The sequence below is a fragment of the Diadema setosum genome, chromosome 3 (assembly GCF_964275005.1).
Source record: "Diadema setosum chromosome 3, eeDiaSeto1, whole genome shotgun sequence".
Taxonomy (NCBI): domain Eukaryota; kingdom Metazoa; phylum Echinodermata; class Echinoidea; order Diadematoida; family Diadematidae; genus Diadema; species Diadema setosum.
The window spans coordinates 24,154,571-24,226,659 of NC_092687.1; the positions used below are offsets into that span (position 1 = coordinate 24,154,571).

General features: G+C 38.7%; 1 protein-coding gene across 2 annotated transcripts; it reads left to right on the plus strand.

The window, feature by feature from the left end:
• The first annotated feature begins 22,078 nt into the window (after nucleotides 1-22,078).
• LOC140226301 (E3 ubiquitin-protein ligase SIAH1) lies at nucleotides 22,079-35,562 on the plus strand. Of its 2 annotated transcripts, none has more exons than XM_072306798.1 (5): nucleotides 22,079-22,104; nucleotides 31,367-31,591; nucleotides 33,105-33,344; nucleotides 34,247-34,439; nucleotides 35,385-35,562. In XM_072306798.1, the coding sequence occupies exons 1-5, from the start codon at nucleotides 22,095-22,097 to the stop codon at nucleotides 35,560-35,562; spliced, it is 846 nt and encodes a 281-aa protein (XP_072162899.1). In that variant the 5' UTR covers nucleotides 22,079-22,094. The 2 variants fall into 2 exon arrangements, with proteins under 2 accessions (XP_072162899.1, XP_072162900.1); XM_072306799.1 differs by lacking the exon at nucleotides 22,079-22,104 and adding an exon at nucleotides 26,556-26,666.
• Nucleotides 35,563-72,089: the final 36,527 nt, after the last annotated feature.

The window sequence follows — 72,089 nt, forward strand, 5'->3', positions numbered from 1 at the left end:
GTGCAAACAAAACGGAGAGATTTTTTGTTCTTTATGTAAGCTCCATTCCACGGTCAGCATATCTTCAGTGAGAGTAGTAAGGTCAAGCAAACTGAACAAAGAAAGTGTCATTATAATCAGTCCTGGATATAAGTTTGTGTATTTTCCCCTTTGTCTTTTAGCATGATATCAATATTCCTGTGATGCCATAATTCTGAGTAACATACCGTTGTCTTTTAATTTTGGGATCCCAAGTTTTGAAACATGTTTTGTGGATTGTACAATTACTGTAGTGGGCTGTAACAACCACAGTGGTGTTACACTTTGTGATGAGCTCTGAGTAATTGATATTTGACTCATGTGATCGAGGGACAAAAGGTCACACAAAGTGACAAAGTGAGGTCTGTAGAGAAAGGGGGGGGGGGGAGGGGTGAAGCAAGAGAATGTCGAATGTGTTTTTCAAGTTGCTTTTCATCTGACTCGAGTGTCAATTTGTCCTTTGACGGAGCTCCTGTCCAAACCAACTTGATAAATGTCAGATCTTATCGAGACTGCTAGTGCTTGTGCAAGTAACAGCTGGAACTCCTAGTAGACCTGAACTAAACTCTTTATGTTACTGTGTAACATAGCGCTCTCTGGAGTGTTTGTATATACATTAAACTTGGTGAAATAGAATTTGAACAAGGACAGATGTACATTGCATATGTGCTCCAGCCAGTCAGATTATTGTAATTTAGGATGAACGAGTTGTCAGCTTCTTTGTGAAAATGTACAAAAAATATGCAAACAAAAGCAAACTTCCCTTTGTTATCATTATTTGTACCTTGTAAAGCCAAACAACCTTTAAGATATACAGATATATATGGCTGCTATTTGCACTTGATGTACAGTACCGTTCGTATCTACTGTGCAGATGGTACACCACCTGTGTTCAAGAGATATTGACATGCAGAAGTTGAATCATATGAAACTGTGATACAGTTATGTTGATTTGGCATATGAAATAAACTTTATTTGAACTTGCCAATTGTGAAGTTGATGTGTGTTTTGATTCGCTGAAGTACACTGCAACCTTTTGGATGACAAAACTGATGATTTGTTCAAAGAGTTTCTGAGGCAATCTGTGATCATTTTCTTTGATGTTGAGGTCGTCAATTTACACAAGTTTTGTTATTCTGCTCTTAAATCTCTCACTTAGAAGCAATAGTCCTGTGAGTTTTAAGTTTCCTCACGTCTTATTAGTATCTTAATCCATAAATTTGTAGTAATAGACCATGGACACAAAATCATGCATCAAAGGGGACAAAATCAAAAGAATGGAGTTGAACTTTTGATGTTGCCTTTGTAGGCCCAAAAAACCATATGTCTATCTGTATTAAATGAAATAAAATTGGTAGGGCTTGTGAACATTTCAGGCTCAGATAGGAGAATTGTGTCATTGTAGTGGCCTATTCTTACCCAAGCTAATATTTTTTAGTTTCAAAATGTTACCTTTGCTTGTTTTGCATGTTTTACATCTTCAAAGTCTTTGTAACCCCAGACAGTCCAAGACTCCATATAACGTAGCACCCTAAACACAATGCTATTTTTGATGCAGTTTTACAGCAACAAAGTCATTCTGAAGCTTCAACCTAGCAGACATCAGAGAAATTTGCGACTGGAGGTAGACCCTGGGGTATGACTCGTCACTGGGAACAAGTCCATACATTGAGTTGAACGCGAGTGTGCTATAAGCCATCTGTGTTCATGTCTTCATAGAATTGACAGTGAGGTTAACCGCCCATCTCTCCCCCCCCCCCCCACACACACAGACACTTTGCTATACCTTCACCATTGTAGATACATGAAGATGTGCCATTATGCATACTTGCCAACTAGTAAGATTTTTTCAGATTCAGTAAGATTTTTTACGTTAAAGATAGCAAAATCAGATTTTCTGTCCGAGAAATCAGATTTAAAAAAAATATTTAGATATACCCTTCATGTGTATTTTCTGAAGATATTGACCGAAAGTAAGATTTTTCACTTCAGTTTGCATATAAAATAAGATTTTTGCAATCCACAAGTAAGCTATTTCATCTTGAAATGTTGGCAGGTATGCATTATGCTTGCTTTTATGATAAGGACAAAAGCAAAAAGCCAAGGAAGACTACATTGTACCTTCCATCGAATTCTATTTAGGCTGAACGATCTGGCGAAAGGTACTGACTGACTTTGCCCAGTCTGTCTTTGTGTGTATTGGTATGTGGTGAGGTGCCTATGTGTGTCTGTGTGTGTATGTTTTTCACAAAGCTAGCAGGAGGATGGTAACAAAATAAACTTCGTTACAGGTTTACAGAAATGGGACCAGCTGAAAACTTTGTATTAAGGCGAAATTTGTCTTAGATGATGTATCATCACACACTTGGTAATGGCTACTGAAAGCATTTTTTTTAATGCATTTTTACTTGTGGGAAATTTGACGTATAGGAGTCGTTGACATAATGGTAGAGTTGGATATATTTGAGGACTTCATTTCAAATCGGCTTACCATACATTGATCTGCCTTTGTCGTTATGTTGAGTCTGGAAGGTGTTTCACTGTTGAAAAAGTTGATCTTAAATCTTAAGATCAACTTAAAATTCTAGTATGCCGATTTGTCTCATCGCGATGATAATTCACTCGATCATGTAGCTTTTTACCCCTCCCAATATCCTAAATATGTTTGGCGTTTTGTGCGTATGTCTGTGTGTTCCCCTATCCCCCTCTCTCTTTCTCTCTCTTACCAAATAGCCCCCCCCCCTTCGTTTGTCAGACTTTAAAGAGTTGTTTTCTGTGTTCTCTCCACAGTTTTTGCCTTCTTTCGTCCCTCTCAATCTGTGCAAGTTGAGGCCAGATTTCATGCACGCACTAAGTGGTCTCTTCCGCCCGCAGCCACACTACTGTGACTCACGAACACGGGGGAGAATATGTGACCCTTTGAAAACAGCATTTTGTATCCCGTCACCACCAGCGAGTAACCATGCTCTATCCCAACGCATTTGATTGCGAGTTGCTTGCGTGGTGCCGAAATACGCATCGTATTCTATCTATAACTCCATGCTAGCCTGTATGCATAGTCTTGCTGCAAATGAGAAAATTATTTTTCAGTCTGCAAATTTGTCAAAATGTGATGCTGCAAATGAGAATTTTTTTTTCAGTCTGCAAATATGTCAAAATGTGATGAAAAGCCACTTGTGAGATCTGTTATAAGTATGAATATTGCCATTATCATTGTATACATTCCGAGGTGTATTAGACCCATGTATCAACAACGGTCATGTTAATCTTAAATGCACGCTCATGAGAAATATTGATCGTTCGGAAATGTTTCACGTGATAGCGGATGTTTAGTGGATAATTACCTCATTCGTGAACTGCGTTGGCACCTGTAGGTGGTTCACATCCGTCCAGCTTAATTACACAGCGTTGACGTCATTGTCTTTTCCAAGATTTGTTTTTCGCTTCATTTTCGGGGTTATAGATGTTTTGCACGTGAAGTGATAATGTAGTATGTTGTAAATAAAATGTTGAATAAAGCAATATGTATATCTATTAACGAAACCTCACACATTTTTTTTTTGCGCTGTCAGAGTAACTCTTTTATATTGTAGAATTGGACAAAATAATGTTTGCAAGGAGAGTTCAGAGTTGCGATTGAAATACATGAAATATAGTATATGTGTGTGTGTGTGTGTGTGTGTGTGTGTGTGTATGTGTGCGCGCGCGCGCCTGCATCAGCGGATGTTTTCTTTCATTTGTGTGTGAGAATGTGTATGTTGAACACAAGTTGAAGGGGTTAGTGTGGGTTTGTCGTCTATGTATTCTAAAAACAATTCCACTGCTTCAGTCTTCTCTTATGCCTTTGTTTTTTCACCAATTTTCCTCACCATTTCTTCTTTACAATATGAACGTTGTGACACGCTCTTTGGTTAAATTTAGACTCAATCTATATGGTTCGTTTACTGAGAATTATTATCATGTAAAGGCAACTCAAACGCTTTGTTACTAAGTTTTGCCTGGATCTTTTACAACTGTGTGCTCGCAAAAATATAGCTACATTGTAGAAAAATTAAGTGAATTAAACAATTTAGTAAGAGAAGCTCATGAAAGAACATAGGTTGATGCTCTTTTTATTCCAAAAGTTCATTATTCCGTAAGACAAATTGCCTATTGTTTTCAATCGAGACGTTCTTTAAGCCGAATATTCGTGGCATTACTCAGAAGGTTTGTTATTTTAGAGATTTGTTAATGTTAGTCCGATAAATGAAAAAAAAATCGTTTTCCTGGAAGTTCGTTAGTGTGAAAATGAAAAGAGGGTGTAAACTAACAAACTCTCAGAATTACGAACCTTATTTCATTTCCGGATTAACGAGCCTTCGGAATAACGAACTGCAACCAAAATATGATATCACGCGATATAAATATATTATATACATACAACAATCGAGACTCAAACGGAATATTACGCCTATACAAAGCGAGCTATATCACTTGGCATGTACACAGTCCATTTTTTAATCGTATTGTCCAGCACTCAGTATAGCAACGTATAGGCAAATGTTTAAGTTTACCTGAAGTGTGCAAACACCTTCAGAAACTTAACAAACAACCAAACAAGCAATCATGCCCAGAAACAATGGGAGAGTGTTGCCAAAATCTCCCGTCTTCACTGACTGTTCTATAAAAGGCAGATTTCAATAAAATTCGTATACAATATATGCGAAACTAAGTTAAAGACGTCGATCAAAACTGATTTAGAGCCAAATCCAGGGTAGCTGCATTTACGAGGATTCTAATGAATAAACTGGAACAAATAAAAGCGGCATCGGTTTCACTAGAATCAAGGTATAGATGTTGAATTATTGAGTCCTACAGCTTCAAACGTTTCCACAAAACACCGTTACCGACCACAAATGAATTATTCAATAAGCAAAAAATGTCCTGATTATCATCATTTCTTGAAATGTCGGAAAATAGATTATCTCTTAAATTGTTCGTCCGTGATAGGGAGACATCTATTCTTAGATGCTCTTACTCTAAAAGTATAGGAATCATCGCACTTGGATAACTGCCAATTGATTTGGAATCAAATCAGAGACGTTTACTTCTCCATAAAAGGGAAAAACACCGCACTGGTCGGAAATAACTTTGTACACTGCATACAGTCTTTATGTATTCATTTTCTCACGTTTATGAGAATAATTTACTGATCTCTTCCATAATGTGAAAACAGCACAAAAACCAACAATTTCTATGACATTATTTTAGGAGAAAAATATGAATGACAACTATCATATCAATTTCTCATTATTTTTTCAGTTTCATCACGTGATAACAAATCAGGTGAAAGTACATAGAATCGCAATGGAACTTTCTTGGAATAAATTTGCAGATTGGTATATGTAGGACCCAAACATGGGAGACCCCTTCATGGGGTCATCCCACGAGATCGACACAAACGAGTCATACAGCCCACGAGTTAGCCATTGACAAAATGTCCATGAGTCTTACAGCCCAAGAGTTAAAAAAAAAAAAAAAAACCCATGAGTTCGACGATAGGTAAAAACATCGCATGAGCTCTATACAAAACGGGCCTTGTGGACCGTGTTTGCTTGGTGTCGAACTCATGGCCTGTATGACTCGTGGGCTGTATAACTCGTTGGCTTCATGGGCTGTATGACTCGTGGGTGTGGGTCTCGTCACGTGAAGTGCACCCGATTCCATAGTGCGGAGAGCAGAAGCACCGCGTATGACGCGAAGTGAATATAATAGGACTGCACGGTAATGGTCAGGGGAAAAGGGAATTATCACCAAAACGTAAAAAGCTGAAAGAACCATAATCATAATTACTTTTCAAATGTTTTATTGACTAGATCCAGTGAGAATGTAAATGAATTACAAATGACATTCGTGAATCAAACATGTGGACTGATGTCCTGCAAGAAAATTGTAAAAAATTAGTCTAATGAGTTATTCAGAATGCTCCTATATAGTTCAGTAATACAGTGTCTGGTTGTATGGTTGATCTCCAAACCGAGAGAATGCAGAATTAATAATAATAATAATAATAATAATAATAATAATTGTTTTGGATATAAACTCCAAATTTTATTGTCCAAGAATGAAAATTCTTTTTGCCCAATTGATCGTGGGCCCGGCAGCCACTGAGCAGCGCCAGATCGACGTTGCTCTAACCTTTTCAACTGTTGAACGGCAAACAAGGTAGCAGCAACTCCCATCTTTTAACGTCTTTTGGTATGACGCGGCCGGGGTTTGAACCCACGACCTCCCGATTGTGAGGGCAGCCGCTCTACTCACTGAGCCAACACATCGGTGAATTGTAGGAAGCAGCTTGGTAATGTTAGTGGTATAAATTTTTATAAAACAAAGTTTGACGTTATACTTTTTTCCTGCTCCACACTCGTTCAGAGACATCAAATTTATGCATCTGTTTGTGTTTAAAACCATTCCACCTTATAGCGTTCTTTCGGCCAAAGTCTTATACAAAATAAATGTTCACTGCGAATGCATTTCGAGTTCGTGGTTCAGGTGATCAGCGTCATTCAGACTAGTGGTATGCGATCGTAGCGAATAAATCGATTAAAAAAAATACTTCAGGTAATTCATTTCGCAATGTATTATTGTCTGGTACGTGGATATCCATGCTTTAATAATCATAGTAATAATCACGTACTTTCAAATTTCCCTCTTAAGAAAGAGGTCCTTCCATTTGAGCAAATATCATACTTTGTATAAATACACAGTTCTGATTGTACTCTTTTGAATATGATGAGGCAATCCTGTAAACAGTGCACTGGTAGGAATAGCCCGCGTAAGGCATGTGGAGAAATCAAAAATGAGTATATAATTATTTAGTTACAAGATGGTGGCAAAATAGTATATCAGTTACTGAAGTACTTGTTTAGAATACCATATTTTTTTTTTTAAATACAAGTTTATCGAGTTTATGTGGGTCGTCCGTGAGATTCTCTATCATCATAGCGGTGCCAGAAATTTGGTACATCCAACACTAAAGCTGATGACCTGCACAACACCATTCACTATAAGTAACCTGTTCTGGAAAATCTTTCGAGAAATTGCTAACTGTGTAACATACACTTGCATCATGCAACGTGTTTTTATAATGAATCTGAATAATTACTTGCATTTATCTATACCTGAGCAGAGTTAAAGGGATAGTACAGTATTGGTGGAGATGAGAATTGGGCTTTTAACTTTTTGCGAAATACCAAGAAAACACTTATGGAATAGTACAGAGCATACCATTCTAAGAGGAATTCAAAGTTTATTTGATGAAAATCTGGTTTGGAATGACTGAAACATCCAAAAGCAAAGTAAAACAAAGCAATCGTAATAAAGTGTAGGTCCCACACTTATTACAATCGATCTGTTTTGAATATCTCAGCCATTTCAAAACCAATTTTCATCAAATAAACGTTGAATTCCTCATGGAATTACATACTCTTTCATATTTCATAGGAGGTTTTTCATTATCTCACCAAAAAATGTGAGAAACCTGAAATTAGGTCTCAACCAAAACCATAATTACACGATCGCTTTAAGCTCATTGTTGAAGGTATCAACAAAATAATAGTAGGGTCTACAGGACAAAAAGAAGGAGGAGAAGAAGAAGAAGAAGAAGAAGATGAAGAAGAAGAAGAAGAAGAAGAAGAAGAAGAAGAAGAAGAAGAAGAAGAAGAAGAAGGAGAAGAAGAAGGAGGAGAAGAGGAGGAGGCGGAAGAAGAAGACGACGAAGAAGACAGGATGCAGAAGTTGAAGATAATAAATTTGGATAGATTGTACACTATACGTGTTATTTTATGCAAAGAGTCCAGAAAAATTCCAAATGCGTGTGTATGAATTTAGATCATATTTTGTAGTTCTTATTTGTATCTTCCAGCCATGTATACATCGCTCTTTTCTCTCACATGTTTGCAAAGTATGGAAAAGTAAATCCGATATCATTAATAGACCCGATATATAGGTGTAGTCCCATTTTCACGACAACCGACTTATGATTATGTATGTTTAGTTTGAAGTTTATTAACAACAGCATGTAAATGAGTAAATGAGAATAATGATATACAAGAATACACGAATACATGAATGGATACGAAAGTTCAATAGTATATAAGTGAAGCTAAACAAATACACATGCGTAAACATTAAACTAAACTGGTTTTCATTGGCAAGAACATAATGCATGTATAGAAAAAAAACATTAAGTACAGAAAAAATAAGAAAGAGAAAAAAGAAGAATGAAAATAATACAATAATAAATTAGACAGCGGGTAACCGTGATAATTAAAGACAGGTTGTTCATGTATTGTGTTTTGTCTTGTATCCATGTACGAAACGACAGATGCATGGGTGACGCAGGCAAACAGTCGCCAACGCAGGTTTGGTCATGGGTCCCGACCGCGCGGGGGCTGCATGGACTCAATCTGCTGTCAACACAGATTGACCCTCTACACTTAAATCCTTGCAACATTTTACAATGAACTCATGTCACAATATTCAAAATACAAGTGTACTAATATTCCGAGCAACGGGCATCGACGATGTGTTGACTCCTGGTCATATCCATCATTCAAAACATCTAGACAAAATTAAAAAAGCACAGTTGAATGGAACTAAATCTAAACGTCTATCTACAAAGTTCAGAGTTTTTCTTTCCCCCGTTACTATAATAGGTGACCAAGCTTTGTACACTTTCGAAGGCAGTTGAGAACATGCATGGCCGTGAACGGGTTAAAGGAAGCATCATACACCCTGTACAGACGTCCTGTCGATATAGAGAACATGATAAAGAGTACACTGTATTATGAACTTTTTATCATCCGTGTAACTACTGCGGATAACCCATATCAAGAAGGATAGACGGTAAATCAGCTGTTTTAAAGTCATTTGCATATCCAAGCGGTAATGACTCGAACACTGCAGTCCAATATTCATTTAAGGCAGACACCTTGTGGACGAATTACCATCGGAACCGCAATTACCTGTTCGTGAATCAGCCGCATTGTGAGGGTAGAGTGTATACATGCCAACGGGTCAAAAAAATCAAACGCTAAGAAGCAGACTACCGTGTCATCTACAAGAAGCCAGAAAAAAAAAAAGAATAATCGATCGAATCCATTCACCAACACACGCTGAGGCAGGAGTTTGGCGGGTCCGTCCAGCGAGCAAAAAAAGCCAGAGGAGCTGGGAGAAGATTTGAAAGTATGTGTCATTTGCGGTATGATAGAAGGATCAAACAGTTGAAACTCGAAGTATCGTCACACATCACCACGTTAAGAATATTACAGCTAAGCCTCTTCCTACGCCAGTAAAGTATCTCGACAGTAATTTGAAGCTGATATTTTGATCTCATCTACAGGAAAAGAAACAGATCTACTTTCAGTTTTGCTGAGCCGACGGACAAGAGAAACACTGGAACCGACAAGATTCCTGCATCAAGGAATAGGAAAGAAAGTGAGTGAGAGGAAAGTTGACGATTGATGTGGACACAACTCACGGGAATGGACATGGATGTCAGAAATCGTGGAATTATTTGAAGGAAATATCCCTCGCAGACCTGACACTCCATTAACACGGTGAGTGATTTCGGTTAAAAAAACAACAACAACCGTGCACCAAATCGTTACAGGAAACAAACAAGACTTTTAGTTGTTCCAAATCTCACTCCGTGTTTCTCGTCACAACATCGCAGTGCTTCATTATTCTTGTAAGATGATTTTCCTGTCTTTTGCTGTTCCAGATCAGGCTCCTGTATGTATTTCCTACTGCGTCCAGACACTCCCGTTTGCTTCAAAGTCCATTGGACACAAAGGCCTATAATGCATATCTGTTTTTAATTTTGCTGAAGAAACTTGTAGCTGAAATTAATGTACGCAAGAGATATGCATGAATAGTCGAACTACTATCATTATTATCATTATTATTATCATTTTTTTTTTTTGGGGGGGGGGATGGTGGATATGTAATCCACTTGTCTGTATACACTTTTCATTATATTTTCTTTTGATTCATTGCTTTTTAGGAATGAGTAAACTGTGGATTACGACGTCTCAAAACTCTGATGTCTCTTTAATCTCATGGTTTTCTTTTCTATTTAAGATAAATGTAAAGCATATTCTCAGCAGAGTTTTGCTGAAAGCTAAAATCTAAAAGCAAATAGCAATATCGAGAAGAAGTTGATGTCAATTGACCTATGTATTGAAATGATAATAATAATAATAATAATGATAATAATAATAATAATGATAATATTAATTACTATTATTATATCGATAATAACAAATACATATATTATTATTATTATCATTATTGTTATTATTATTTTATTGATATTAATAAGAAATACACATTATATTATTATCATTATCATCATCATCACCGTCGTCGTCGTCATCATCGTTATCATTATTTATATTCAAACTTTTATGAACATTTCATGTTATAATAATTATTATCATCGTCACTTTCAATATCAGTATCATTATCAGTATAGTACTCTATCTAGTCACCGATGCCTTTGGTAAAGACGAAATCTAGTCAGCTTCATTTCATGAAACTATGTTTTTGAAAATAGCAGGTTTTGGTAGCTTTTCTATAAATGCCTTTAAATCAAGGATCTATGTACAGATTAAAGCAATGCAAAAATCTGGGGTCGGATAGAAGATCAACTAAGCTTAAAGAGAACATGTTCTCCAACTTACAGTGACGACGTAAAACTGTCACTTATTGTGTAATCCTATGTTGTCATAACTTCATCACTTCTCTTGCCTCATTGTGTTCGGGCAAAACTGTGCGAAATATTGATATTGCTACTTTAATTGCATGCATTACTTGTAAGTGTGAATGTGGTCTGAATTACGTCACAAGAAGTGACATAATATATTCAAATGAATGGTATCGAAAATATAAGAAGGGTTCAACATTGTTTTGTCCCTTTAATTCCCTGCTCTTTACCAATATCTAAACATTAAATGTCAGATTTGAGCTGTGGGGAGTGTATAATCGCTTGATTGTGATCTCATATTTTCTACTTTTTTCTTTCTTTTCTACCATGAAAGTAAGGATTTTTGGTCCCTTTCCAATATTGCGATGTGGCATTATCGTCATAATGTGGCTGTATCTCCTCGGGATGAGGTCAATGACGTGTTAGAATAGGAGAAGGCTTGGCAGGCGTGCAGGAATTAAAGTTAACCGACGTTTGTTGGATGATAAATGTTGTTGGCTGGCTGGGACTTCTATGCTTGGCACTGCCGGGAAAAAATTCTAATCCGTAAATATAGTATAACAGTGGTGGATGCAGGGGGGGGGGGGGCGCAACCGGTGCACGCCCCCCTTTATTTTTCGTTAAAAACAAAAGAAATAAAAAGAAAAAATGAAATGAAACCCGGAAGTGGCACCAGAAATAATAGTCACGCCCCCCCCCCCCCCCTTTACAGAATTCCTGGATCCGCCCCTGGTATAATCATTATAGTCCTGACGGTTTAAACGGCGCTGTTGTCAAAATGATATTGGAAACATTCGGCACGTGAGCTTTTATGGCAACTAACGAACAAGGTATATCCCGAACGTCGTGTTTGATCTTTCTCGGTAGTTTTGTCCATTTTGCGTATTTCCTCAGTAGTTCCGTAGACAAATATCGTTCGTTTTGTTGCATAAATAAAGCTTTATTTATTTATTTGTTGTGATGCTCCCTCTCTTTTAAGGCCTGTCGTTTATATCAGTTCATATCAGTGCTTTGTTTTATCTATAGTAACATTATCTTTATTTTTAGTTGGGGGAAGAATAGGTCATGCAGGAATAATTTTCTACATTAAATTAATATGCCCTTACCACGTGAACAGTTACTGTTCCCAACTGTCTTATCTCAGAGGTTTAATAATAGGTAAGACGACAATGCCGCATTTGCCTTATCGACAAGAAAAAAAAAGCACTAGAGTACAGCGTTCCTGCTACAATAAAGTTCATGTCTTATTTCTTTTCACGACATTTTACAGATGCAGGGGTGCTGTATAGCATTATGAATGCAGTTTAAAAGACTGTGATTGTGGTAATATCCAAGCATTTCTTTTGTTGCGGCTCAAGTAAAATTTTGAAGCAAAAGTAAGCCCGTTGACTGATTTTATGAATTATATATATATATATATATATATATACACTCAGCAAAAAAAGAAAGTAAATACTTTTTCGAATTCATCTTTCTCATAGACTATTTGGCTAATGATGGTGTTTTATTAACTATGTTGAAGGTAATTTAATTGGCTATAAACCTATAGGTTAATAAAAAGGGAAATTTTACGCATGAATGAACACATTCATATTTCTCTTCCAAGGCACAAAAGTAAAAATTGCAAAAATTTGGACAAGTTGTTATTCAAGCACGTGCACTCTAAGAAAAAAAGGTTCTCAAATGGTTCTCGTCGGCTCCAAAATGGTTCTCATCAGATGGTTCTCGCAAAATGGTTCCGATGAGCACCTATAAATGGTTCCCAATCGAAATGGTTCCGTTCGTCACCATTTGCTAGTATGCGACCCAGTCCCCGAGTGTTATTTGTGGTACTCTTGCAGGTCAAACAATATCTTTAGGTCCACTTTCATTTTCCCCTTGCTGTATATTCGAATGCCAGATGTAAGAATCACCAAAACTGTGGTATTGGTACAAAAATATTGTATGTGTTTCTACTGCTTTGATAATAAAAAGTACATAAAATTGTTTTTATCGTAGACTAATGACTTCTCTTGGCTGCGTGCCAACTGACAGCTGCCCAAAGAGATTTTCCCCAGTGACTGCTAGAGTGCGGAGTCTTCATACGCCCTGTACTATTGTTTTGTGAGCGCAAGGGGAGCATTGGATGACAACGAGGCGGTACAACGGTAGGCTCACCCCTCGTGCTAACACGCTAGCAAACGAGCAACCGAGGAGCAGCCAAAATCAAGTGCGTACTCGCGTAAAAGTTCAGAAGTTCGCGTAATACGCGCTGTAGAAATGTATACATAGTACGCAAAGTCCGCCATTGTTAAGTGAGCTATGGCGGCCCCCATGAAATCACTGACTCCATTGTAGAGTCCGCCCTCTAGTGGTGGGGAGGAGAAAAATCTCTTTGCAGCTGCCACGATCCAATTTTAGCGCTCGATCAGATATGCGTACGCGTAAACGTACACATACTAGTACTGCACTGTAGGACTATGTAACCGCCGCGGCACGCGCCGCGGCTATATGTAGCCCTGTGCTGCCTGCCTGCTGCGCGCCTATGCAAACCTACGACCACAGCGGCAGAAAGAGGAGAGTACCAATACAATACCATGCATGCAGCAGCAAGCTGCAGACGGCTGTGGACATACATCACCAGTATCACACCCATATAACGAACGGCACCCGGCTACGTTTAGACATTAATTTTGTCTGAAGTGGACTGGAAACGTGTCACTGTCAATTCCATTTTCGCCATGGCAGTCATCATAATTTAGGAGAACATAGGTAAGATTTTTAGTTTTAATGTGGTTTTATCTCATTTTTAGATGACATTCGTTGGTACAAAATCAAGTTGGATTCATCACTCAGTTTTCGTTTTCAGTCAGTGAACGGTTAGCTATATCTAGATCCTAACGTTAATGTTAGATCTAATTTGATCCAAGCTGCTATCTTGTGTAATGTTTACCAGGTACAGTACATCCAGATCTAACAATAACATGTTAGGCCTAACACTTTACAATTAGAAATTTGGCATAGCAATGGCCCATGGGCTAGCCCGAACAGACGCCGTGCGGGGCCGGAGCATGGCTGTCACGTTTTTACAGCGACTGGGACGGGCTAAGTTACTTAGCTAGGCCTGCATTATATAACCCCGGGACGCTCCGTGTACACAGTTACACACTGTTGGGGCTGGTCGCAGTTAGGCCTGCATGTACGTTTATGCCTATTAAAAATAGAGTCTAACGTTACTAACTCCGAAACACAGCCCGAATGCCGAACGCAAAGATAACTGTGTACAAGGAGCGCCCCGGGGTAACATGGTAAGGTCTACCGGTACATGCAATAACTTTTGTTCTATACGGTAAGTTATAACTGTCATTGTTAACGTTTAATAGAGCCATAAATAGAGGTCTGTCTACAGCCCAGTAGGCCTAACTTGGTAGGTCAAAATCTCTTCAGTGTGTTTTCAGGCTTGTTCTAAGTAAGGAGTCACGTCATGAAATGCCGTGTTCTGTTTATCGAATCATAGCAATGGCTTTGTTTTATTAACGCGGTGTAGGTCTATTGTTTCTTTCAATTCATATGTCAGGGAAGTGGACACACCAACATGCACAGAAACCAGGGAACAAGTAACTCCGGCCGGGACGATGAAGCAGAACGTACGTGTTTGGGTCGCTGGTGCGGTTAGGGAAAAAGGTAGACTCTACATTGATCAGAGAGACAGCCCGTGACAGACCGTTGACAACATAGGCCAGAACCGTCGCAGGCTTAACACCAGCCAAGAATGAGCTGGGCGGCCACAAGAATTCATCGATCAGAATAAGAGCCCGGGATAGCCCATTTACAGCATCAGCCAGAACCCTGGGCTAGTCGAGAATGAGCTGTGTGGCTAAGACGATACATCGATAAGAATGACAGCCCGTGATAGCCCGTTGACAGCATCAAACAGAACCCTGGGCTAGTCAAGAATGATCTGGGTGACCAACAGAATACATCGATCAGAATGACAATTTTAGCCCGATAGCCCATTGACAGCATCGACCAGAAACCTACGCTAGCCAAGAATGAGCTGAGTCAAAGAAAAAACACTGATGCTGCCAGAGAAAACCTTTGAGAAATATGTAGATAGGGTAGGTAAGTCCCTTTGCATTGACTTATAGTGTACATTTTATAGCTGCTCTTTCAGAATCTGCCGTCAACCAAATATTCATGTCAGGCGACTTTTTGTTGGTTTGTGTGATGGAGGGTCACATATGTTTTGTTATGATTCCAATACAGTATTTTGAACTTACAATGTACCAGTGATAATGTTTCACTATGATTTGCATTTAACAGCTTTGAATCAACTGTATTGGGGGTGGGGGTGGGGGGGGGGGGGTAGACGTACCGAGATCAGACCACATGCCAATCTGAGAAGTGGAGTCATTCATAGTTCTAAACTTTAAAAGCACAAACGGAAAATGTTCTTTATACTTCTCCTGTCATTGTGTGGTCGATTTCTGCACACTTTTAAAGTTTGCACCTAGCCTGGTAAAACTTATTGCATTTATACCCACGCAGGAATTACGTATTGGGTAGACAATTGAAGATTATGTAATTTATTTCAAAGCACTGATGCACCTCAGTCTTGTCACCAGTTTATATTGCTTTTGCAGAAATACAAAATGTGCATGTACGTGGTGGTGGTGTTTAAAAGACTGTTGGCAAATTTGGTGAACAAAATGAAAAATGCTAACAACATATTATTGTCATAGGCAGGTTATAGAACAGCAAATTCAAACCTCAGCTTTAGGCCTGCATCATATATAGTTTACTCTAATGAATTTGTTGCTCTGCTTTTAAAAAAAGTGTAAATTTTTATTGATTCCCAATGTTACATATTTTAGATCATGGTTGAGGAATTTTGTTCATTCATGCTTGTGAAACTGTGTGGGTGTCGTATCCTAGCTCTTTTCCCCTTGGGATTCTTATTATCCTTCACATTATAAAACAATGTGTTCTTTTCTCTTTTTTTCTTGTTTTTTTATGTGTGTTTTCGTAGGACATGCTGTAAATTGTCAGAAGTCATGATTAACCTGAATTGATACTCTTCTTGTGTTTGCAGTTGTATAGAGGTGTCTATGGTGCTTTCAAATTGCAGAACAACAACAACAAAAAAGGTCACTCGTATACAAACAAAGATAAGTTAATTCAAATACTCGACGTTATGAATGTGAAGTGAAGTGAAGAAGTGTAAAGCTTATCCTATCCCAAGTATCATACCTGCAATATAATGTATGTTTTCTGTGACAATGCCAAAGGTCCTGTTTAATGAAATTGTTTTCCTGCCCTTTGTAGTTGCTTTTAGGACAAATATGCTTAAAAAAAAAACAACAACACCGAACAAACTAGCAAATATGTGGAAAAAGTTCCTTATACTACTTAAGTAATGTACTTGACCTCTGCCTTTCTTGAGACTGACACAATTACTGTATCTCATCCATGCAGGAATCATTTCACAGAGAATTAGAAATTTTGTTATGTATTTCAAAAGCCTGATGCACCTCTTGCTATTTCATATCATCTGTACAGAGATGTGTGATGGTATTTCAAGAACTGCTCGGTACACAAATGACAAATATTGTGGAAAAAGAATTGTAATAGTGAACAAATGAAAATATTTTGTTAAGAATATTTGACTGATTATAACATGACAAATACAAACCTCACCTTTAGATTGTAAAAGTGAAGGTGAATAAATACATTTTTGCGAATTTGTGAAAGAGCAAATTTCTATGGTTTTCAGTTATTGAGTAATGTTTCATGAAAAAATATTGGTGAATGTCATGCACATGTATTCATGCTTGTGAAACTCTGTGTGCATGGGTGTGTTATCCTTGCTCTTTTTTTTTTCCAGTGTCAATGATAATGTGTGACATGCTAATGTATTGCTAATATACATGTTTTGAACGTATGTTTGACTGATGAGATGAAATTCAGATGAATTCATTTCATTTCAAATGAGTTTGTGATGCACATTTTCAATGCAGATAGGTAATGTACCTTTAAGAATGGTACCAATGAAGCACCTTACCAGCACTACATGTGAAACACACCAAAAATACACAGACATCAATTCACATACTACATTCTAAGAAAAAATAAAAAGGTTCTTTTGAGCACCATTAAATGGTTCTCAGCACTGTCACAATAGCGACACCTTTTTTGGAGCCTGTGAGAACCTTTTTTAAATGGTGCCTGTCAGCACCTTTTAACATTGGTGCCCATTAGAACCTTTTCCAATGAAATGGTTCCCATGAGCACCTTTTGAAAAGAGTCAAAAAGGTGCCCATCTTTAGTCAAAAAGGTGCCCATGGGCACCTTTTAAATGGTACTCACGAGCACCATTTCATCGGGAAAAAGGTTCTAATGGGCACCTTTTGCAAAAGGTGCCGACAAGCACCATTTAAAAAAGGTTCTCACGAGCACCTAAAAGGGTGTCGCTATTGTGACAGTGCTGAGAACCATTTAATGGTGCTCGAAAGAACCTTTTTTTCTAAGAGTGTGCTCTTCCATGTAACAATGAGAACAAAAGTCAAATTCAACACAATAAAAATGCAAATTAATTTGCAAAACTCAACCTATGATCTCTATAATGTCTCTGTAACCCTCCAAAGATAAAGAAAGACAAAAAATAGTGGAATAAATTGAAAATTTTCTGTCAAATCCATAGTCAAAAGACATACGAGAAAAAGTGATGGTAAAAAAGAAGGTTTAATTTGAAGCGTGATTCCAAAATAAGAAAAATTGAAATAATATTTGGTTTCTAAATTTGTTTTATACATTCTTAAAGTCTTAATTAAAAGGTGAAATGATGAATTCCAAAGATTTTATCACCTTTGCGGCTTACTCCCTGTATGTCATACATTAAGGTTTGAATTGACGGAAAATTCTTATGTTCCACTTTCAGTTTTCCCACTATGTTTTTGTTTTAGAATTCAAAGAGAAACGAAGGAACGGAAACTTATTTCTGCCATTTCATTTATGTCTCTCATTTGTTAAATTGATCTTTTGTTGTCATTGCTATCTTGGAAGGCATTTGCAAATGAATTTCAATTTGTCAATTTTTGCAAGTCTTACCTTTCTGCTTTGGTGGACAAAAATGAACGTGTTCACTCATGCGTAACATTTCCCTTTATATAAATCTACCAGGTTAGTAGCCAATCAAATAATCTTTAATATGGTATATATGACACAATAATTTCCATCAAAATCTTCTATGAAAAATATTAACTGGAAAAAGTGTTACTTTCTTCTTTTTTTTTTCTGAGTGTATTATGCCTATATTGTTTTTACAGCGCAGTCTTATGACAATTTTTCTTTCCGTAATGAAGCAGTGGTATATTCAAGTATGTCATCCTGCACTGACATCCTTTCAAATATTACCCTCATATTTTGATCAACACTTATACAGATAGTTCATTCGTTGCAATCATTAACTGCTATGTGTGATCTAGTTCCTTTCAGTCATTTCGACATCATTATCAAGAAACAATGTTGTTATTCATGGAGGTCAAATCGGTCTTTTTTAACCTACCAGAAAATACATAAATAAGCATACTGTTGCGTATCAGGGCAACCCCCCCCCCCCCCCGGACAATCATGATTGCCCCCGGCTAAATACTCATGGTTAGTGATATAACGTTAGAGTAAAGATTAAGGTTATCACCCGGGTTAGGTTTAGGGTTAGAGTTTCGGTTATCGATTAGGATTAGATTCAGGATTAGGATTAGGATTAGGAAGATATCGGGTTATGGGAAAGGTCTAGGGAACGAAGTTTTCCAGGAGGTAATTGCCCTGGATCCTACTGTTGATTATTCATTTACATTTTAGCAACTTTTATTAAATAAAGTCTTATCGTTCTCTGTTACCGTTATTGTAGTAATATTTTTGTTTCTTTTTTTCCCCTTCCACAGGGTGTTTTATTTATACACATATTCAGAAATTGACATTTACAAATAATTTTTCAATACAAAACAGAATGAGAATTAGATAATGATTCAATCATCGACAAAAAGTGACCTACAGTACTTATACATAAAATAAGAAAATTTCTTTAACAACAGGTAATTCATTTTATTCTTTTTTTTTTCACTGGCAGAAGCAACCCTAACTACACTTTTGGTATCATATAATTTTGATTAAATGTTCAAAAGCACTTGATAAATAGAGCCCATTTTTTCACAAAGTTCTTTTCTCTACAATTCATTTGACTTATGCATTTTTCCATCTCAAAATAACGTTTTATTTCAGATATAATGCGTTCGAATGACGGAACGTTTTTATTTTTTTTCTATTTCGCGGAGAAAATTTCTCTTCTTATGACAATCATAATACAGTTTAATGCACTGTTGTTGGAACCATGAAGTCCAAATAGCTTATGTTGGTTTGTAAATACAATTTGTTTATCTATCTTTAGGAGTAACCATCGCTCAAACTTATTCCATATAATATTTGAATAAGGACATGAACAAAATATATGCATTATGGTTTCCTTACTTTCATTACAAAACGTACACTTTTTATCTGTTACAAAACCAAATTTTAAGAGGGCGTCTTTCATGTATAATATTCTGTTCTGGAACCACCTCATATTAATGTCAATAGTCGATAAAAGGAATTAAACAGTATAAAGGCCCTGTTTCATCAAGATCCAACATGCTACTCCACTTTACAAAGCTGTTACAATGTTTTGACGTGTGTCTTAAAAACATTTTGATAAAATCACGTCAGAACAACCTTTCTTGTGTTTTGATATTACAGTTATTAATCATGAGGAATAAAAGGTTCTGTCATCTTCGACATACTGATTTTTAGCAAATGATTGAATAGAAGTACACAATCCACAGTGCTGAAGAAAGTTAGTTTGTATACCAAACTTCCTCTGAAATTCAAAATATATGAAAGAATTTTTCCATCATTATCTAGCATATCATTTATAAAACGTACACCTTTCTCACACCAAGACTTATACAGTATCATTATTCATTTTAATCAAAGGATTATTCCAAAAGAGGCCAGCTTGCTAAATTATTATTTGTATTAATAAAAATTCTGAAAAAGCGAAAAGTAACTCTTTCCAAAAATCATTGAGCATGACATTGGCATTTTTTTGTAATATAATGATCCCATGAATAAATGAAATGATACTGATTGTAATAATAATGATTGCAGCCATCATACCATTACGACTAGTAGTATATTATGGATTATACCGCTATGTTAACTTCAAGCTTAATCGCTTACACTTACACTTCAAGCTTAATCGCTTACGATGGTGGTCTCCTGCATTCAATGATCTTTGTTGTTTACTGAAAAATACTGTATATCTTATTTTATGCCAGTTTCTGTGTATCTACATTGCTCAATGCAATCACCTATATATTATGTGTATCTATTTATGTACTGTTATCGATTTATTTCACTGCACTGTTATTCTTTATCTTTGTACTTTTTGAAGTTTGTATTCAAATTGTATTTGATTCAATGCAGAAATTAAAACAAACAAAAACAAAACAAATGTAATATATGCGGTAAACGGGTATTGTACTGATAAAACAATTGTATCAATACATTGTGAAGACATACAGTATACATAAATTATGTTACCACTCTTGAACATGTGACAGTTCTTCGGAGACAGACTGTGCCTTCTTACTTGTTTCCTAACACTATCTAATTACTTTGTTTTCTCGTATTTCTCATGAATGCTGGGGAAATCCTGCATAGGCCGATGTCTTATTGTTTGTAATGCTTTCTGTTTCTGTTATATTTCTAAGTGCTAAATAAACCTCAATCAATCAATCAATCAATCAATCAATCAATCAATCAATCAATCAATCAATCAGTCAATCAATTATCAATCAATCAATAAACGACATGATGACAAACTATTATTATGATAATAATGAGTACCACTGAGATGACGAATATAACGAATTCATATTATTATTATTATTATTGTTGTTGTTATTATTATTATTATTATTATTATTATTATCTGGTATCATTATGCCTCCTCTATTGGTCACATTTTACTGGTATACAAGACAATCATTACGAATAGTGTCTGTGCCATAACATTGCTATATTACAATGTATTTTATTTGCATTCTTCAATAAAACAAGTATCGTTGATAGCATGCTTGTGTTATCAGCATCATAATACATCGTTGTACATCAATGACCAAATGTACAACTGTATAGGTATTGAATTTAACATAAATACATCATAATTATTGGAATATTGATTTGCTGTCTGTTTTCTTTGAGTGTTCCACATCCTATACAAGCTTTGCTTTTAAGTGGAACACTCTTTTCCTGTAAAAGTTATTGATAAAAACAAGGTTGATGTTGAAAACGAGTACGTGTGACAAGTGTAGTTATCATCATTACAACATGTTTTGTTCTTTTTTTGACATCGTTATTATTATTTTTTTGACATCGTTATTATATTTTTGTCCTTTCCCACCCACCCCCCCCCCAAAAAAAAAAATGAAGGTTATTATACGATGCTATCAGGCTATTGCCATGGCTTTTTTTTTTTTTTCACACAATGTTGATGCGTTAATGCGAGGTGACAGCTATGGCTATGAATAGAAAAGCTCATTTAAAGGGACATTCCAGACGATTTTCATAATTTCACATCATGTAGTACATAAATCGACAACTCCATGTATAGATTTATGGAATTTATTGTGGATCTTGAGCAGAGAAACAATACTTTGAAAAGCCTTAAACAAATAACACTGAACAAGGATGATGACATAGGAGGTTCACATATTTCAGAAATGTAGCAGTGTAATTTCATAATACAATACCGCTTGCTTGCAAGTTCACCTGTGTATAATCTATGCATGCCTTTTTCTTTTGTTCTGCTTCCTGGAGCCCCAACTCATGCATTCTTATGGTGACTCTGCCATGTCATCATCCTTGTTCATTGCAATTGGTTCCAAATTTTGAAAATATTCTTATTCTTCATCCCAATTATCACAAATTCTGAAACTCTGTCCTCAGTAGAACTAATTTATAGTTGTTCAAATGTAAAAATCTGAAAATCATCCGGAGGTCTCCTTTAACTGCATCGATGCAGACTTCATTGGATTATTGTATGTATAGGGATCCTGAAGAGATGGAATCATATTAATGATCATCCCAGGCTGCGTTCGAGTGTTTTTGATTTTTTTTTGTTGCTTGTTCTTGTTCTTTCGAACCTGCAGGTCATTGGTCATAAGTTTTTTCCCCTCGTTCTGCTCTGTCATACGTCATCCTGGAGTCGAAGCCTGAAGAACAGCAGACGTCGTCCACGCCTGCTGTTGCGAGGATGCAGAAAGGTATGACACTCTATAAGCTGTTATTTCGCGAGGGTTTAATTTGCCCAAATTTCGTGAATCACAGTGGGCGAAAAATGTCACCATACGCTATGTCACCATATGCTAGGGTATAACAATGCATTTAGGAGAGTAGGTGCCAATTCGCGAAAACAACATCTCGCGAAAATGTCTGTGACCTCATATTTCGCAAAAATATCATTTGTACGCGAAAACAACAGCTTCTGGTATGCACGTCCACCTGTCCATGGTACACCCCTATGATATTTTCGTTCGAAAGAATGCTGCAATTTGATACATGTATTCTTGTGTAAGATGCCAACTAAGTAATATCAATATTACAAACGTGTAGCTGACAATAATGATGATGAAGATAATAGCACGGTTCGAAAGAATTGAAGCGAATTGATTGATATCAATCAAATTGCATTTATTTCATCTCATAGTTGTTATTATTATCATCATTATTACTATTATTGCTATTATTATTATCATTATTATTGTTATTATTATCATCATCATCATCATCATCATCATCACCATCATCATTATCATTGTCATCATTATCATTACTTGTTAATGATAATGCCGCCTCGTATTTCTGCGACAGCGTGGTGTCCAACCGTCCTATACCATAGTGAACAAACCTTCATGCTGACTACACTCAAACCATTCACTGGGTATATACCTCTCTTCATAGCCAGGATTCCATAACATTTTCGTCACATTCGTGCACGAGATCTAACTAATTCTACAAGAGGGATTATTGGTAGAGTGTCTTGCTTATGGACACAGGTCTTGGAGATCGAACCCTGAACCCATTGCTTCAAGTATCATTAGGCACGCATTATACACGCGGTGCACAATCCGCTGTTTTCTTCGGATAATGTTCGCACCGTATCCCTCGAAGATTCGTCAATCCGAAAATGATTAAAAGTTCGTTGTTCCAAAGGTTCGTTAATCTGAAAATTAAACAAGGATTGTTAATCTGAAAATTAGACAATTAAGGTTCGTTATTCCAAAAATGAAAAGATACGTACTAACTAATAATCTTCGAAATTACGAACCCTTTCATTTTCGGATTTGTGTACGTTCGGAATAAGAAACCTTATTTCATTTTCGGATCAACGAACCTTCGGAATAACAAACCTTCGAAATGACGAACATTCGGAATAATAAAACAGTTACCATTATTACGATACCTCCTGTATTGGCTGTGTAATAATTATGTTCAGTATTTTTCTCCCCCTTGACATGGCCCAGTCATCATTACTATTATTATTATTGTTTATTGGACCAGGTAAAGAATATAGGATATACATAAACATTACAAAACTTTACAAACATGAAACAAAAACAGCAATGATACACATTACAAAGAATTACACATTGTCCCTTTCATTGCATGGTAAAGGCCTACTCTTTTAAGCTCTTTGGTCAAGAGGGACATAGCTGCAAAAATGCCAATCCAGAAAAAAACAAACCCATACATAATTATATTGACCCGTGCTTTTCATTTAAATGCAATAAATTTGTACACAATGATTGATTACAATCGAACAGGAATTGAGAATGTTATGGAATATTATATATTAAGTGCACGTTTTCACCCGCAAAGCAGTATTGCTTCCATCATGCGTGATGATGTCATCACCTTATAAACACTTATTATGTTGAGCATGCGTAAAAGGATAAAGAAAATGTAAGAAAAGAAGAAGAAGAAGAAGAAGAAGAAGAAGAAGAAGAAGAAGAAGAAGAAGAAGAAAAGAAAGGTGCGTACTAACGATCGAACCATTAGGATTAACCACCCCCTTTTTTTTCCGACTAACGAACCTTCGGAATAACAAACCATATTCACTTTCGGATTGATGAATCTGCGGAATAACGAGCCTTTAAAGGGGATGGCTATATAACTGATTAGTGGGAATCAGTGGGAATGCTGGGGGATGATTGTTCCAATCCTTGTGGGATTCATTTAAGAGTACATTATATATCTATTGTTGTGTGAAAATTATTTGCTTCAGAATGGTCTCATATTCAATAATGTGCATTAGCATTCCTGTACAGTGACGGGGCATTAAACTGCACATTACTTGAATATGAGACCGTCTGAAGCAAATAATTTTCACACAACAATAGATAATATACAATGTACTCTTAAATGAATCCCACAAGAATTGCAACAATCATCCCCCAGCATTCCCACTGATTCCCACAGATCAGTTACTAGTCATCTCCTTTAATTGTTTTTATTTTTAGACTTTAACGAACTTCTGGAATACTGAGGCTTCGACTTGTTTTCTCTCTGTTTTTTGGACTATAGCGAATCTTGGGAATATCGAACCATTATTTCGTTTTCGGAACTTTCGAATAACGAACTTTCGGAATAACGAACTTTCGGAATAACGAACTTTCGGAATAAAGAACTGTAACCGAAATTTACTACCATTATAACGAAGGTTTTTTTTTTTCTTCTCCCCCCCCCCCCGACCAACAGGAAACGTGCGTCTTCAACTCACTTACGATGAGTGCAATCTGTCTAGGGCCTGCAGTCACAGGCATGACTCAGCAGGATCAGCGAAAAGACTGAACTCTATCATCTGCATTTTTGTTTTTGTTGCAATTTATGAGGAGAAACAGAGGGAGATTGAGTTCTTTGTCTGTTTATCATATTGATGTGCGTGCTGTGTGTGTGTGTGTGTGTCCGTTTACACTGTACAGAACAGTTACATTCTTATATGACATAGGCGCTAGGTCCTATACAGTATTATTCTGTACGATATGATAATTATTTATGATTATGACGATTTGATGTTGCATATCTGCGGGGAAAAAATAACCACTTAATAGGAGAATATGCAAGCCGTCGACTATTCGTACGGATCCAATGGGCAGGGTGAACTATCAAAAGATTGCAATAGGAAAAAAGGGGAAGTGAAATCTTTGGCTTGTTATGTTTTCTTCTTATACATACAATATGGCTCCCCTTTTATTCACTTTTCATTTTTTTTTTATATTGTAATTTCGATGTACCTATATTTCATGACAAGACTACAAAAGATTTTTTTTTTCGCTTTTTCAATTTAATTTCGTTCACCTCTTAGGTCCTATAATCTAAATGATTAAACCTATTTTTTTTTTCTGTTTATACACCCTATTGGATGAGGACCTACTAGATTATGCTATCATTGAATGGGACTAAGGCCTTACAAAAAGAAAACCTGAAAACATACCGTGCGTGCGTGTGTGTGTTTGATGCCAAGAAAACTGGAGCTTAACGCCAAACTTCCCGTCTAATCTAGTTTCTGGCAGATTATTAGATTCAAACAGATTTGTGACAATTTATTTTGAAGACTATACGCAGAAAGTAAGTCATATTGAAATGTAAGCTACCTTTGCAGTAAGGCCTGTCTAGGATCTAGGACAGCTTTCTTTGCCAGCTACATTATGTATACCACGGCTTATAAATTGTAGGCCTATATCTAAAAAGAAAGATATCCACTTTATTTACTTTTCATTAAAAGAAATGAATAAAGGTAACACATTGCATTAAGTTATCCAAATGATCAGCATACAGGGGCGGATCCAGGCATTCCGGAAAGGGGTGGGGCGCACGGGCGGGGCCCTTTTATTTTTTTCCTTATTATCTCTTTTATTTAATTTACTCATTATTTGTCTAGCGATTTGTCTAGCGATCCACGTCCGACAAGCTATGCTTTTTAGTGGATCACTATTTTCCATAATCGAATTCATTTTCCGCTCTCCCACGAAGTATTTATACAGTGTTTTCCTAAATATTCTACATGTTATATGTTGTTCTATAACTTGTCTCGTATATATATTACATGAATCTTTTGCAAACGTTTGAACAATATTTCATCACATGTATACTTTGTACTATGTTTTTCTTTTTGGATTTTCGTTGATTGGAAATAAACTATGATTGATTGATTGATTGATTGATATTTCAACAAAAAAAAGGGGCCGCACCTGGTGCCCCCCCCCCCCCCCCCCCGCCTCTCGATCCGCCACTGCAGTAAACACGAGATTATAGGTCTAGATAATAACATGGTGTGGACTTTCATAAGGCTAATTATTGTCTGAATAAGCGTGCAACCTATCTAGAACATCCATCACATAAGCTAAAAGCTTACACAAAATCATGAAGATCATACCCATTGTTTCTTCGCGGAGAGTTATTTCACAACACAGATGTTGTAGCTGCTTTTGTCAATATTGTACGAAACCTGAGTCATTCTTGTTATTTTCGATCTCAAGATTGGCAACAGTGCTTTATATTTCGCTCACCCCATGACTTGTGTGAATGCTATGTATATTCCGCTAAATGTGGACAAATGTGTGAGATGTTAGGGTCCAGCGAAGTCCCATTGATCCCAGTGTAAAAGACACAGTCTGACAGTCTTCGTATAGCTGTACCATACTAGTACGCTATATGCAGTACGTGTGTGTGTGCAGCGTAGCCAGTGATGTTATGAACTCGACGGCAGCATATTCGTTCATTCAGTCTGAATTGTATTCGTGATGAAAGAACGAGTTTTAACTGAGTAAGCCACGATAATCTGTGCTTTGCATTTGTATGAATATTATAGTGTTAGCTGTATGTTTTCTGTAAATCTGAAACGCAAATATGTATCAGTATATGTGATCTTCTGAGTGAGAAATTTGTATCGCAGTGCAGTGCAGTCTAACAATTGTGTTGTACGGTAACGTCTTCACCATCACTTACTTAGCATTTCTGTAGAACCACACACTGTTGATGCAGTGGAACCATACACCTAGCCTAGTAATGTTTTAAGTATTATATTTCATGTTGTCTAGATTATATCCATAAAATTGGTTGTAGTGAGTGGTTTCTAGAGCTAGCTAGTCGGTATTAAGCCTAGAGGTAAGAAGGCTACGTAAATAACTAAATATTGCATACCGCCGGTACTGTACAAATGTACACGGTTACTTTGTGTGTGTGTGTGACTGCCTGCTGCTGTATTTTTCTTACACAGGAACACACACAGTATCACATTATACAACAACTCATTACTTCTGCAATACCAATGACATGTCATTTCTCTCCAGGCAGGAGACCAGCAGTTGTACATGTACAATGAGCAATTGCACATGGACGTAGTCGTATGGGCATCGGTTCCTGGACAACTCAACTGCAGGGTGGCCCGACGTCGACCCTAACGTTAGAGCCGGCCAGCTCGACCGGGTCGAGTTGTCCAGGGTCGGGTTTGTGATCGGAAAACTCGACCCAACAACTCTATTTGTTATAGATTTTTACAGAATGAATCATATTTTTGTCATATAAATGGCATAGTCTTTTGCCATAGATTAGTCGAATGATGTGTGAAAAGAGGTTTCATCAGATTTCTACAAAAGCAATTCCCTTCTAGAATCTGTTTTCTGATGCTGCGAAGCAATATTTCACGGTATTTCCCCTGCTCTGAAAATCTTGGTGACCAAGCTTTTGCTTGTGACTGTATGTACATTGTAAGGTGAAATTTGTTGAGAAATTTTTGTGAAATGATAAAAACAAATGACAAAAGATGGAATTTCATATAACTTTCATTTGAATTCTATCCTTCGTGACATTTTCATGAGTGGGGGAATCATTCTAATGGTGAGAAAAAATGAAGCAAATGTTGTCTACGTCGAATTGCCTTTGCTTGTAAGTTGTACTCGTTCAGCTGAAGCAACACGGCATGCAGCACGCTCGGGGCTCCACCCATCGAGCTGCATGACAGCCAACCCTACAGCCTGGGGGCCCCGCGGCCCGGTATCCCACTGTGCTGGTATCGGTTGGAGCGAGCGCCACTCTGAGTGTGCTGCATTGTTTCAGCTGAACAAGTATGAGCGAAGGTGCCAATTCGATGTAGACAACATTTGTTTCATTTTTTTTTCTCACTAAAATGATTCCTCTGTTCATGAAAATGTCACCAAGGATAGAAAACACATGTAACTACACGTGTATGTGAAATATAATCTTTTGTGTTTTTTTTTGGTTATATCATTTCTAGAAAATTTCTCAACAAATTTCACTTTACCATATGACATCTTTGTCGTCACAAGAAAAACTTGGTCATCAAGATTTTCAGAGCAAGGAAAATAGCGTGAAGTACTGCTTGGCAATATCAGAAAATAGAAGGAAATTGCTTTTAAAAATCCAATATAATCTTTTTTCAAACATCACTAGACTAATCTATGCCATATGACAAAAATGTGCTTCATTCTGTAAAAATCTGTAACAATTAGACTTGGGTTGAGATGTTGAATCGCAGACCCGACCCTGGACAACTTGACTAGGTCGAGCTGTCCAGGGTCGGGCTATCCCGTGGTTGAGTTGTCCAACCCCCATGGGCATCATTGTATGTAGATGGTTTGGGTTTTTACTGATATCGATGGTGTTTTGCATGGTTCCTTCCCTCTCCCTGCCCGTGTTTTGTTGGAACTCTGGTTTGGCAGTGACCTCAACAAGGTCTTCAGTCACAGTACTTACTCCAATAGATTCTAACCCATTCCAGGAAAGCACTAGTCAAAATTTGCGATAATGGGGCTTGGCAATTAGTGTGAGTGAAGAGTGAGAGCTTTATACACTATGTCCCCCCAAAAAATTACAATCAGATTTTTGCATCTAGCTCCCAATATGATTAAACTGTCTAAATGCTACTTCAGGGTCTTAAAATACAACATCTTAGCTTTTTTTTTTTTTTTTTTTTTTTTTTTTTCTTTAGAAAACCCTATTCAGTTTGGTTAAGTGGTCACAGAAAAATGTGGATTGTTGTAAAGCATGTCGTGAGTCTGATTCTATCAAGTGTAGCACTTGGATGCTCTTGGAACTGCATATTAAAGGACAAGTTCACCTTCATAAACATAAGGATTGAGAGAATGCAGCAATATTTATAGAACATATCAGTGAAAGTTTGAGGAAAATTGGACAATCGATGCAAAAGTTGTGAATTTTCAAAATTTTTGTGTTGGAACTGCTGGATGAGGAGACTACTAAGGCTCGTGATGTCATATGAGTACAACAGTATAAAGAAAATATAAAGAAAATTCAACATATTTTCACTTTTTTCACATAATAAAAGAGCACTTGACTTGCCTCTTTCTAAAGGCAATGGGAATAATATTACCCATGACATATGTCAGAAACGAGTCGAGGGAATGTGTACTTTTTTCAAAAGATGAAATTTTGTGAAATTCTCTTTATATTTTCCTTATATTGTTGTACGCATGTGACATCATACACTGCAGTATTCTTCTCATCCAGCGGTGACTGCACAAAAACTTCAAAATTCATAACTTTTGAACGGATTGTCTGATTTTCCTCAAACTTTCAATGATGTGTTCTACTAATATTGCTACATTCTCTCAATCCTTACGTTAATGAAGGTGAACTTGTCCTTTAATGTGTGAACACAATGGGCAGAACGTGGAGGGAAGGGTATTCTTGACATGCTCTACGAACTCCTCATTTCTCTTTGACCACTGAAGCAAATCAGATGAGGTTTTCTGTAAGATGTGGGCAATGAATTTCATACCCTGAAATTGTATTTGGATTGATTCACTATTTTTAAAGTTATCATTGCAGAGGGTCCTGTTGTGTTTTTTTTTTTTTTTGACATACAGTGTATGGTACAATTGTACCTATAGATCTGAGTATCTCCTCTTCCCTATTTTGCACATGGTATGACTTTCATGTTCTTGTCTTCACTGAACAAAGAATAACAGCTTGATTGATTTTTTGAGCTACACTTCATAAGTAGCCTAGAACCGAGTAGCAGGGACAGTGTAAACACTGAAACAGTTTGCTAATACTGTTGGGTGGCAAGTGTGAAAGAGGAAGAAGGGGGAAGGGAAATAAATCATGCTTACCATGTACTATCTGTCCAACTTACACTTGTAAAAACCTGTAACATATGTTTAGTGTGAGCTGCGACTGAGAAGTGACCTGGTACTGTAGAAATTCATCTTTGAACAATGAGACTGGAGAGCATCGCCTCTGTAATGTTCCCATGTAAAACCTTGGATTTGTATGCACTTATTGGCTATTTATTATATGTAGCAAAACTGTAGATTGATGACTGGATGGTCTTCAAATGCTGTGCTTGAAATGAAATATGAAATATCTTCTCTTTTTTTTTTGGGGGGGGGGGTGGGCTCATTTCAATATATGTTCTAAGAGAATGATACCATTAAGGGATTAAGGGCAATCAGAAATGTAGCAAGAAACTTGTTTCTCTCCCCCCCCCCCTCATTTTCCCCTTTTCCATAACTTGCATAATTCATTGTAGATTCATATTTGTTTCTACTCTACCTAATCTTGAAAGCTGTCTTTGATTCACTGATCTTTATGTTGCACACTGATGTCGGTAGCTTTGAGGACTATATATTGGAGTTTCCATCTAGCACTTCACTGTAGATAAGTGACATAATGACTCACGACAGAGAACCTCGCAGTGTGTGCATCTTGTTGCACAAAAGAAAGATTCTTCATCCAAAATGGCTGACAGACATCATACAAATATGCACTATCATAAATTATTATATATTAAACATTTGCTATTTCTTTCTAATTGAGTGCAAATTGCAAGAAAAATTTCCAATGAGGCATCTTAAATGAAACAGACATCTTGAAAGTTGTGGACATTCGGGATACCTGAGAAAGTTGGCGACGAAAATAGGGAAATTTTGCCTGAAATATTCTCATTTAACCTGTTTAAAAGGACATGCTGATTTTGCTATCCCATGCTTTTCCCATATAGGCACCTGCCCAAGTATTGACCGATTCGGGTTCGTTGAGGGCAGCAGACATTTTACGGCACAGGGCGCAGCCATAGTGGGTGTATCAGCCGACCCCCCCTGCTCTCCCTCACCCCGGGGCAACATGTTTACAGGCACTTGTAACAAAGGTTCGCGCACTAAGCAAGCATTCGCGCACTCAGTACGAGACACCTATTGGCTAAAGCAGTTTTTCATTCTGCGTGCGTGCTAATGTAGGGAGAGGGGTGGGGGAGTGCGGAGGGGGGGGGGGGGGGGGTCGGCTGAGACACCCACTATGGCTGCGCCCATGCCAAAAATACACATAGCGCGTCACAGAATCGGTCAATACTCCAGACTGGTCTTTTAAACCAAATGGGTTTGCGACGTCACTAAGTCTTTGTTGTGAAATCTGTACATCAGGATTTGGAATGTTCATCTTTTTTTCATCTAATTTCTTTTTCTCATTTCGCTTTTTCCATTCCAGCCCTTCGGAAGCTGCATAGTGTGGCCAGTATGAGCCGACCTGCGGCCAATGGAAAGGCGCGAAGCCACACCCCGACAACCAATCAGGACCTTGCCAGCCTGTTCGAATGCCCGGTGTGCTTCGACTATGTTCTGCCGCCTATTCTCCAGTGTCAGAGCGGCCACTTAGTCTGCTCAAACTGTCGACCAAAACTCAACTGTTGCCCAACGTGCAGGGGTCCCTTAGGTAAGGCGCCCAGTCCCATCATGCACTGCTTTCCATTGGTCTACATTAGTACAGTGTATGAGTTTATGTATTCCCCTGTTCAGAGAAAATTTCTGCTGGCCTTTCAGCCCTTCACCCTTTCTTAAAGGGACTGTACAGTACTGGTTGAGATAAGGATTCAGGTTTATAATATTTTTTAGTGAGATAATGAGAAACCTCCTATGAAATATGAAAGAGCATGTAATTTCAAGAAGGATTCAATGTTTATTTGATGAAAATTTGCCTTGAAATGGCTGAGATGTCAAAAAAAAAAGCAATCTTAATGAAATTGACAGGCCACAACTTTTATTAGGATCTTTGTTTTTTTCCTTGTTTATAGATATCTCAGTCATTTCACAATCAATTTTACTCAAATAAACTTCCCCTTAGAAATGTATGCTCTTTTACATTTGGTTTCTAAATATCTCGCAAAGCGTTACAAGCTGAATCTTCACCTCAACCAGTACTTTACAGTCCATTTAAGCTCAGTGTCTCAAAGGGGTGATCCTCGGGCAACTTCTTACTGGTATTTCTAAAGTTGCCTGCTATGTGTCTATTTTTTTTTTTTTTTTTTTTTTTTTGGGGGGGGGGGGGATGGGAATTTGCAATTACCGGTAAATCAAATCATGGTATGAAAAGGAGTAGTGTTGCTGTGTGTGGACCAACAGTTTTTATAGGTTTGTATACAAACCATATGTAGAGGACGATTTAGGATACAAATTGATACTATAAGACATTCACTGTGTACATGTACATTATAATAAATCACCATGTACTGTAACCATGTATTCTTTTTGGGAAAACATGGGCACAGATATTACATACAGCACCTTACACTTGGTGTATTTACAATGACAATTTATACATTTTGTTGTGCTTTATTCTGGACTTATTGTACGAGGTGTATACTGCACTCCAAATGCTTAAGTCCTCATTCACATGTGTTGGAATGAACTTATACAGTATACTAAATGTATTTGTGGGCAAGTGCTCCATAGTTTGAACAAAAGAGTGCCCAACCATTTGACCAGCCTAACAGGTAACTTTCATTAGTTGTTTTGTACATTGTGCAGAATTGTCTTGATGTAACCATCCCCTTTGTCAAAATTGTCATGACCAAATGTATTGGCATTTGGATTTATTATGTTAGTTACAATGTATATTATATTTTGAGTCCAAAATAAAGAAAACATAACCGTGCAAATCATATGGGCGTATTGCACATACACCGAGGGTTGAATAGCCTGGTCAAAAATAGCTTGAAAATACGATGCCTCCCATGCAAATGTTTATTTGTTATATAGTACTGTTTAATGTTTTGATTCCACATAATTAAAAACACAAGAAATTCATCTCACCCGACTGAGCTTGAAAAAATTACTTGTGCAAAAATGTCCACTTGGTACAGTACTCGGGATTCTGAAGACCCATAGCGAAAGTCCCGTCCACTAGAATAATGCAAGCTCATAAAGGATCTGAAATTATATTTTCACAGGGAGTATCCGTAACCTAGCCATGGAGAAGGTGGCTCAGACCGTCATGTTTCCATGCCGATACGCATCGTCCGGTTGCGCGGCCACGATGTCTTACAACGAGAAGCAGGACCACGAGGAGACGTGTGAGTTCCGGCCCTACTCCTGCCCCTGCCCCGGAGCCTCCTGTAAGTGGCAGGGCTCCCTCGATCAGGTCATGCCGCACCTGACGCATGCGCACAAAAGCATCACCACACTACAAGGTAAGGGCGCCCCCCGCAGTTCGTTTCTCCACAATCCCTCTTTCCTTCATACCTTGCCACCTTTCTTTCTCTTTTTCGTCATCTTCTTTATAGCAAAGATGTTTAATAGTTTTCATGCAAAAGCCTGAATTCAAGTCCCAAAAGTATCAAAGTTCAGGCCCTTAAGTGTACAAAGTTATCTCATGTGGGAGTATTTCATGCCCTTTCTTTCATTCTAAATGGCATCCCTGTTATACATGGACATATGGCTGCTCTTGTGGATCAATTGTTTAGTCAATCACTGCGAAACCACTCTTTGTGGTGTGTTTTTTTTTTTTTTTTTGTGCATGTGTGTGACATGCTGTGTTGTCAGGCTGAATTTAGGACCCTCATGTCAACAAACAAAAGTGATAACGCGTTTCGAGTTTGTGCTGGAACAAAGAGAATCAAGCTGAACTGGGAAATGATAGTGTAACAGATAGAAGAGAGAGAATGTTTAAGATATATTCTTTGTATCATAGATTTCTGAAGTTGATGTCTTGATTCCACGCAATCAAAAACACCCGAAACTCATTTTACCCGGCTGAGCGTTAGAAATTACTCACACAAAAACATGCACTTTTACAGTACATCTTTCTTGGAGGCGTGCCATTATTACTACCCTAACCTTGTCAGGTGCCTGTTACAAACCTGGAACTGGGGACAAAGTGGATCAAACAGCCATTCCAAGAGTGCATGCACTAAGATGGTATAGAAACCCAGAACCTTGTCCCCTGAAAGACACCAGTGCTGCCACTCTCTTTGCCACCCCCTACTCCTCACCCCTCCCCCTCCCCCTCTACCCCTTTCTCCCCCACCCCCCCCCCCCCCAATTTATGATGATAACCCACATGTCTTCCTCTCCCCTCTTCCCCAAACAAAAGGCGAGGACATTGTATTCCTGGCCACTGACATCAACCTGCCCGGTGCAGTGGACTGGGTCATGATGCAGAGCTGCTTCGGCCACCACTTCATGCTGGTCCTAGAGAAACAGGAGAAATATGACGGGCTCCAGCAGTTTTTTGCCATTGTCCAGCTCATCGGCTCTAGGAAACAGGCAGAAAACTTTGCTTACAGGTTAGGGCTTTTTCTTGCGATACCCAGTACACTGCGCTATGGTTATAACAAAGTCCTTGGGACCATCGGCTTTCTTTTGTTGTAACAAAATTTTGTTATAGCTGGACGTTGAAATACGTAAGAGTTATGGATGATGATTTTAGGGCCTGGGTTCTTGCATCTCTGTACTTATAATTTTGCAACAACCGTTTTCTTCATAACTGGAGTGCGCTGAGTGCAGTTTTGCCAGGGCTGTACATGAGATTTTTTGTTCCTGATTCTATAAGCCGCATCAAAAGAACATTTTATAAAAAAAAAACTTTGTTTGTTTTTTTTGTTCACAGCTAGCAAACATCGTAGTACCACAAGGGCCATAAGTAGGCAGCTGCTAAAATTAGCTTTAACACTTCTATAATCTTAAATTCACATACCCCAAGGGGATTTATCAGTAGCCTGTTTTCTGTAATGTGTTATTACATAGTCATTTATTGCATTGTAGTTCAGCGCTTAAGTCACATTTCTGATGATAGCTGTTACTGATTAGCTGCATAAGATTACAGCCTTGTACTCAGATAAGTGTTCAAGTTCTATCTTTCACATCCTCTAAATTATGTGAGTGATTTCTGGTATTCTGAACCATTGCCATCATCTATATCTTTGTCTGTAGCCTAAAACATTTTCAACTTTGTGTGCTCAAACGTGAAAAAAACAAAACAAAAACAAAACAGACATCATTGATATAAGTGCTGTAACAAAATGCATATCATGGGTGGTAAAATACATGCTCATTTGATTTTGTTAGGGGTAAAGAACAAGTGCTTAACCTTCTATAATCCACAATAATTTTTTTTTGTTGTTGTAAATTCAATTTGTTTTTCATGATATGAAATATTTAGGGTACATTATCTCCCTCATGTCTTCATCTTCTTTTGTCATACACTCCAATCCCCCCCTCCACACCTACAGGTTAGAGCTAAACGGTCACCGGAGACGCTTGTCATGGGAGGCCACGCCTAGGTCTATCCATGAGGGTGTCCAGGCAGCCATCATGAACAGCGATTGCCTCGTTTTTGACTCCAGCATCGCTCAGCTCTTTGCAGAAAACGGGAACCTAGGAATCAACGTAACGATATCAATGTGCTGAGAATGTTTTTTTTTTTTCTTTTCTTTTTTTTTTGAAAAAAAAAATTCTCAGTGTTGTCTTTTGTTTTCTTTACAAAACGAAAAAGTGCAATCTTGTTCGCGAGAACTCTTGACTTTAGTCTATTCTCCCTGTTTATGACCTCTGACCCATCTCTTGTGATACGTAGGAAAAGACGATGGGGCAATGTATGATTTTTATAGTGTTGTGTTGAGTGTGAAGACCCCTGTAGCATAAAGGACATGTAACTCTTCTTTTGAAAGAGATATGAAGTGGTGCTGATATTTTGCATCAAATCACATTTGGCTCTCATTATATGAAGTGCTAAATGTTTTTGTTTTTTGTTTTTGTTTTTGTTTTTCTCACAAGATGATATGGTTGCCAAGGAAACCAGAAGTGATGGGTGATTGAGTCTACCTCTTCTTTTCTCCCCCCAAAGCTATTTTCGATATCCAATCTGTAATAACCTTTATTGTTCGATCAGACTGTTTGCACACAACCACAAGATGCTTTTAAATATGTGGCAAATCTGTGTAGAAAAATCAGTCATCAGCTGAGGTTTTGAAATCCACCGTTTTATGAAAATATTTGACATTACCATGCCACGTCCCAAAATGTTTACTTAGTCTAATACTCCCCACAACACCAGCTAAAAAGGAAGTCATGCAGGGCACTCAGACGCAAAAAATTTATACTAGAATGGTATAGCTATGCCAAAACGGTATAGCTTTATGATGAATTTATATGTGTGAATGCTGACTAACAAAACAATGTATAACGAAACGACGGTCATTTCGAACTAGAACCCGAAAACGAATCAGCATTCCGTGTACGTCTGAACGTATGGTGACCATAGAACGGTATAACTTGGCGGGGCTTAATGGGAGAGCGCATGAAAGGTGACCCCACAGCTGTCACTCATGACTATAACAGCATGCACAGTGGGAAACTGCACATCTATACGATGTTTCCCAGAACGGTCAAAATTAGTGTCTGAACAGTCTGTCAGCTGTACAATGATTCTTTATATGTCGTTTTCGTTATCGGGTTTTGGTATAAAATGGCATGCGTCTGAAAAGGGGATTAGTCTTGTAACTTGGAGGATCAAGAGTACAAGAAAATATATGCTGAATTCTCCAAATCAGACGATAGTAAGGTGAGAAAAGGAAGAAATCCCCTAGTCTTTGTTGCCTTGTCAGTGGACTGCATTTTTATGCTTAAATTTTGGCATTCATGACATGGAAAGACATTGATTAAAAAAAGAGATAAATAATAATCATGTTCAGACTTGACACAAGGCTACCCAACCTTTTTGTGCATGTTGTGTACTGTGCTGTGTCGTTTAGATTAGAACTGGCTGCTTTGTGTTGTATTACAGTGTGTACCACAGGGTTGTGTTTCATGTGGTTAAGATTTCTACACCTAAATTTCTGTATGAGATGTATGTATGTATGTTACGACACAGGGACCAATTAGTTAGCCTCTTTTCAGTCACAATTTTGTGGAGCCACTAGTGGCTGACCAAGATAAAACGTTTTCTCTACCCCGCATGAGCACAATTCATTTACATTACCCAGTTGCTTACATGGTTTGTACTATGTGGTGGATGTTATGCGTGGTTCACTATCAACAAAATTGATATTCTAATTTATTAATCTTTATTTTATTGAAAACACAGAGATTGTGATTCAAAGTTGCTTCATATTAGGTATATATGTGTGATTTGGGTTTCTGGATGTAAATCCAATGAAAGAAAAAATCTACTTCTTCACCATTAATTGGGAATGGAATGAAGAAATGAAATGAAGCTTAGTGAACAGTATTGGCTGGTAATGTAGTCCAGTCTGTTCATATCTGTGTATCTGTTCTGTGCTGTTAGGAGACAGGGGAGGGACGAGCATTGTCAAGATTTGTTGTAGGCGCAGCACTGTGAGAAACGGGTAACGGGTAATTTGAAGACTTATCCACATTTTCATGCCTGCGTACATATATTCTTAGTGATTAGCAGCACTGCTACACACACGTTTCACTTATGGTTCCTTGATATGTCTCAGTCTGTTATTTTGTGCTTCATCCTACGAGGCACTGAATATTTTGGCCTGATTTGTCTTGCTGCTGGCATTACGTAGTGATTCCACCGAACAGTGCACCTTTTTCTTGCTTCCTTAGGAATATTGCCAAACAAGCCACAGATGTAACGTGGCATGTATATTACGGACACTCAGAATGTTTCATGTGAAATGGAATGGGATTGAGATGCCGTATATGTTTTGTGGTCTAGAAGAAAGAAATGAAGAAATGTTACCCATTTGCAGATTGTCACCATCATTGGTGTTATTTTGAGGAAGTAATAGTTGTTACATATAAGCAAATGGCTCCATGTTGAATTTCACCCATAATACAAGGCTGGTTTCAATGTTTCATCTAAAGATGCTCCTGCCACCATTTCATTTTGGATTAATGTTGTTGAACCATAGTAGTGTGTACATCACAGTTGCCAAACATCAAAATTGTGATGTGGAGGGAGGGGAAAGTTATTTTGAGAGGTTATAGGATTTAATATTGAAAAAAATAAAATCCATTTTCAGATTTCTGTGGTGTTTTTTTTCCAATGCTGAAGCTTAGTGACAGAATTGCCTGAAGTACAGTTAACAATAAATAGCCCTTAGATGATACTGGTACATGAACCAGTTCTTCACTAGGTTAGTTCATCTGTTATTTTACCTGTGAAGATGGCAGTCTTATCTGAAAACTCAATCCTTTCAATGTGAGGTCAACGGGCCAAGGGTGCTATGTGGACCAGTTTCAACGTGTCCATCAGTGTTCAGATACTCGACAGGGATAGTCCCTTTTTTTTTTCAGCAACAAAGTAGACTATGAAAACAAAAGTTGTTTTTCTCTCTCTCTCTTGCTCTCATTTGACATTTCACTGCTAAGCTAACAAAAGCAGGGACCATTTAGACTTCTCAGTTTGTTGGCTGCAGCTCTGCCCTAGAAATCAAGTTATTTTGAGTAGAGTTTGAAAGGAGCTTTGCAACTACTCAATCCATATGTATGTAATTATCAAGAGGTAATGGACTCAGATAACTTATACCCATATTACTCTAACAAGCATGTCAAGTGAATCCGTAATCTTTAATTAACCCTACCCTTTTCAAGCTCTCCATTTCCCTTTCCCTTCTAAAAAATTTCAAGAAATGCAAGGAGTTCTAAGTCAGTAGTGGTCGATATGTAAAAAGGAAAATGTTCTTGATTACTAGGAATGGTAGTACTCACTCCCACCTAATATATTTTTCTTTACTGTACAGATAGTAGGTCGATTCAATGTGGCATGATGGATTTTTGGATACATTGGAAACCCAAAAATGTCTGTAGAACTAAACTTCATGTTACTACTGATTGACAAATTGTCCTGTGTCGATTTAGATAAGCACTGAATTAATCAGTGTCTTGGTAGAAGCCATAAAAAATCATGGACATACATACTCGAGCAGGATTCAAATCTACGACCACCTGATCACCGGACAGGCATCTTATCCAATAGAGTAGGTTTGAATCCTGCCTGAGTGTGTATGCCTGTATGCCTGTGAGCTTTTGTTATGGCTACTGCTAAAGCACTGATTGATTCAGTGCTTTTATATTGATGTAGGACAATTTGTCTATCAGTTGCCATAAAAGCGACCGGACGCAAGAATCTCATGAATTTGAAAACGTCATGTTCTGTAGTGTTCTCCCTGGTAAACATATTCTCTGAAAGCTACAGATGCAAAAGGAGGAAAGGTGGATTGCATTATCAGTAGTGAGTTATAAATAATAGTACAGGAACTGGTTTGGTGTGCTCTTTGATTTCCCTTGGCCTCCAATATCAATCCATCCAACAGTCCTGGGTAATAAACAGCAATCACTGCAACAAATAGACTGATTATGGTCAGTATTACAATTTAAAAAAAAGCAGCTGCTTTATGCATGAAGGCAAATGTCACTGTGAAAAGGAAATATGCATAGATTCTTGCATATAATGCCAAAAAAGACTGAGAAAGATCGGCCTCTTGGATATCAATAGTTATTTCTTGCAGTACGTATCAGGACAGATCATTCATTTACATAATCCTATTCATTCTACCACATTCGATCTGATTATCACATTTCGTAATTTTAAGAGCCAAAAGTTATAGGCAGGATATGAATGAGTGAGGTTGTATTCAGTGACGTTTAATACTTTTATTGCGGTGAATATTTACAGTTTTATCAGTTGCCTTTGTTGGATTTTTTTTTTTTTTTTTTTTTGCTTTGTGTAGGCACATAAATTCCATGTGCAGGTTGTCAAATCCCTGAATTTGTGTGCTTGAAAGGGCCATTAACCCATTGAGGACAAGCTGATATGGTTCTAACACATGTTTCCTATAGACACCTGCCTGAGTATACTCGGGGACTAGTCTTCAACGGGTTGATGTCAAATGAGATTATTGCAGCATGATTCCTGGGCTTGCAGTCAGCTCTAAGAGTTTTGCTGCTTTGGGCAGCATGATTCCTCCCCCCCCCCCTTTTTTTGTGACTAAAATTGAAGGGTCTTAACCCGGTCCATTCTGAATTCAGAAATGCCCATAGACTTAGTACACAGGTCACCAGGTTCCCATACAGAATGGGTTGAAGTATACAGGTTACACCTCTCTAGTGAATAAATGACAAGCTGTAGTAGACTTATGTTGTGAAAATCACTTAGTAGAGCCAGCGGTAATGAGAGATTGAATTAGTTTGTTTTACGTGGCTGCTCAGAAAGCTATGATGATAAATGCTAATTGCTTGTAAGGAGGCAGCCATGAAACCGGTGGCTTTAAGTTCCGAAGGACAGATGATAGAAGCGAGGATAATGTTTTGGATTGAAAGTAATTATTGTGTCGACTTAAGTAACAAGCTTCTCTCATACAGGTTATATCTACATCACAGCCTGTCATCTCCTAATGTTGAGGTTGGTGTCACAGCAGGACAACTGACCTACTATATAGGTTTGGTTGAGACCTTACTTCAGGTTTTTAACATTTTTGGTGAGATATTGAGAAACCTCTTATGAAATAGGAAAGAGCATGTGATTTCAAGAGGAATACAGTGTTTATTTGATGAAAATTGGTTTTAATATGGCTGATATCCAAAACATAGTGATCCTAATAAAAGATGGGTCTTCGATCGCTTTGTTTTACCTTGTTTTTGGATGTCTCAGCCATTCCAAAGCAAACGGATTTTCATCAAATAAACTTTGAATTCCTCTTAAAATGGTATGGTCTGTGCTATTTCATAAGCAGTTTCTTGGTATCTAACAAAAGTTAAAAGCTCAATCCCCATCTCCGCCAATACCATACCATCCCTTTAAGAGAAACAGCCAATCACAAACATAGATTTCATGTGTTATTGACAGGCAGTGCAGAATGTGCATTTAACCGTCATCTCTCAAATTGTCCTTCAGCAAAACCTGAAGATTTCTATGCTCAACCATGTCAGACACATGCCACTACTTTAACATAGCAAAATGAATTAATGCATAAAGGACTAAACAAAGAAACAATGTATCCCTGTCTAAACATCTGGAATAATTTGTCCAAGTTATCACTTCCCTTATTGTTTACACCGATGTCAGGACAACCATAGAAGTCTGGATTGGTGCATATTTCATATTCTTTCTTATTTTCACCTCCTTGTAGGTGTCTATTTAAGGAAAGGTTGTGTTTCTGCATTACATTTGCGTTCTCCCTCTCATGCACTTCAACTTTAGTTAGTGTGAAAAGAGGCAATATACCTAGGTTTCCTTCATTTGGCTAAATGGACCGGAACAGAAAGGATAACAAAACATTTTGACCCAAGGCCTCTGGCTTCTTGAAAATACCTCTTGTCATTCTGACAAACCTGACAATGCCAAGTTACCTTTAAGTTGAAAAAAAAAAATTAAAAAGATTGAGGGGTTGGGGTGACAAATCGGCTGTTGTAGCCGACAGTGACATCTTGCTGGTAAGACGGATGAAGCATTTAGCTGGTGGCAGTTGTGTTTAAGATTGAATAATTGAACTTATGTAGCCTATGCTCCATTCAGTGTAGCCTTATAATTATGCTGTGCACATACCTCAAGGAAAAAACAAAAAACAAAATAAAAAGGTATATTGACCTGTTGAGGACATGCTGATTTTGGTATATCATGCCACAGGTTACATGGGACTAGTCTTCATTGGGTGAAGGAGTGATATAGCTCTTGGGTTAACATTGGCAGCCAATATGTGTAGGGTGATTATACAACCTTAGTGGTTTAAGACAGCAGGCCTGTGAGGGTTAAGCTCTTCTTAAATGAACCCAAGATGAAGCTTAGTGCAATTTATGCTGGCAGTGGTGATGCTAATTTGCAATTAATGTCTGCATCTTATCTGCAGGGGAAACTTGATGGATCAATGTAGGACGTCTCCAAAATTTGATCGAAGGGGAGGGTCCCTTACCTGTTACCTATTTTAATTCCTTTTCTTGTGCGTCTTTTTTTTTTTCAATGATAAATTTTCATTATTCCCATCTTTCCCCCACTTCAACCTGTTACAATTTCCTCTTGTAAATAATAGTATGTATGTATATTTCAATTTTATACTGACAGAAAGAACGTTGTTGATTACTCACTGTTTATCTTTTTCGCAAGCAGATGCTGTTTAAGGCATTAGTGTCTGCGCTAGAGTAGCGTCACATGCATCTTGAGGAACGGAAAAGTATTATTTGTGTCAAGACTTTCTCGAGAATATTTAGCATGCCTTTTCCCCCCTTGATAGTGCACAGAATAAGGACAGAAAGAGTGAAATGGTAGGCACTATAGAGATTGTGAGGAAACTCTCTTTGACAGTGTGCATTGATTTGAATTTAAGTAGTTTGCAGATCTACCCTAGACTGTCCAAGATGAATAGTAAGACATACATTGTTGTTGGGCATCATTTGTCTGGCGTGCTTGTGCATCAAGGCCAGTTGTAGCGAATTTGCATCTTCTTTTTCTGATATTGAGTGCGATACAGAAGTCTACTGGATAATTGAGAAAAGGGAGAAAATCAAACTAGAGGTTGCTTTAGATAGGTACCTTCAAACTAATAACATGAAGTTTGTCATTTATTATATGGCATCATATGTCCAGTAGCTTAAATTATTGTTATTATTGTTTTTTTTTTAAACATCTGTTTGTGTTTATAAAGTCCTCAAGTGAATATCTGTATGCACAAAGTGAATGGCAACTACAGATTGATTACAGGGGATTGCCATGCCCCTCTTCTGCCCATGGATGGAATAATGAGTTTCCTCTTTGGCTAACACCAGTATCTGTTTCAGGTTGACATTTGCTGTTCTTTGTAGTTTCATCTCAATCTGCTTGGGGCAGAATTTTCTTGTTTTTCCTTTATATCTTTTCACAAAACTATACACAGGACAGACCATCACTAATGCATAGGTTTGATTGTGTATTGCTAAGGAAGTCTTTTATGACACACAGTAGGTTAGTGGTAAAAATGGGAAATAGAAATGAGATGAGAATTCTTGAAAATAAACGTGAATCAAAGCTACTTACAACCCATCAATGCCACTACCATGTACTGTTATATGTATGTATATAGCATGCTGTCGCATAAGAATGTATCATAGTTGGAAAGCACTTTACTAGTTGTTTATTGCAAAAATATTTCCATTTTGGAGGTGAATTTCAGATGATACCTACTGAATGAAATATTGGCCAAAATAAATGCAAAGAAACCATGTGATATAGTATGCTGTGTATTATTATAATTTGTGGATTGTGCACGTATGTGTGTGTATGTGTTTGTGTTTCAAAATTGAGACAGACAAATGAAATAATATTGTATGTATTTTTCGTATGCTTTTATGTCTGAAAATTGAGAAAGACGAGTGAAATAGCATTGTGGTTTTTTTTTTTCCCTCTGAGAATATGTCTTGGGAATTTGAAAAAGATGAATGAGATAGTATTACTTATTGTGTGCATTGTGTGTGTGTGTGTGTGTGTGTGTGTGTATGTGTGTGATAAGGGAAACTGCAGAAACAATGATAATACACTAGTTAAAACGAGTTGTGTTGTTTGAAATAAGACATTTTCGCAACAATGTGGGTTATAGCTGCTGGTAATAACTTATTTCCTTATGAACTAATCAAAAACATTCCACGAAAAGAATTACAAAGCATTTATAGAAGAATTCAGCGTGAGTTCTCACACAAATGGAAAACACTTATTTTACTTCGCCATTATGTATAATTATTTAAAATGTTTAGTAAAGGGGAGGCTTACAGTTATGCGCTTCAGGCAAAAGGTAATTCAGCTAGCGCTAAGCTAGAGCTAAGAGGCTGTACTCTCGCGATTTCGCACGCAAACGTGTGTAGTACGCCATGGAGCCCCATAAATTATGGAGCCCAATGGCGGCCATTTTAGTAATAATAACGCGAGCTTCTTAACCAAACACTTGAGCCTATGGAGTGAACTGTGCCTTCCTTGCATTTTCTTCATTTTAAGGAGGCACACAGCGGTAAAATTGTGTTTCAGACCTCAAAATATCACCAGCAGTAAAGTACCTTTTCTGTCGATACGTTAAAAAAATTTTGAAGTAATGTCATTTACTTTTTCAATCTGTAGTCCCTCAAAGTTTGTGTTTGAGCTGACAAACGCCGTCTATCTCTTTCTCTCTCGGGCTACTTTAGCTCAAACTTTGTGGGACTGCATATTGGAAAATAAATGACATTTCTTCAATTGCACTTCAGGATTAGACAGGAAAGATACTTCTTTATGACAAAACGAGGTCCTAAGTACATCTCTTCTCCTGTATGCTCCCTAAAAAGGTCAAAATGATATAGGGAGATAGAAATCACTACTACAACGACACTGCTATGATTTCTGCTATGATCACGTAATATACGCCCTCTATCGGTATACTACCTAATGGCGTCCGTATTTCGCCCATGAGCGTACTACGCGAAATCGAGGGAGTAAGCCCTCGTATAGCTTCTATACTCTTTGTCGTTAACCGTTTCTCTGCCAATCATCCAGAACACGAAATTTATAATCCCACGCATGAAAGAATACTTACCTATACACCAAAAGAGAAACATAGTACACATAGATACCTTAGTTTTTTTTTTTTCTTTTGGATTCAGTGACAGGATATAGAAGGTCAGACAAAAAAAAGGAGAAAAAAATACATTCAACTTTCCTTTATGATGTCATGTTTAGTTACGCAAGCTTGAAGATACATTCTGTTATTACGTACCAGTAGTATGAGGAGATTTCTATCATACTATAAATCCAGATAGCATAATAATGTTTGCATATGTATGTATATAACTAGTAAAGTAAGCATATTGAACGTATAGAACAATGACCTCCCTGAAAATACTTGTCCTTAGAGCACAAACACTGGTTCAAAGAAACAAAACAAAAGTAAAAACACACGTTATCATTTATAATCGTTTCTGACTCTCTGTTATCTCTTATCTGTAACACCCCTCATTAACATGTAGGTCTGTATACCGTTAATCTACATAAGGCTTTGATACATGGAACAATAACAGAGAAATGTTTCTAACTCTAGTATTTTTTTTCTATTTGAGTTGTGCTTTTATCTGTTAAGTAAAATACATCTTTAAAGGCACAGCTTTGATCACGTACAAATCTCAGTGACACAAAAATCTAAGTTTAAACGCTCTACAATGATTGCAAATGACTTCAACATATCGATATCCCCTTCTTCGTCGCTTTCTGGACAAGTCGTTCACGGCTGCGATCACCAACCTCCTGGGACATGCATGTTGTGCTATCACCAAAAAGAGGATGTAGATGACGTAGGTGGGAAGGACGTGGTTTCGTCTCCGAAGCGTTTTCCCCATCCCAACAAATCCAACAATTCAGCTTTTTCATGTGAATTATTATTATTTTTTTAATGAAAGTGAAAAGAGAAACGAAAAAAAAAAAACCCCAAACAAACATAAAAACACCGCCATTTTTTTCACTTTCTCATCTATAAAGATACAGACGTCATTTTAGATCGCGTGTTGTAATGGTTTTAGCTTTCAGCAAAGAAAGAAAGAAGGATTGAAACCACTGTGTCTAAATGGTGTTTACGTGAGCTTATTAACCAGAATATTAAAATCAATAAGATGAATAACGCTTCCGGCAAACTACAAGGCGGAAATATTAGAAAAAGAAAGAAAAAGAAAGTAAAATGGCAGTTCAATCAAAACTGGATATACAACTTTGAAGTAAAAGTTATAGGGTTTTGAAATCAAAATTTATTCACTGTTGTGTTATATTTACTCGAGAATGATGCTTTGAAAAACCCCGGTGGGCTCCTCACTTTCACAAAAGGGTCAGCCAATGACCTCCTTTCCCTCTTCTATCTCATTACTTATCTGCCTGTCTCTCACTCTATTTCTCTATGTTTGAATATATACAACGTATACACATTATCATGTATCTGTATATAGATATGCCTGTATATGTACCTCTTCCGTCATTTCTGTAGTAAAACACCTGGGGATTTCCTCTACCAAGAACACCGCGGTGACGGCGAGCAAAATCAACACGACGACCACCACGGCCCCAGCACACATCTTCTTGCGAGCCCGAATTCTGCGGCAGCCTCTAGCGCCCTCTACGTCAGTTTGTAACTCTATCACGTCCTTGTTGGTTTTGAGATGTACCTGTGGTATCAAATTGGCTGTAGATATGTCAGTCTGTAATCAGTAGGTCTTGACTGCCAAGAGTTAATGAAATTAGCAATCTCAATTTATATCACATTATAACTTTCCTATTAGTCAAAAAATAAACCAGACTATTCTTTTAAAAGTATGTTGAACCTTTAGATCATAATCTTCTAAAATCTGTAATTGCATCTATTATTTTCAGCTAATTTAGTTTCCAAAGCAATAATATACGAAACAAATAAGGCTTACACTTTCGTGTGCAGTTGCAATCACCGTTATGGTGAGATTTTGATGAACCCTCAAGCACTCACCACGGTTGATTCGAGTGTATTGTACCAAAACAAATTTGAATATGCTGTGGAATAAGTACATCCGTCACACTCAACATGAAGAATAATTTCCAGCAAAGTTGTTATTAAGAATCAAAATCGCTGTGGTCAATTCGGGACTTCCTCATGATTTTCTGATAGTCATTGTTTATGACGCAGCAATTACGTCATAGTTATGGATTTGTGAAACAAACTGACCGCATTCATTTTGCGGATGTGGTTAAATAGGGCCTATATCCCCCGTTTCTATGAGCTTTCCTTCTTCCTTCAACATTGCTGAATGCGTGTTTTGTTTATTTATTTTGTTCACCTTTGGGCACTGACCTGAAAAAGAAAATACCGTGTGCAAAAAATAGCGCACATTATTACAATAAGTAATTCCGTTAGCCAAACCAATCCTATAAAATTTAGTTCATATTAGTTCAGTTCACTTACATACACACGCAAAAAAAATATGTACGTATTATATCTATATGCGGGTGTGTGTTGATGTGATTGTTTGCGTTTGTGTTTGTATTCGTGACCATGAATCACAAAACCAACAAAAAGTCACCAGCCGCAGATTTTGAGAGAGCAGACCTTATTTTTTTTTTCGTGTACAGAAAGTGACGAAAATTCAATGTTTTCTGTCATTACAAGTCTTAAACATGACGTTATTCCTGGTTGAATAACTTCAGAATAGTGATCAGTTAGATATGTCACACTTTTAACAGGAAAAGGGTAAATCAACATTTAAAATGGGCGAGGAGTGACAACGTTTTTAAAATGTTGTATCCACCCTTTTATCCAGCTGAATCCAATAGATGTGCTAGATATAGCAAGAGAAGGGGTGAATACAACATTTTTAAAACACTGTCACTCCTCGCCCATTTTGAAACGCTGATTTACCCTTTTCTTTTAACGAGTGCAGGATTTGAGCCTCGGGCATAATATTATTGCGTTTAGATGAAAAAGTGGAAATTTTAATATCTTATGTACAAACTATATGTCCAGTTGTGAGGGGATGACATGCTCACTTTGTAATTTGCATGTTCATTTATTATTGTCCGTTCAAGAACCGTTTCCTGAAAAGAAACTTCAGTATGTCATAACTAACTTCTTTACTATTCACCCAATTTCAATCAGAATTTTACCGTTGAACTCATAACATTTTACTCTAAGTTATCAGACCAACCTTTAATCTCACAAAGTTGTGCTCTATGTAATGAATGAAGAAAAAACAGCAACCAACAACAACAACAACAACAACAACAACAAAACCCAGGATACAATACATTATTGCAACAAGACCAAGTTATTAGAGTTGAAAGTAAAGAATGTGTTATATTAGGTTGTTCCTGAAAAACAATGAGGCCGCGAATTAAAGATTGTATAATCAAAGATATTCATTTATACACATACTTAATCACCTCCCTGATTTTCATCCATGACTAATGCCAACTTTCAAAGCAGTAAGTATAGCTGGCATCATCCTCATTGTTGCCATTTTGTCATCATACATAATAATTTATGCAGCAACAATCAGTTTATGCTCAACGTGAACCAATAATATGGCAGACAAAGTAACTGACCATGATGTTTTATTATGATCGAGGGCGCATGTCAGATGACCTTTGTTTCTAGCTGGTCCTGATATTCTTCGTTCTTGTAATAATTATCTTCTATTTGTCACAGACTTGAATTGATAAAACTAACAACCAAACAAACACATGACTTCCGGCCACGCAGTAAACAATGTCATTCACAAAACGACACTTCCGCATGTATTTATAAATACGTTAAAAAACAAACAAACAAACAAACGAACACACACACACACACATAACGCAACAACCAACACATGATAAAATAGGCTTTTTGTACAAATCGTACAAAAAGTAGGCATAACGTACATGATATCATATATTGCATGTTTGGGGTTGCTTTTTACCTATGTGACTCTTCACCGTCGAAATTCAAGAAAATGACAAACGAGAGTATATAATACATATGTGAAGTCTTGAAAATGACCCCAAAGTAGGGTATATAGCTATCCAACGGAGTGTTCTCCTATTCAACCACTCTGAATTATATAATGCAAAACATCAGCTTTTTTTCCGAAGCATGGCTTATTCCAGTTTAGTTACTGTATAGTCTGAATTGTTGTTGAAATGCATGGGTATTTATTATAAAGTATGTCGCGTTTTTCTTTAAACTGAAAGCATAAAGTCAAGAATTTGAAATCTGATGAAAGGTAACTTACACACTTCTTGATGTTTACAAAAGTTAAAACCCTTTTTATTATTTATTTAGCATATTTCCTACAAATTTTTATTTATAATATAATTCTGGAAATGTACTTTCTTAATTGATAAATATTTCGTCCGCTTGACGAAGAACTTGCTTCCAAAAGGCGCTAAATACTAGTACATCATTTTTCAATGGATTTAGCGCCTTTTGGAAGCAAGCTCTTTAATATAAATCTCAGACCTAATACAATTTCTTCCTTCACCTCGTCTTTGTTTCACATCATAATTGTGCTTATCTGATGGCTAGCATTGTTACCGTAAATCTTTGTAAAAAAAAAAAGAGATGATTGTCGAAAACCGATAATTGCTGAAGGTCTATAAATAAAAACACCTCTGTTACTAATCATTAACAATCGAGTTATACGTTTATGTAAGCATAAAACCTTAATAATGATATTTATATGCGCCTTGTTTATACATGCTGTATAGATATGAGGTTCGAGATTCCGATATAAATCTTCAAGATGTACACATAATCAAATTAGATTAATTAAGTTTGCATCTTTCAGTGGTGTTCCGAATGAACTTTAATACCTCTATCAAAGTCGTTTCTTTCGCCTTCTGCTCCGCCGTCTTCTGCTGCCCAGGAACGTTGCTTTTTATGGTTGGTTTCACCATCTTGGTCTATAGCCTGGCTATAGATGAACTTCACTGGCTTGCTGATAATCAAGAGTGATGCACGCTTGAGCAGGTCACCTCCACTGTAGAGAACTGTCGTTGCACTGCGTATCGCTCTCTGCTATCAAAACCATTACCGATCTTGCCCGTCGGATGTCGACTTTCAGAACAGAATGACAAAACACATTATTTTATAGAGTCAATATACTGTATTAACAATCAGCTTTTTCACGCTCCAGCGGTTTCTGCTAATAAATATTGCGGTTCAAGTGGCTTGCACGTAATTTGACCAGTTCGTTTTCAATCTATTATGTTTTTCATGAATTATATTGATAATTCTCTTCGGCATACTGTCTCTCTCTCTCTCTTTAAAGCATTGTTATGTGTGACACTGCTTATTGATTCAATGTGAAAGACGATGCAAACCACGGCTTGACTTAAAAATCCATAAACTATAACGATTCGATGCACTCTGATTGTAAAGTTCTATAAAAATGAACGTTGGTATGAGACATGCACAACTGGGCAGAGACGAAGAGAAGAGAGACCAATTTTGACGAGCATATAAGAGAAAGAGTCGGGACATATTAGAGTGCATAATTTGGAAAACATGAATTACACAATGAGATGTCTGCTGTTGAATAGACCATGGGCGTAAATCCAGGGGGGAATGGGGGGGATATATCCCCCCCTGAAATGGAGGAGGGGGGGATGGCCTGTACAATCATCCCCCCCTGAATTTTGAGGGGGAAAAATGGAGGAAGCAGAAATGTGATTGTATCAATTTTGGCATATTGCATGACGTTTGTACGCCGGCCTTCAGACAGGTAACAGAGCTGAATTGTATTCTATCTTGTAGGAAAATGCATAATTTTCTCAAGCGCTCGCTCGCTTCGCTCGCTCGCGAAGAAAGTAACATCGACATACACTGTAAGGTATGGCTCAGGCGTTGACAACGTCAAATAGTATAGGTCTACCTGTAAACATGCTATGACGCGAGTAACTGGGGACCATCTGCAAAATATGTACGAAAACATACAAACAAACAATAACAACAACTTTATCGCCATAATTGAATCCCCTCCATTTCCTGAATCATTCCTGAGAAACGACAGTGACTGATGACTCAGTCAGGATACATCTATGGGCATACCAAGGGAAGATCAGGGACGTCGAATCTATGGGGGACAAAGGGGCATTTACCCCGCCCCAAAGGAAGACAGACAAATCACTTATCCCCCAAGCAATTCCCGAGATGAGGACAAATCTCGAACTTTCTTAATGGAAAATTGTCCAAATATCGCCAGAACTATGCACCAGATCGTTGTATTGCAATCATAAACATGCAAAAGGTCCGCTATACAGGATAAGGGATAAACTTTGTACACTTTTGACATAGACGTATATTCCCTAATTTATCAAAGAGTGTGCAGCAGATCTTTCACTTAACAAAAGCAACCTTTATATGTATAGAGGCGTCGATGGGAGGGGATGGTTCTCAAATAAAAGTGGGACAAACAAAAGCGAAAAATATAGCTACAAACGGCAGTTTTTGGAGTGTAAAATGTTAAAATTTTTAAGCTCGCTCGCTCGCATTTAACCGCTATGCCATTCTCCTGATGTTGCTGCCAGTGATTGACAGCAGGTGCACCCGGTGCGCCCCCCCCCTTAATTTCAAAAGCGAAAATATAGCTACAAACGACAATGTCTAGGACTGAAAAATGTCAAAATTTTCAAGCTCACTCGCTTCGCTCGCTAGCATTTAATCAGTATGCCATTCTTCTGATGGTGCTGCCAGTAATTGCCGGCAGTTGCGCCCGGTGTGCCCCCATAATTTCCAAAGCGAAAAAATACAGCCACAAACGGCAGTCTTTGGACTGTAAAATGTCAAAATTTTCAAGCTCGCTCGCATTTAACCGCTATGCCATTCTCCTGATGTTGCTGCCAGTAACTGCCGGCAGTTGCACTCGGTGTGCCCCGTAAATTTCCAAAGCGAAAAAGTATAGCTACAAACGGCAGTTTTCAGACTGTAAAATGTCAAAATTTTCAAGCTCGCTCGCTCCGCTCGCTCGCATTTAATCGCTATGCCATTCTCCTGATGTTGCTGCCAGTGATTGTGAGCAGGTGCGCCCCCCTTAATTTCCAAAGCGAAAAATATAGCTACAAACGGCAGTTTGGGGACTGTAAAATGTCAAATTTTTGAAGCTCGCTCGCTTCGCTCGCTCGCATTTGATTATTATTCCATTCTCCTGATGTTGCTGCCAGTAATTGCCAGCAGTTTTCGCCCGGTGCGCCCCCTTAATTTCCAAAGCGAAAAATATAGCTACAAACGGCAGTTTTTGGACTGTCAAATGTCAAAATTTTGAAGCTCGCTCGCTTCGCTCGCTCGCATTTAATCATTATGCCATTCTCCTGATGTTGCTGCCAGTAATTGCCAACAGTTTTTGCCCGGTGCGCCCCCCCTTAATTTCCAAAGCGAAAAAATAAAGCCACAAACGACAGTTTTTGGGACTGGAAAATGTCAAAATGTTCAAGCTCATTCGCTTCGCTCGCTCGCATTTAATCATTATGCCATTCTCCTGATGTTGCTGCCAGTAATTGCCAGCAGTTTTCGCCCGGTGCGCCCCCCCCCCTCCCCCCTTAATTTCCAAAGCGAAAAAATACTAGTACAGCCACAAAGGACACGTGGGACTGTAAAATATCAAAATTTTTAAGCTCACTCGCTTCGCTCGCTCGCATTTAATCGTTATGCCATTCTGATGTTGCTGCCCGATTGCCGGCAGTTGCGCCCGGTGTGCCCCCATAATTTCCAAAGCGAAAAAATACAGCCACAAACGGCAGTCTTTGGACTGTAAAATGTCAAAATTTTCAAGCTCGCTCGCCCCGCTCGCTCGCATTTAACTGCTATGCCATTCTCCTGATGTTGCTGCCAGTAATTGCCAGCAGTTGCGCCTGATGCGGCCCCCCTTAATTTCCAAAGCGAAAACGTATAGCTACAAACGGCAGTTTTTAGACTGTAAAGTGTTAAAATTTTCATGCTCGCTCGCTCCGCTCGCTCGCATTTAATCACTATGCCATTCTCCTGATGTTGCTGCCAGTGATTGACAGCAGTTGCGCCTGGTGTGCCCCCCTTAATTTCCAAAGCGAAGAATATAGCTACAAACGGCAGTTTTTGGACTGAAAAATGTCAAAATTTTCAACGCGAAGAGATTTCACCGTAGGAGGGGGAAACCCCCTACCATACCCTCCCCCCTCGCTTGATTCGTTCCCTCACATAACCGCTCCTCCTAAGATCAAATCCTGTCTACGCCGATGATAGGCCCCATTATTTAGTAGGCCTTCACAGTGATGTCGCACAGCAAGAGCTGAAATACCACGATTTTGTCATTCAATAACCTATTGTGAATATTTCATTTTCTTATTGTTTCTTTAAAGAAAAGAAAACAAAATTTTCACCACAAGTGAGCACCAGATCGCTGAATTTCAGGTCTGAAAATGCAAAATCTTCCTCGTGTGGGAGAGGGATACCCCCCCCCCCCACCATACACACCCTTCCCCCGTTCGGTCGTTCCGCTCCCTCTCACAGATATTTCCAAATGTTTTCATACTTTTAAGGTCTGATTTTCCGCCGAAAGTCGTCTGACAAGCAAAAAAAAAAAAAAAAGCAACAAGTCTTTATGTTGTTGCTGCCACTTTTCTCCCACTTTATATTTCATGCAAAAGAGTGGGCATCCGATCCCTGTAAAGTGTGTGTGTGTGGGGGGGGGGGGGGGGAGGGGGGCACAAAGCTTCTCCCCCCCCCCCCCCCAAAAAAAAAAGGCTGCGCCGGTCCGGTTATGGGCTTATATAAAATCGTGGTGATGGTGACCATCCCCCCCACTCCTCAGTATGGATTTACGCCGTTGGAATAGACCTTTCCTATATAGGCTTATAATCCAGGCACCATGTATGTGCGTATAGAATTATGTATCTGTATGTGTGTGCTTTAAATCTGATTTCATTGTGATAGCCAACTTGTGAAGAATCAAAGGAAGTCGGATGCAGAAACGGTAGAGGTTCCTCGTTGTGACAATCTTAGCCTATTTTGATAGCCTTTGCTGCATGGTATCAACACGTTTTGCATGACGTCATAAGCTTATGATAACCATGTCATCACCAGATAAATAGCCGCTGTATTCGTAGAATGATAAAACACACGGAAAGACAGATATAGACCAAAAAGAAAATACCGCAGCAACGCAAAGCATCGGGCCTATACCCAACTTGAACTCTCGTGTGACAAGCATTACAAGGATGGAATTGGACATTGCTCTTAGATTTAGGGTATAAAATCAAAACGATGAAGGCGCATTTTCGATGAAAACGACGAGCATCAAGGTTTTGCCTTGATACATCTCGATCATAAGATGATGTGAAAGAAATCTTTCACATCATTTGTGTAAGAAATGCTGACGAGACTCAGTTTAAGCAGGGAAAAATAAGTGTGACGCATGTGCCTGGTCTGAACATAGAGGGCAGCGTCACCTACCTATTATGTGAACATTTACATTAGCCAATATTTACACCCCATGCACGCCAAACTTGAGATGAAATCACTAACTGAAAAAAAAGAAAAACAATCAATGCATTTGCTGTAATTTTTCAAATTTTCTTCGTGTCAGGTTACCCTTATACAAGACACACCGATGAAGGCAGCACTATCAAAATCATCGCGTGTCGTCTATGACTGTTCATCTCTCTGTCAACGCCTGAAGACTGCATAGGAGTTTGTGATCATGTGAAATGGAATAATTTATTTATCCCATGTCATTTCCCTTCAAAGTTTGACTCCTGTTGATTTTCATTGTTGCATTGAAAAGAGTAAAATATAGACTGAACTGTAAGACTATTCTTTGAACCGTTACATCACCAGCCACCAACAAAAGCACGTAACGATATTTCATGCAAATATTTGCATAAAACAATGATAGAGCAAATCGATACAAAAACAGAACTACTCAATGAAGAGATGGATGCAAAATGATGTTAAAATCAATGTGTAAGTAAATGAAGAATTTTTATCGCAAAATTGGCTTTAGGGTAGGTCCATCACTTAAAAAAAAAAAAAAAAAAAAATCCGGGTCAAAAATTACTTGGAATTTGGTCATGAAGACCCGGAATGGGGTCACCCTGACCCAATTCATGACTCTGAATGGGATCATCTGACTCCATTCCTTGTCATTTCTGACCCCGAACGGATGTGACCCTAACGGACCCTTTCCGGGTCAGTTCTGACCCCAATGTTTTAAGAGTAATCAGATAAAACAGATTAAAGCAGGTTGGAATGTAATGATCCTCCTAACAGCAAAGACAGTTTATACCCTCCAGACGGCAAAGGCAGCGACTCGTGCATTTTGTGTCGCGCATGTCGTGGAAGAGACAAAGTGTCTGGAACAAAGACTTTCGGGACAATGATGTTTCAGTTAATGTTGTCGCCGGTCAGACAGTGGTAGGTGATACCGAAAATTGCTGGTAATGGTGAAATATTTATGAATAGAGACACTTCATGTTGAAAATTGAGCATCGATGAGTATAATGTGATTAATATGGGGGAATGCTTATGATCAGGAAAATGATATTACAAATATAATAATAATATGTTTGTGTCTGTTTAAATTGATAACTGTGTGACAGAAGAAAAAGTGTGACAACCAAATGGATCCTGCTCATGTTAATGCTGTCATGATATAAACTACCCTTAGAGGTGCAATTACCGCCTCGAAGTGAATGTCTGAGACTATAAAAAGTTTTAGACTAAATTTGCAGCCAATCAGTTTTGTTTCAACGCATTCAGGTTTTCGCAAATATCTTATTATTTCTCATAATCATTCTTTTAGCAAGTCATCATTTGCCTTTGTAGAGAGAGAGAGAGAGAGAGGGAGAGAGACAGCGTTCGGTAGGCCTACGATGCAGCATAGTGTTATGCAATTTAATTTAATTTTTAGAAACTTTTCCAACACTTAAGTGAAGAAGCCCAAACGCAATGCAACATCAACACTAGCTTGATCGAACCAACTTTGTTTCAATACTCGAAGGTGTTAACATCAAAGATAGTGCACGTGTACCACGATCTTTGATAACATGTGAAAATCAATATTACAGGCCTATGTGATGTTTATTCAAATGGTTGTTTTTACCTGAATTACCAGCGATGACGCCCGTTTTAAAGTTGAAAACTTGTACAGGGTCACTCAAAGGATTCAATCCTGAGGAGATCCATGTGATGTACTGTATCCAGGGGACTATCAGTTAATGCAATCTGGATTAAATTTGTTATTCTTCTGCTTCCAGTGATCATTGAGCTAGGACTTGAAGCTATTCACTGAAGTGGCCTCGAAAGGCTATTCCAATATTTACTACTCTCTGACTGAAAGAGTTCAACCTTTTACTAGTTCGACACCATCCTTTATACAACTTAAACTTACGACCGCGTGTAACATGATCATTGATGACAAAGAGAACAGCTGGATCAAAGTCTTCCATACCATGCAAAATCTTGAACACTTGAATCATATCTGAACGTTCACGTCGATACTCTAGGGATAGAACAAGGTCTTGGCTTACAGTAATTGAGTTTCTTTATCATTTTCTTACATTTTTGGAAAATCTTTGGCAATTAGTATTGAACCATGCAATACTGATCTCTTTATGAAAGGGGAGCAGAGAAAGAGAAAGAGGGAGGGAGAGGGAGAGAGAGAGGGAGAGAAAGGGGGAGGGAGGGGGGCAGGATGGGAGAGGGAGCAGGGAGGGAGGCTGGGAATATTAGTAACCTGGGCAAGTAGTGGCCCTGGGCCCTGTTTCATAAAGCTGTTCGTAAAGTTACGAACAACTTACGAGCGACTGGTGATCCGTTTTGATGTGCTATACATATCAGAATAATTATCATAGAGCTGCATTTACAGCTCTATGCCAGAATATCCATAATTCAGCACAAGAACTGATCACCAGCCGCTCGTAAGTTGTTCATAAGTTTACGGACGGCTTTAAGAAACACCCCCTGGCCAATTGGAAAGTTCCTTTTATAAGTGCTCTGTCGGCTCTGAATGTCATTATCACACTGTATGTCCTATTGGTTAAAAGTGCGTACTGTACGCGCGTAAAAGTTCATCATCAATGCACGTGCACGTACGTGCCTAAACGCCTGTGGTTGTGAGGCTCGTAGATAGTGTTGCACTAAAATCTCCAGTGTCGACAAGATAGTCCGGGAGCCAGCGGGGGTCAGCCTAGTTGAAAAGGTTACCAATTTTTATGTGTATAGCAATTTAGTACATATGCCCCTGAGTATGGAAATGCACGTCTGGCTGGTCATCGGTGGTGGGTGTGGCCAGGAGGGCCACAAAAAGGACCCCCCAAAATTAGGCTAGCCTAGCTGGAAAAGTAACCCCATGAAAACAACTGGAACTTGTTCGTTACACTTACAGGATAAATGAATGACCATTGCCTGCCAGACGCTCTTAAAGGCCCAACTCCAGCTAGGCTAGCCTAGCTGAAAAAGTAACCTCATGAAAACCACTGGAACTTGTTCGTTACACTTACAGGATAAATGAATGACCATTGCCAGACGTTTTAAGTGGTGGGGGGTAGCCGCCAGACGCCCTTAAAGACCCAAATTTTTCCAGCTAGGCTAGCCTAGCTGAAAAAGTAACCTCATGAAACCCACTGGAACTTGTTCGTTACACTTACAGGATAAATGAATGACCATTGCCAGACGTTTTAAGTGGTGGGGGTAGCCGCCAGACGCCCTTAAAGACCCAAATTTTTCCAGCTAGGCTAGCCTAGCTGACAGAGTAACCTAATGTAACCCACTGAAACTTGTTCGTTACACTTACAGGATAAATGAATGACCATTGCCAGACGTTTTAAGTGGTGGGGGGTAGCCGCCAGACGCCCTTAAAGACCCAAATTTTTCCAGCTAGCCTAGCCTAGCTGAAAAAGTAACCTAATGTAACCCACTGGAACTTGTTCGTTACACTTACAGGATAAATGAATGACCATTGCCAGGCGTTTTAAGTGGTGGTGGGTAGCCGCCAGACGCCCTTAAAGACCCAACTTTTTCCAGCTAGGCTTGCCTAGCTGAACAAGTAACCTTGTGAAACCCACTGGAACTTGTTCTTTACACTTACAGGATAATTATATGCATGACCGTTGCCAGACGTTTTAAATGGTGGTGGTGGGGGGGGGGGGGGGGGGGAGGGTAGCCGCCAGACGCCCTCAAAGACCCAATTTTACCAGCTAGACTAGCCTATATATAGCTGGAAAAATAACCTCCTGAAACCCACTGGAACTTGTTCTTGTGATACACTCAAAGGATAATTGAATGATTGTTGCCAGACAATAGCCGCCAGACGCCCCAAAGACCAAACTCTTACCAGCTAGGCTAGCCTAGCTGAAAATTAGGAAAGTAACCCCATGAAACCCACTGGAACTTGTTCTTACACTTACAGAATAAATGCATGACCGTTGCCAGACGCTTTAAGTGGTGGGGCGTAGCCCCCAGACGCTCTGAAAGACCCAATTTTACCAGCTATAAGGTTAACGTATTTCGGAAATGATAGCAGTGTAATTCCATAACTATACCGCTTGCTTGCGAGTTCACCTGTCTATGCATGCCTTATTCTTTTGTTCTGCTTCCTTGAGCCCCAACTCATGCATTCTTATGGTGACTCTCCCATGTCATCATCCTTGTTCATTGCAATTTGTTCTATTTTTTGAAAATATTCTTATTCTTCATCCCAATTATCACAAAATTAATTCTGAAACTCTGTCCTCAGTATAACTAATTCATAGTTGTATAAATGTAAATATCTGAGAATCACCCGGAGGTCTCCTTTAATGGGGGAGTTTCTTGAGCTCACAGGGAAACATGCTTTGAAATATCAATAGGGCCAGTGTTGAGACGAAATACTGTAGAAATATGAGAATATACAGTGCTGTGGTTTTGGTAGAAGAAATAGGGTATCTGTATTTGTCCTCAGTGATAACTAAAAAACTTATTTGGAAAGAATAATAGACATCAAAAAAGAATTGCCCAATCAAACATGTCGGGATTTTTCTCAAACATCAGTGTTCTCATTTTCTTTGCAGTGTAAAACAAAAATAAAAAACAAAAAACAAAAAAACAGGGCCGGGTACAGTATCCGGATGGAAATTGGTGGGATGGGCGTAAACCCGCGGGTATTATGACATACTGACGTGAAAAAAAAAAAAAACAAGACCAAAAACTACTTTCTTTCTGTGCCCTGGGGAGAAATATTCATCAATTGCATTTTGGAAATGTTGGAAATCACAACTTTTGATGAAATTGTCTCTTACAGTATCTCTTCTTATACTATGAAGGCTTTTTTTTTAATATAATTAAGTTTCTTTCCTCTATGACCATGATAAAACAAACACCTGATGATTAAAACAAAAGACAATCAAAACTTCGCAAATGAACTCTTTGGACATTAGCAAAAGGGAATACATTAACAGTTTTTGCAAACACTTTATACAATTGTCTAATACTCCATCAAGCTCATAAAAATACAATTCTACTGCAACAAGAAATCCATTCAGTAAGACTCGTCCTCGGTGTACATAGCTTAAAATGCCAACTTTTTAAAAATAATGCCCCAGCTCTTAAATTTACTTTAAAAAGGGGAAGTAAAGCTCAACACCTTTGGCCTATGACTTTTTTAGGTACCGTATCACCTTACGGTTGAGGAGATGGGTACAGAAAAATTATTAACGAAATAAAACTTATAGGAACATGCTTCACATGACCTCACCGTTTTCTTCTCTTAAGAAAGAAACGAAATCTGAAAATTGTTCAAGAGTGTTTTTGAACATAGTACATTGCAAAAGCAGAAAAAATCAGTGTTTTTAAGAAACATAACTCATAACCACAAGGAATTCCTGTCGTGTCTAGTATTGCACGTTTTTTGGTTTGGAGGGTTTTGGATGCTAATATTTCAAGACAAGTTTATGCTCCGGCACTTCAATGAACTTAAATGTAAAGTAATGATCAACCTCTCTTGCCAATAAACTCAACATTTGCTGTTCTTCAGTAAAGCATATGACAGAAACATATGAGAAACATGTCTAAAATTCATATGAATAAGCTCACAGCAACAACAAAAATACTATGTTATCTATAAACTAATACTGCATGTACTTAGTTTCGAGGGATTAAGATGCAAAATGTTATGACAAAAGCCCCTACGTGGCTACCAGCAATTAAACATCCTTCAACTTCTTTAGCAAATTAATGAGCTCATGTGTATCATCTTCTTGTTGAGAAGACGAAGATGAGTAATGATAAAATAACCAAACTATCAACTTTCCTTAACATGTTTTACATGAAATCATTATTGCCTTTTCGTAACGAAATAGAAAAAAAAACCAGAACATCTGAAATTGTTCAAAATCGCTTCTTGATAACGATGAAAGCAAAGGAAACTTAGTGTTTGTAACCACTATGACACGTGTCTACAGATCTGTCATGCTCATAAGAAACGTAACTCACAGGAATATAATTTTATACAGTGTAAAAAGAACTTGGTTTGGAGGACATTTAGATGCCAACTTTTCAAGAATAATACGCCAGCACTGACATTAACTGATGAAAAAAAAAAGGAATGCTCAGCTTCTTTATCCAATCAGCTCATAGGTAATTCCTTGTAGTTGAAAAAAAAAAAAACGAGTACACATAAAAATATAGACTTCCCGTAACGTGTATCACAGGTCATGATCTCCACATTTTTGCTCCTCTTAACTTAAAAGAAATAAATATATATTTAAATTTGTTTTAAATGACCTTTAAACAATATGAAGAAAAAAAATTATGTGTCTGCAAAGGCTTGACACGTGTCTAATACTGGGTCATGCTCATATTAAACGTAGCTCACAGAAAGGAATTCACGTGTGTATAAAATAATACTGCAGAGAGGGTGCAAAGTTAAACCTTTTATTGAGGGTGCGAAAATGTTCCCTTGGGTACATCTTTCCACCCACACTAAGTGGTGCTAGATTGCACCTCTTCTTGAGGGTGCATCTTTCCACCCACACTAAGGGGTGCTAAGTTGCACCTTTCTTGAGGGTGCGATCTTGCACCCTTTACCTTTCGGCGCACCTTTGCACCCCGTGTAGCCTTTACATCTTGGTGCAACTTTACATCCTTTCGTGAGGGTGCAAAGAAACACCTAAAGTTCCAAGATTGTGCCTTGTTTTGAGGGTGCAATCTTGGAACTTTGGGTGCTACTTTGTACCCTCAAGAAAAGGTGAAAGTTACACCCTCGGGAGCAACTTTGCCCCCTTGAAAAAGGCGCAACCTCGTACCTTTAGGTACAACTTTATGCCCGAAGGATGCAAGAATGTACCCTCTCTTGAGGGTGCAATCTTGTGCCTTATTGATATGATATTGCACCTATGTGATGCTTATTTGCTCCATGACTGCTGCAAAATTGCTCCTTTAGAGCAAGTCAGTGTCACCGCCTGCTCCTTTATAGGGGCAATATTGCCCATCATCTCAAGGTGCAACTTAGCATCACATAATCGGGTACGATTTAGTACTCTAAACCTTGAATAGTGCGAACTGATGTAAGCCTATTTGCTCAGTATATAACTTATGTTGTTGCACTCTGCAAAGTAAATAGGATTAGTGTAACTTGGATCTTCTGAATCATGAAATGTGTGTGCGTGTGGAATTTGTAAGTTGTGAAAATATTAATGTAAAAGTTAACTTAGTTGTGTTTGAATAATATACTGAAACCAAAAATTTACCCAATTACCTTTTCAATAATGTGAGCACTATATCTATCAAACAGTTAACCTTCTCGGCAAGAGTATACATCTGCATGAAGGAAGAGGTGAAAATATGATATGCAGTTGTCTGGATACGTTTTATTCAAAACGTTCTTGAATGCGTACTTATTCACATAATCTATAAGAATAACATATTATGCTTCTTACCAGTACTCAAAGCCTCTAAAACAAGAGCATGCTTCTTACACTTCTAAAGTATACACCATATCTTAAAAACAAAATGTAAGAGGATTTAAGAAGCTGTTTGTATGCATTCAAACGAATCCATATTTCTATCTAAAATCTAAAACGTGTCTTGTAAAAGGGGAATTCGTTTTATAATGACGATGCCAATTGTCAAGTCCTTATCACGACATGTCTTGGAGTTCACGCTTATTGAAAACATGAGATTCTTGGCACGTAGATTACAATTATGGTTTAAAGAGTTAACTGAGATACGCATACCGTATACGGGCATTTCGATGAAAACATTTAAATACAAGGCACTGTAAATAATATGAAAATCAAACTTGATACCAGCCCTTATCGGCAACCAATAGAGACTATGGAGGACTGCAGTTATAATTGTGTTCAGATATTGTTTTGGGTGATACACGCATGCCGACTGATTTGGGATCAATTCGAGTCCCTCGAGCTGAGATTCCGGAACTGCAATGAGCAAACCATCATTATGCATAACAAAGTGACTGAGAATAATGCATGCACCAGTTTCTGTTTCGTTGTTCTATACACAGAAAGTTGTTTCGTTTTCCAATCCTGTGCAGGCACACAGAGATTTACAGAATTCAATCATCTTTGGCTACAACGCCATGGTCGCGTGGAAAATGAATGCAGCTTATCTAACTTAACCTGTAGTTACTGAATAGGGGACCACTGTATATTCAATTTATACATTATAAATCGGATGATAGAACCTGTCAAAGAGTAAATTGCGGTTATCATATACCATTGTCAAATTCACTTTAATTCTATACATAGTATCAATGGAATGTTATGAACCACTTCAGCATTAACAATCATTATCATAATTATTTCCCTGAAACGGCTGCATTTGTATGAGAGGGAAGAGTTTGGCATCATACATAGCAAGAGTCGTGACTACAAAACTAAATACATGTATTATACAAGGTTTTAGGACACTTTGAATCATGCCCCCCCCCCCAAACAAACCAACAACTTAGTGAAATGTTGTACAATGTATGCCCTACTTCCATTAACCTATGATCTTTGACCTTTGAATACATGGCCCGCATTTTTTCAACGAATAGGCATTTGGATGCAACGTAGGTATTATATAAAAGAATAAATGTTTTAGGAAAATACATTTAACCACTTCAGAAATAATAACAAATAGCAAAATATTGACACGTTCACTTCTTCCGTAATGACATGACAGAAAACTTTCCTCACCGAATCGTTCTGCCGTAATTCATGAGCAAGTCATGGATATATACTTAGTTCGATTAAAAGTATACATTGAGTCATTGCAAAAGCATCTAATGAAAAGTATGCTTCAGAACTACATCATTGTCATTTATGCTATAACACTAATAATATAGAGCTATTGGTCCGCCATATTGCCTAACAGGTCGTTGTCCTCCTATCACTATAACACGTTTGTTTAGCAAGTAAGGCACAGAATTTAATTTTGCACTTGTTGCCAAAGACTCTAATCTTCTTTACCGCTATTCCCAGACATGTATGCTGGTGCTGTATGAATTAGAAACGGAAGCTTACAAATATTCACAATCTAACCAGGCAAAAGCGAAGTGATGTCTCGTCCACGTATCGACTTTGTGATTACAGAGATTTTCAAATGGCATAGGCCTAGTTCATTGACTTTTTGACTGTTGACGTAGTCGGACTTCACCAATATTAACACTTGACAGCAATCATTAGATGATCTGAGGAGTGAATTTGGTGGTCATATAGCTCAAAAGTGTGGAAAGTTATTGAAAGAACACCGGAATACTATGTCGACAGTGTTTATCAGGTGAGATACAAACATAGAACAAGTTCCAGTGGGTTTCAGGAGGTTACTTTTCCAGCCATCAGGGCTATAGTCTAGCTGGTAAAATTGGGTCTTTGAGGGCATCTGGCGGCTACCCCCCCCCCACTTCTTAAAACGTCTGGCAACGGCCATGCATATATCCTGTAAGTGTAAATAACAAGTTCCAGTGGGTTTCATTAGGTCATATTTTCAGCTAGGCTAGCCTAGCTAGAAAAAATTGGGTCTTTAAGGGCGTCTGGCGGCTACCCCACCACTTAAAATGTCTGGCAATGGTCATTCATTTATCCTGTAAGTGTAACGAACAAGTTCCAGTGGGTTTCATCGTGTGTTCATTAGGTTACTTTTTCAGCTAGGCTAGCCTAGCTAGAAAAATTTGGGTCTTTAAGGGCGTCTGGCGGCTACCCCCATGCACCACTTAAAACGTCTGGCAATGGTCATTCATTTATCCTGTAAGTGTAACGAACAAGTTCCAGTGGGTTTCATCGTGTGTTCATTAGGTTACTTTTTCAGCTAGGCTAGCCTAGCTGGAAAAATTTGGGTCTTTAAGGGCGTCTGGCGGCTACCCCCCACCACTTAAAACGTCTGGCAATGGTCATTCATTTATCCTGTAAGTGTAACGAACAAGTTCCAGTGGGTTTCATTGTGTGTTCATTAGGTTACTTTTTCAGCTAGGCTAGCCTAGCTGGAAAAATTTGGGTCTTTAAGGGCGTCTGGCGGCTACCCCCACCACTTAAAACGTCTGGCAATGGTCATTCATTTATCCTGTAAGTGTAACGAACAAGTTCCAGTGGGTTTCATCGTGTGTTCATTAGGTTACTTTTTCAGCTAGGCTAGCCTAGCTAGAAAAATTTGGGTCTTTAAGGGCGTCTGGCGGCTACCCCCCACCACTTAAAACGTCTGGCAATGGTCATTCATTTATCCTGTAAGTGTAACGAACAAGTTCCAGTTGTTTTCATGGGGTTACTTTTTCAGCTAGGCTAGCCTAGCTGGAGTTGGGCCTTTAAGAGCGTCTGGCGGCTACCCCCCACCACTTAAAACGTCTGGCAATGGTCATTCATTTATCCTGTAAGTGTAACGAACAAGTTCCAGTTGTTTTCATGGGGTTACTTTTCCAGCTAGGCTAGCCTAATTTTGAGGGGTCCTTTTTTTGGCCCTCCTGGCCACACCCACCACCGATGACCAGCCAGACGTGCATTTCCATACTTAGGGGCATATGCACTAAATTGCTATATACATAAAAATTGGTAACCTTTTCAGCTAGGCTGACCCCCGCTGGCTCCCGGACTAAGACTTCTCTGCCAAGTTCTCTACCAGTCTCGTCAGTCAAGCCTTCAGCATACTAACACTGGTAAGGTGAGTTGATGATTCTATATTTAGTGTCTCTGTACATCTAATCGCGACTGTCAGAATACTGAGTAGGCCTATAGCAATTGCGGATTGATTTCATAATACTTTAATAGTAACACAGGAGTCGACTGTGCTCTACATCATGAGTCAGCAACAGGTTCTCCACACACGTGTTTCAAACACGCCGTCAGACTTGCTCGCTGAGCATTCTCAACGAACCTTCTCAACACTAAATTCTTGAAAGTATGAATTCTGCAGGCCCAAATGTCATGTAGATTTCACTTGTAAATTGTGGCATACATAATTCTGGCAGTCCTACAACGTTTCTTAACTAATCGCCCCTTTCTCTAATAGTAGCAAACTTTTTACAAACTGATCACCATGACTCGAGCGTAAACTGCGACCAGCCCGAACGCTAACGGCATTTAACGCGATTAAATGAGTGGTATGGACGCGATCGTGGGAAGATGGTTATGTTTTATTTTCTGACTTAAAAAAGGCCATTTTACTTATTTATAACTTATTACTTATACGCTGTATTCAGTAACACGTTACGTACTTGTTGGGGTCACTGTTTAGTGTTGCGGTTAATTAGTTATGGTCCTATTTAAACTAACAGAACACTACCTAACACAACAGTGTTGGGCCTAACGTTCATGTAGTGATAGTTGTACACAGCGCAAGCGCCACATTTTCAAAAGTGTGTGTGTGTGTGGGGGGGGGGGGCGGGGGGCACTGACGCAGCTACACTACTGCTGGCTTTTTTTACTTAGCAATGAAATTGAATCGTAGCAGACATCATTCATCTACTACATCCTCTTGTCAGCCTACTATAGACCAAGAGTTCTAGTATCTACTAACGTTAGTATTCATGTCATCAAGGAGGAAGGGGGGGGGGGGGGTGAGGGAAGGGGAATCTGTCCAACGCTTAACGTTATCAGTATTTTGCAACTGTACCACACCTATCTTATCTATCTATTATTTAGATAATGGGCATTACTATGATGGTAGGCCTACCATTTTAATGTCTTCATAAGATGTTAAACTACAATCTACAGTAGGCCTACCGTATCATCTACTTCATATCCCATTAGGATTCCTACCCTTATCATCAAATATTCTAAGTTCATGGTCATAGTCATGTCAATCACACTCCTCTGAAACTGTCAAAGTCTTTGCCTACTATCACCCTAAAAATATATTACCGGTAAGTTGACACTCCTCTGAAGAAGTTGGTCTCTACGTTCATACTGCTCTGAAAATGTCAAAGGTTTGAATGTCCCGTACGAGAGCAGAACTAGTATTAAGAAACAAGATTCTAGACGTCACTAAACGTTAGAACTAGAATTTTATGAATTCCAAACACAAGTTAACTATCTGGCTGACAACAAAACTAGATGGATTAAAGTCTATCCTAACAGTATGAGACAACGTTCACCACCCCGTATCCCAGAGTCCTAACCCAGGGTCCCAGACCCTGCTTTGCGTCATCACCATTTTTCTGTTTAAACTTAGTTTGTAATAAACTGGCTTCGCGTTTGGGCTGGTTGCAGTTACATATCTACTGGGTACATGTACATGTAGTTTCTAAGTGATAGTAGTGACTAGTGGCTGTAATTTTCATCATGTTTTTCTTTGTCGTTTGTTTGACAGATGCGCTGAGTGAGTCTACATCAAGGCCTTCATAAACGCCTACTACTTTTTTTTTGTTTTTGTTTTCATTTAACTCTCCGTTGATGTGCAGGTGCAGCCTACCCCAACCAGGCTCTCCATTCTCACCGTAGAACCATCTAGTCCTACGACTATACTACTAGGTGGTTGGCCTATTGTTGTAGATCGTGTGGTCTACACCACCTCCCTGACTCTATCGTTGGACGTTGAACGGCACACTCGAAGGGAGTCCTTGAATTATGGATGTACAGCTAGCCACACCGACACATTTGCTTCTCCTACGTAAACTAACGTTAGAGTGAGTTGGTAAGTCAACTTGAAGCATTGCCATTAAGCAGAATCGAAACTTTCTTCTTCCATTCATCAATATAGTCTGCTGTTATGTTGTCATCCTTGACACAAAGAATAATTCCTTGACAGGCGTGATTCAGCAGTTACGAGACATTTATTTAAGAGCAATACTTGACGTAGCTCTGTGCCTATGAGTGTCTCTGAGCCTCTCCACTCAGTATTACAATTTGGTGTACATCCGAGTATATGTCAATTAATACATGACATAACATCCCCTCTCTCAACAAAGAAGATGAGGTCTTTAACCGAGTCAGAATAACCGCTCAACTTTAGAAAAACACATTCTATTCAACGAACGCCAAGTTGGTATCTTGATCATAACACCGTGTAACATTTATACAGTATCTGCCACTGAATGTGGCACATATATGCAAGTTCAATATATTTATATGGAATAGCAACTTGCACATTGTAAGCAATTTATCTGTGATCTGTTGTTAAAGCAATTATCTTCAGTAATGTAACAATTCCACATTGTCTGAAGTAAATCAATTGCCTAAAATGAATAAACTAATTGCATGCACATATCACTAGTATTGTTCTTGTGACTGATACATAAAGATTGATTAAAGACTGTATCAATTTTGACTAATTCCAAAATGCGTAGATTGAAAAGCTTTTACTCATTTCTAGTATGTTATAGCATGCCAAAAGTTCAATCTATACTATTTACGGGTGAAGCTAGAGTGAACTATGGTAATTTCATACATTGTACATACATAGTTCATTATCACAATTGAATTCTAATAAGAATTAGCTTTCATAAATTTGGTTAACTCATGAAGTCAATATGCACTTCTATCAACAGGTCTGACTAAACATACATATCTCAGCATTGGGTGTTGTATTGTCACATTATGTCAGTATGTTTCAAAGTTTACACCACATAACTTCTCCCTTTTTCCATAAATGTGAATAATTTGAAGTGCTTTGCCTCATGCATCTCAAAACAAATAATTTTCAATCGAAAATGGAATAGTCACAAGGGCTATCCTTAACACATAAAACAGTATTTACAAAGCAGAGTATGTGTTTGCTACTCTGTGATAAGCCTCTTTGGTGGTCTTACAGTGCGACCACTTCTAGTAGTGTATACACCTGGGGTGTTCTTACACTGGCTTTTCTTGGGTGTCAAGATTTCAGGGGTGGGGGCAAAGTGGACCCGCATTTTTGTGGTACCGAGGTCTCTCAGGTCACTACGGTTTCTACGCAGTGTGTGCCCATTGGGGGTCTGTACCAGGTAGGAGTTTGGTTCGGCACATACGTCCTTCACGACCACCGGTGTCCAGAGTCCTGTTCTGCTGTCCCTCATAGTAGCTTGTTGCCCTATCTCTAGGCTCGGCAGCTTCCTTGTACCGCGTATGTCATGGTTTTCTTTCTGCTTGGATTGACGGTCACAAAGCATCTGGCGGATCTCATCATTGTCTGGTATGTTACCACGGTTCAGAGTGTCTTTCACAGGAAGTGCACTTCTAGACTTTCTCCTGTACAGTATTTCTGCAGGTGGCGGAAGCTTGCTATCTATGGGGGTATTGCGGATGGAGAGCATGGCTAGAAACTCGTCTTGGCCGCCTTCTCTAGCTTTGGTCAGGGTTGCTTTCACAGTTTGTATTGCTCTCTCAACTTGACCATTACTTCTGGGATAGTGTGGGCTAGAGGTGACATGTGTGAATCCCCAGGACTGGCTGAATCTCTTGTATTCCTCACTAGAGAATTGTGGCCCATTGTCACTTATCACTTTCTCTGGGATTCCATGCTCACTGAATACTGCCTTTGTCAGGCGGATTACAGCCACACTTGAGTACCGGGCAGGTAATTTCCTAATGAACGGCATCTTAGAGAAGTAGTCCACGATGATCAAGTATTCGTCGTTACGGAAGTGAAACAGGTCAGTACCGACAACTTTCCAAGGGCCTTGGGGTACCTCATGGTTTGTGAGTGGTTCCGCAGACTGTCTTCTTTGGTGTGCTTGGCATTGAGTGCAGGAGCGAGTCATATTCTCCACATCTTTGTCTATGCCAGGCCAGAATACACACGAACGTGCATATGCCTGCGACTTGACTATGCCTTGATGTCCAATGTGGATTTTCTCTAGGACCTCCTTCCTCATCCGTGGGGGTATGAAGATCCGGTCTCCCTTCATGAGAATGCCATCTTCGATAGAGAGGGAGTCTCTGCAAGACCAAAAATTCCTGATCTCCTTGGGTAGATCCCGTGCATTTTCGGGCCATCCTTCTATCACTATTGTGGCAAGCAAACTCATGGTCTTGTCTTGCAGGGTCTGCTCTTTGATTTCTTGGAGCCTTGTGTCAGAGCAGTGTATGACATGGATTGTTTCCTCTATGTCCAGGGTCTGTCCTGAGATTGGGCTCAATCTCGAGAGTGCATCAGCAAGTAGCATCGTGCTTCCTGGACGGTACATGATGTGGACATCATACGGTTGAAGCCTTAGCATCATCCTTTGGAGTCTTGGTGGGGTGTCAGCAAGATTCTTGTGCTGGATGTTCTCCAAAGGTTTATGATCTGACTCGACAGTAAACCTAGATCCAAACACATATGTGTGGAAACGTGTGCATCCGAAGACTACTGCTAGTAGTTCACGTTCAATGTTGGCGTACCGTTGCTCGGTGGGGGACAATGCTTTGCTCGCGAAGGCAACAGGCTTGTTGTCCTGAAGGAGGGCGGCTCCTAGGCCCTTCTGTGATGCGTCTACTTGGATGACTGTCGGCTTCAATGGGTCGAAGTATGTCAGAGTTGTAAGCTCTTCAACTTTCTTCTTGAGAGTCTCGAAGGCCATCTGGTGTGAACTTGACCACTGCCATTCTCTGTCTTTGCGGGTGAGATCCCGAAGGTCTGCTGTCAGATCAGCTAAGTGGGGAAAGAATGGTGAAAGGTACTGTACCATTCCGAGGAATTGCTGTAGCTCCTTCACATTCTGAGGGGGAGACAGTGCCTTGATGCTGGCCACTTTCTCAGGATCAGGGTGGATGCCATTTGCATCATAGTAGCACCCAAAGAACTTGACAGAGGCGATCTTGATGTCACACTTGTCTAGGTTGAACACTAGTCCGTATTCGCGTGCTCTCTGCATGAGTCTATGCAGGTTGTTGTCGTGCTCCACTTCGGAGGAGCCAAAGACTACAATGTCGTCGGCGATTCCTATGACACCAGGACATCCTTCCAAGATCACGTCCATCTTTGCCTGGAATATATCTTGCGACACATTTAGGCCGAAGGGAAGTCTCTTGAAACAGTATCGTCCAAGCGGAGAGTTGAATGTGGTTAGGAGACTGGATTCATTGTCCAGGACGATACTCCAGTATCCATGACGGGCGTCAAGTTTGCTGAAGACCTTTGCTCCGCTCATCTTGAAGGTGATCTCTTCAAGTGTAGGTGTCTTGTGATGGGTCCTTCTGCATGCCCTGTTTAAGTCCTTGGGGTCAAGACAAACACGAAGCTTTCCGTTGGATTTACGGCTCAGGGCTATTGAGGATACCCAATCAGTAGGCTCTGTGACTTTTCTGATAACTCCAAGTTCCTCCATCCTGTTGAGTTCTCCTTGGAGTTCCTCCTTCAAGTGGATGGGGAGTCTTCTTGGGGAGTGAATGACCGGCTGTGCATCATCTTTTAGATCAATGTGAAATTCACCAGGGAATTTGCCGATGCCTTCAAACCTGTCTGGATACCTTGTCTGTAGGTCCTTGGTATTCCTTACAGGTGCCTGTGTTGATGCCTGCACAGCGCAATTTAGTGTTACCAGTTCCATCTCCCTTGAACTGGGTAGACCAAGGAGTGCTGGTCCGGTAGTATCAACCACAAAGAATGTAGTTTTGTGCCACTGCCCATTCTTGTATCTACACGATAGGTTCACTGTCCCGTGCTGGGGAATCTCTGCACCATTGTACGCTAAGAGTCGTGTGCTGCTCCTGGAGATCAGAGGTTCGCGTGCGGTATCATCCCCGTCAGTCCATTCTGGATGAATCTGCTTGAAGATGCGGGTAGGCAGTATGTTACCCTGTGCTCCTGTATCAACTTTCACTTTGAGAGTGTGATCTCCTCGTCTATTCGGAATGTCTACGGCTAGTGTGGCAAATACCTCATCGCATACATCAGCAGTTAGGCTGTCGAATAACAGGTCCCTGTTAAACGTCAAAGTCTCAAGTTTTAGTGAGTTGAATTCACTTGTTGCATGTTCATCATCACTTGTCATTTCAAGTGGGTGGACAGCTTTGTTACCAGTCCCTTTTCTCTTATTCCATCCTTTTTGATGAGACTGTGATTTCTGTTTGGATGGTCCACGGCGGTCATAGTTTTTTCCTCTGTTATTGCTCTTGCTCCGGCACATCTTCTTCCAGTGACCTTTTTTTCCGCAGTTGTGGCAAGTAGAGGAGTATGCGGGACATTTCCCTTTCGGGTGGATCGTGCCGCAATTCGGGCAGGTACGGCTTTTCTGAGCTGTATGAACATTAGCATTGTTCTCTAGTCCTCGAAGCTGGGACATGTGTGCTGTGCTCGCTTCATGCGTTCTCGCGATATCCAGGGCTTCTTTCAGAGTCATTTTGTCTTTAGCGAGAAGCATTTTCTGGACTTCCGGATACTGAACTCCAGAAATCAGTACCTCAATTATGCGTTCTTCTTGGATGTCTTCATCCCGAAAGAGGCACTTGGCTGCTTTTGATTTGCATCGAACAACGAAGTCATCAATAGCCTCATTATTCAGCTGTCTGTAGCGCTGAAATTCCAGTCGGTGAATACGAAAGTTTTCGGTAGGCTGGATGTGACTCTCCAATCTACTCCAAATGTTCTGAGGATCCTTCAACTGTTCTTCAGTCAGATTCCATGTATTAAAAACGCGAAGACCATCGCGACCTGACCACATTATTATGTAATTGTATTGGTCTTCTTTCTTGATTCCCTTTACGTTAAACCACATTTGGAATAGCTGTTTGAACTCTTTAAATGCCTGAGCTTTGTCTGGGCAATCCCAGTCAAAAGTTGGGGTAGGGAGGGGGCCAGCCATGGTATTTAGTTTACTGACAAAATGCTGTGAAAAACATCACTACATGAAAATAAAATTGTCAACTTAGTATAACATAAAACGCAATCACATAAAATACATTGTATGTTCTTTGAATATCAATTGAGAAATTGAAGACTGTTTAGGAAATGTATGTGCCCAGTTTAATTGTAATATAATCCTTTTGCAATGTTAGGGAAATATGCAATTCCAGTTAATAATAAACACCATTATTCAATTGAAATAGGCACAAATATAAATCGAATGCTTCCATACACATGAAAAGAAAATGTCGGTATGAGTACTGAATAAAATGTTCAAATACAAAATATCAGTATCTGAATACACTA

Bases quoted from the DNA above. Each gene is read 5' to 3' on its own strand.
- LOC140226301 (XM_072306798.1), top strand. The intron at 31,592-33,104 runs GTAAGGCGCCCA...ATATTTTCACAG, and splicing joins AACGTGCAGGGGTCCCTTAG to GGAGTATCCGTAACCTAGCC. The intron at 33,345-34,246 runs GTAAGGGCGCCC...CCCAAACAAAAG, and splicing joins AAGCATCACCACACTACAAG to GCGAGGACATTGTATTCCTG.